The sequence below is a fragment of the Anas acuta genome, chromosome 1 (assembly GCF_963932015.1).
Source record: "Anas acuta chromosome 1, bAnaAcu1.1, whole genome shotgun sequence".
Lineage (NCBI taxonomy): Eukaryota > Metazoa > Chordata > Aves > Anseriformes > Anatidae > Anas > Anas acuta.
The window spans coordinates 96,386,701-96,458,440 of record NC_088979.1 but is presented as its reverse complement, the minus strand read 5'-3'; the positions used below and the strand labels follow the sequence as shown (position 1 = coordinate 96,458,440).

At 40.1% G+C, this 71,740-nt stretch overlaps 2 protein-coding genes across 2 annotated transcripts; both read right to left on the bottom strand.

The window, feature by feature from the left end:
- Positions 1–48,761: 48,761 nt before the first annotated feature.
- CLDN17 (claudin 17) lies at positions 48,762–50,514 on the bottom strand. The gene is made up of 2 exons (XM_068670333.1): positions 49,759–50,514; positions 48,762–49,465 (listed from the first exon to the last, which is right to left on the bottom strand). The coding sequence occupies exons 1-2, from the start codon at positions 50,343–50,345 to the stop codon at positions 49,432–49,434; spliced, it is 621 nt and encodes a 206-aa protein (XP_068526434.1). The 5' UTR covers positions 50,346–50,514; the 3' UTR covers positions 48,762–49,431.
- Positions 50,515–60,709: 10,195 nt separating this feature from the next.
- LOC137859940 (claudin-8-like) lies at positions 60,710–69,192 on the bottom strand. Its single transcript, XM_068689542.1, has 2 exons — positions 69,037–69,192; positions 60,710–63,613 (listed from the first exon to the last, which is right to left on the bottom strand). The coding sequence occupies exon 2, from the start codon at positions 62,917–62,919 to the stop codon at positions 62,245–62,247; it is 675 nt and encodes a 224-aa protein (XP_068545643.1). The 5' UTR covers positions 62,920–63,613; positions 69,037–69,192; the 3' UTR covers positions 60,710–62,244.
- Between the last annotated feature and the right edge of the window lie 2,548 nt (positions 69,193–71,740).

Below are 71,740 nucleotides of genomic sequence, written 5' to 3'. Positions count from 1 at the left end.
ATGGTTCACACAGATAAAATACTTAGTTTCCCAGTTTCTCCATCTTTACTGGTTCAGAGCTCTAACACTAATACAAGCAAACATGTTTATTTGGTTTTAGGTGCTTCACCAATTTCTGTGTATGTTCTGAAATGGGGATTTACTTGTTAAAGATGCAATTTGCTATTGTTTTTCTGCATTTTACATTTCCATTCTATTCTTTATTTGAGGATATAACAGTTTTGTACTTCATCCCTGTGAAATACACCATCCTGAACTATGTGCTCTTTTCACATTTATTGACTTTCTCCCAGTCTTAGCTTAAAAATCCCCCCTTACCCTTTTAATTTCAGTTATCAGTTATCAGGTTCAGATTTGGATTACACAGACTCTGTCCACAGAGTAATAAATCAGACAGTAATAAATCTTAGCTGTCTTTCCCTGCAGCGTGTTTTCAATGAAGCAATGAGTCTCTGCCTCTCCATCTGCTGCCATGTGTGGGCCTGCTAAGCTTGAACTTCTCTTCCTACCTACGCTTAGATTTTTTTCTCCACATCTCTTCTGACCATCACAACACTGTTGACACTTATCCCTATTGTTTTTGAAGAGATCAGTTATGTGCTTCAAGAGGTCTGCCACTTTCGTCCTTGACAGATGAGAGTAGGTTTTCTCTTTATGTAAGAGCCATTATAGTGATCACAAGATTAGATATTTATATGTCAGATAATTGCAACCCTTCATACCATTCACTAGATGCTGAAAAGTTATATGACAGTCCAAATGAGGCTAATGCAAAGTAAAAGCAGCTTTAACAGGGACAGTCTCTTCCCATGTGTTTTCACATACCTATGTGACTACAAATGCAAGTACACAAAGTAATCAGTTTCAAAATAGCCAGGAAATGATCTTGGAATCACTATTGGAAATATGTTGAAAAAGTCAATTTTCTGCTCAGCTGTGGTCTTTAGGAACTGTTTAAAAAGATGAAGAAAATAGACAACGTCATTGTGTCACTGAAAATATAAGCAGTTCACCCAACATTGTGTGCCAACCCTGTCAGCCCTGTCACCTTAGGAGTATGAAACAAGATTAGACAACTTGAGGTGAAAGGAGCTAGAGTAGGGAAGGACTTCTGAAGAAGGAGAGGATGAACAGAGTAGGACATTTTAGTTCAGAAAAGAGGCAATAGCAAAGAGAGCAGAAAACATGAACAGCAGGAAGGTAAATGGGGGGTAATCATTTCCTAGTTCCATAAGCATAGAAGCTATCATTCACCAAAGGAAATTACCAGGTGGCATGTTACGACAAGAAAAAAAAAATAAATTACTTTTCTACAAAATGCACAAACTGTGGCACGTATTCACAGGTTGTGACTGGGCAAATTCAGAGAGGAAGTGGCTGCAATGTCAGACATAAGGCTCCAATGACAACATTTGGCTGAAGAAATCCCTAAAATGCAGATTGCTGAAAACAGAGAGAGAACACTCTCCAATTGTTAAAATATTATTTCCTTGACCAAGTACTTCTGATCACATCAGAAACAACAGAAGGGGTAGGAAGATTTTTGGTCTGATGCAGTACAGTTGGTCTTATAACGTCCTTTAAGACTGAAGCCACCCAGAGGAATGAACATAGAAATTGAGGATCCAGATCTTGGCATCTCTCTATGACAACACTGGCCAAATGCACTTGGGTTTTATTGTTTTCCTTTTACTACTTTAATACAGTACAGTATTATTCTATGAAAACACAAGTAGTAAACAAGCTTCTAACTGTTTGTGCAGATTACAGCTTTTATGACAAAAATATTTTCCATCTGGAAATGAGTTTTAATATTCTAGATAGAAGAAATATCTTGTGTGTAAATCTTTCTCTTGTAGATGTTGCTGCTATAGACACAACTTTACATGATTGAAACAAGTGATTTAAGATTATACCATACTTGCAATCAACTACCAAATGTATTTGTTGGACATGCAGTTGAGACAAAGAGGAATGCAATGTGTTCTACCCACAACAAAACATAAATAACAAAAAAAGCATAGCATGAGACACAAAAGATTGTACAGTATTTTTGTGGACTTGTTTGCAATATCTGAATCCAAAGTGTGTTCCTGAAATGGTTTAACATTGACCTGAAACCAAGTTTTATATACTTTTGATTAATCTCTTGTTGCAGTTACACAAACAACAGATATATATCAATTGTACATGTAAATGTGGAGGAAATTCTGAGAAGCCATGTGTTGCAAACTCGTTAGCTTGCATACTGAAAATATAGGCAAGAATACTCTGTATTTCAAGAGCACTAGATCAAGAAGGGATTCTTAAATTTAAAAGGGAGAAGAAATTATGATGCCTTGAGGTTTGATTATAACAGAAAGGGGATATTAAAGGTCCAGAGCTCAGGAGAATTTCAACATGGCAGAAAAGTGCCTGGAGGTCCTGGCAGATATCAAGTTGAACATGAGCCAGCAATGTGCCTTTGCCACATAGAAGGCGAACGGTGTCCTAAGCTGCATTAGCCAAAGTGTTGCTATCAGGGTGAGGAAGGTGATCTTTCCCTTCTACTCAACACTAATGAGGACACACATGGGGTGCTGGGTCCAGTTCTGTGACTCCCAGTACAAGAGAGACATGGGGCTACTAGAGAGAGTCCAGGGAAGGGCCACAAAGTTGATGAAGGGACTAGAACATCAGCCCTATGAGGAAAGCATGAGAGAGCTGGTGTTCTTTAGCCCAGAGAAAAGCAGGTTCAGGGGGGATTTATTGATGGAACTAGATGATCTTTAAGTTCCCTTCCAACCCAAGCCATTATATGATCAATATGATTCTATGAAATAACTGAAAGAACAGTACATAGAGGATGTAGCCAGGCTCTTTTCAGTGGTTCCAGATGACAGGACAAGAGGCAACAGCACAAACTGGAACAAGGGAGGCTTCATCTGAACATCAGAAAATGCTTCTCTACTCTGAAGATGATGGAGCACTGTCACAGGTTGCCCATAGATGTTGTTGAGTCTTCCTCTTTGGAGACATTCAAAAGTTAACTGGATGTGGTTCTGGGCATTATGCTGTATGTTTCCCTGCTTGAGTCAGCAGGGGTTAGACCAGATGACCTCCAGAGGTCCCTTCCAACCTCAGCTATTCTGTGATTCTGTGATTCATGGCATCTTCAAGACCAACGCAGAGTAAGATTAAAGAATGACTTGTATTCCTAGAGCAGAGGGACAACACAGAAACAATATGTGGCTTCATGAAATTTGGGGTTATAAACACAACCACAGGCTGTGAACAGAAAAGCAGAAATGCAAAGAGATTAAGAATATAAGTTGCTATTAGGTAAGAAATGAATGTAAACATTTAATGTAAAATTAAAAATACAGTCGGGAATGAATTGTCATAGAGCAGGAGATAGTGGGCATATGAAAGGCTCTTTAGGAGGTGTCGCTACATCTTTTTTTCAGTGATTGTCCTCACAATTACTCCTGGGAGTAAAGGAGTACCTTGATCTCTGTGCCCGTTCACTTGGCATCATTTCTGAAACTGGCATGAATTCACTTTCCATCTCCCTTTCTGCTCTGCTTAGGGAGTCCTAAGTCCTAATGAAAGCTGCTATTCACATTATTTTGGAAGCTTTGATCATGAGTTATTTATGCTAACAGTTGCTCTTATCAGCTCTGGCAGCTAAGCTTGCATGTAATGTGATCATATATGAAGTCTTTGGACACTGACTGAAGGAGTGAATGCTCCTTCAGAAAAATTCTATACTTTGCTGGTAAATTAGCAAACCTCCATCAGCCTTAAAGAAGTACACCAGTTTTTGCTGGCTGCAGAACTCCCACTGTTTGTCCAGTGATGCAGTGTGACATTATTACCAGCATGGTGGAGTTATTTGGAGCTGGAGCAACCTAGAGGTTACCAGCTCTCCCCAGCAACACAAATGTCATCAAGCAATGCTAGGCACTACTTATCTATCTGTATGAGCAGCGCACTTTAGTACCAGCTAAGTGTATCTCAGAGTCCATTGGTCTCTGAGAGTTGAACTCCATTCTGAAGTTCAATGATTCAAGAACATTTAGAAAACGAGCAAATCTGAACATTTAAATGATGAACAGGTATCCCATTACCCATTCAAAATTGTACTTTTCTATATGAAACTAGCTAAAATATATTTTTAAAAAACTTAGTGGTTTAGAACAAACATAATACATCCAAAGAAAGTACTTCATTAAAAATAAAATAAAATAAAATAAAATAAAATAAAATAAAATAAAATAAAATAAAATAAAATAAAATAAAATAAAATAAAATAAAATAAAATAAAATAAAATGAGTTTTATAGCCTTCTTTACAGATGTGAGAAAATGAAGAGATACAGTTTTTTGAAAGGGGAAAAATGTTAAAGGTTTCTTTTTTTATTATTTTTTTTTATTTTTTCTGAAATCAAATTCTTTGAGAAATAGCAGCTGTACTCAAGCTAGAAAGAAAACACTGAGCAGTACCTTCCACTGTCAGGAGTCAATATTCCCTTTCAATTCACCCCACCTGGGATTTTAGCCATGTTACTGACATTAGTTTTCCAATGTCACTAACCCACGTATGTGGGTTATCCCCCTGATACAAGGCTCAACAGTGCTAAAACACGATTACAGTCTTCTTATTTCTTCTAGTAAATCTGGTTTGTAAAACACTTTAGGCACTTCTGACCTGAGTAGGGCTTGCAAGTTGTTTAAATTCACCGCAACAGTAAACTTGCTGGCACTGATGCTGCTCTCCTGACTGTCATTCATCTCCTCTACTCAGTCCCTTTTAGTTCCTAAAATATTTCATTTCACATGTCGAAAATGACAGAAAAAAGGAACTTTAATCTTCTATTGTATTTAAAATACATATGCAGGGGCTTTTTCGGTTTGGTTTGGTTTGGTTTGGTTTTGGTAGGTTTTTTGTTTGTTTCTGTAGTGTGTGTGTGTTTATTTGTTTCCTTTTTTCAGCTGTCACCCATATCACAGTTTGGAAATGAGAAAATTGGGCTGTAACAGATTGATTGAGTTTGTTTTCCACTACACTGGGTCCAAACTGGGAGCTGTTAATTTTACCTGGGAAGGTACTGTTGAAGTCAAGCTGGAAAATGGAATGAGTAACAGTTAAAATGAAAGAGCTGCACAAGTAGAGGAGACAATGGCTTTGCACAGCTGGAGAAGCAGAAACCTCCTCTGGGACTTTAGGAACCAGCAGGATGAGGCTAGAAGAACCTGATAAAACAGACATAAGTGGTTAGATGAGGATCTGCTTCCTGGTAGGTCACAGGCCTAGTCACAAACACACCTTGTAGAAACCTCAGATATACTCCACTACGGCACATGGGCCCTTGCTGCCACATCTCTGGTGAGCATTTTTAGCTCCAAGCACACCCTTGGGGCTTGCTTTGAACAAGGGGAATCCATAGGGTCCAGTCAGTTGTCATTGCCCACCATGAGTTAATAAATGCATTGATGTACCAGCAGGGAAGGCCTGCAAGTATGGCAATGCCTTATTTTTGGGAGGCAGTGCAGAGGGGTTGTGCATGCTAACCTCCCCCTGATGCACACCCTACAACGGTCTCTGATGGGCAAGGTGTTCATCTGCAAACCAAAGTCTGCGCTGCAACTGCCAGTTCAATTTGTTTCTTGTCAATAAAACAGTGGAACCACCAGAGCTCTGCATTGCTCACTAGTAATGAAGATTAAATTAATGCCAATATTAGTTCCTCGTTCAACAAAGAAAAAAAAAAAAAAAGAAAAAAGACAGCCCAAAAACAATATCCCTGGAAGAAAAAACAAACCATGTGCAATAGACAGAGCTGTGCTCCCACTGATTTTTTTTTTTAATAAACTGAATTACCTTCTATTTGGGGTTTCATTAAATATGAGCACCCTAAAGCTTGTTTCTTTGTAGTTTGGAGTTTTTAAATCAGGATTTGAAATTCCCAGTTGATGAAGGAGCTGATGAATTTCTTGGCAGCCTTGTTCAAGGATGTATTTTGTGTTAGTTAGGGTTTTTTCCTTTTTTCTTTTGTATGGCATTTGGTACCCTCCTTGACTTGTCTGAATGCCTCACGACAAATGTAATTATTCCTGTCAAATGTGTGCAGCCAGCTAGATTCCTCTGGATCTCGTGTGTATAGTTTAATGATACATTTATTGGCATGAAAATCTCAGCAAAAAATTGACTGACTCAGGCAAACTATTTATTGTTATGTGTAGTTCTCCCCATGACTAAAATGCACTTTCAGGAATTAGATAGACCATCTGACAAAAGTCTAGCCTGCTGAAGCTAGTGAGTATTGTACTGTCAAATGGCTATGGGCAGGATTTTAATGGCAGTTTTGTGCTGCTAGTCACCCTGTGGCAGGCTCTCAGCTTGACTGCAGGCAGAGGCAATGCATGGGTTTACCCCAGCTGACAGCCTGGCTGCTCCATTTCACACTCTACAAGCAACCTGTTCCTGCTCAGTAATGTATGCAAGCATGTACTTAGAGTTAAGCATGTGCTTAAATGTTTGCTGAAGTGGGCTTCAAAGCACAAAAAATGGGTATAGTTTCCTCTTCTAACTACCCTTATTTAAATAATTTAATCTGCTATTTTGCATGCTTTTAGGGAAATGATGCTACGAAGGGCTCTGATTACCTGCTGTCAGTGAGCTGCGTGACTTTTTCTAGCTCAAAAACAAAAGCTAACAGTTAAATGCTGCTTCACTGAAAGCAATTACTTTAATGCATTGTCTAAGTGCTCATATAAGAGATACAATTAATAAAAATGCATTGACTCAAGTGTTCTTATGCACAATGTCCATATTCCTTCAGGCTAGCAGGTAGGAAAGGCTGTGTTCTGAAACACAATTCAGTTTTCTTGCCAATGACTATTTCTACCAGTTACTGTCTTTTGCTTGCAATTCGTGCTACAGAAGATACCAATATTTTTGTCACAGAATGTTGAGTGACATCTTTTCCCTGGAGTGCCGTCTTGTAACTTACATCAAGTACAACTATGTGCTTTTTTTAGTCTGAATTTAAACAGCCTAATGATGGGGTTTAGTCATTACTATAGTGGAAGTTGTGGGCAAATGTGAAAATGGTGTGATCAACACTTTGAGTTCACTTTGATCACTGCTGAAAGACTGTTAGTTGCTTTTCACTAACATGCCTGAAAGAAATTTTCTGACTTTGCTGTGGCTTGTTTTCCTTCTAGCTAGTTCTAAAGCAAATGGTTGATTTTCTTTCTTTCACCCTCCTAAAAGCCACAGTCTAACTCTTCTAATATGCTTTTTTAGACATTCTGTATTTGGATGTTTGGAGAATTGAATTTGGGACTTTTGTTTTGTTTTGTTTTTCAATTGGAGAAACTCAGGCAAATCAGGTGCTGAAAAGAGCCCCAAAGAGTTACGATTAAGATCTCGAGGGCTGCAGGTTACTTTAGAAGTCCCTTGCATCTCTAGTTCACCATTCACCTGCAGTCTCCCCAGTCTCCACTTACCTGCGGCAACATTCCCACTGTCATCTTTCTTCTACTGCTTCAAATGCTGTAGCATGTAATTTTAAATTTAAAACATCTCTATCTCTACCCAAAACTCCTGCATGAAATTAGAATTTAAATATGGAAATTGTTAGCTTGACAGCTTTAGCCAAACTAATGAACCCTGAGCTCAGTATTTTCTGTCTTCTATCTCATATTATTTAGGAAATGCTCACAATGATGCACAATGTCATTTATAAAAGAGAGCTCTGCCATGCTAGTTGCCAAATATCCATGTGCATGCAAAGGCAGGCCTTGTGCCAAGGAAGGTATCACAGTAATCATTCTCAGCTCTCTATTTTCACCACTTACCTGCGGTTAGTAATATCTGCACTTACTCCACATCACAGTACCATCGCCAGCTGTGCAAAAAAATCTTCCAATACTTTTAAAAGCAGAAAATAGGTGCCTGTCCTTTCCCTCTTTTCTTTCTAAGTCTATTTGGACTACTAAGCCTACCGTGTAACAAATCACTAATGCTGATTAGAGAAATCTCCCCTGTAAATGAAGAGAATGCCTCTATCGGTAAAGCAGTAAGAACAAAATACGCTTTGGCAATTGAAGGAATAGACTGGCTTTGCAACCATTCAATTTCTCAGCAAGCACACTAGACCGTTTTAAGTTTCTCTTCTGTCAGTGCTTGATGTTGAATGCAATATGCATCCCCAGCAAACCATATATATATCAGTCATCAGTGACCAGGTCTGTGTAAGAAGAAAGGAACATTGCAACCTGAAATAGAAATAATGTCTGGATCGCATTTTTACTTTGTGTTTTAAGGATATTTCCCTTTGTAGTACATTACCAGAAAAACTGTACTAAATGCCTTTCTGCTTCCCTAGAGTACTGCCTGCTTATTCCAGGGCTATGATTGATAAAGCTGTGAAATACACAGTCTATACCTGTGAACAGACCAATATGTACATACAGACAATATTATTTCAGATTGCAGACTCAAACTTTGAGGAATAGCCTTAGGCCCTGCCTTAGGACTCCCTCTGTAGTTGCTTTGATATGACAAATGTAGTCATACATGGACTGATATATAAAAACAAAAGGAATGGGGAGAAGGGGAAAAAAATCCCTAGTCAGTGTTGAGCATGATAGAGTGATTTAAAATGAGACATCAGCCCAAATTCCTTCATGGTCTCAGTGGCAGGAGTTCTGCTGTTGAAGAGATTACACAGTGCAAAACAGGGTTTTCCCTCCATGCATGCTTGAACAGTTTGCTCCCATATTCCTAGGGGAGAGTATGCTTTTGCTTCCTGAGAGATACCAGCTCTTGAGTTAGGTGGGTCTGTCAGAAGATCAACCAAAAAGGAAAAAGTGGATTCCTTGCACAGAAATTCCTGAAGCAGGTTGACAGTGACAATGTCTTTGACTGTGGCATAAGCTCTGTCTGTTCTGAATAGATATTTGCTTGTCTCAGGTCTAAGGAGGCTAAGCACTACTTGTCTGAGATGTATTTGCCTTCTAGCTGTTATATCGTGAATTTATGACTGCAAAAGGAATTTGCAGGACTCGTTACCACAATAAATACAAAAGGTGTCAAAATAATGTATTTCATTTGTAGAAGTTTAAAATGAGAAAAATTTAAATTACAGCAAGAGAATGCCTTGGTCCCTTTCCAATATTTTTGCACATAAATATAAAGGTCGGCAAATGGATCTTGCTTTTCCATGGAGACTACAACAACTCTTGATTTAGTAAACCACAAAATTCAATACATTTAAGTTAACAATTACTTAATTCATCATAGCATTTTAATGACTCAGTGTTTACTTTGATTTAAAGTTGTTTTTTAAATTATCTCAGTTCCCTTTTATTCAGGTAGAAGAGATAATCCACTCTGGCATGAAGCATGTGGTGTTAAATAGATCTAAAAATGCCATAAGACTCTTTAAAAAATTAACACTCCAGAAAATTCATTTCACTGATCTTGTACCTAATAGTAAGATTCCAGAATGCATCATATCAATGCATGATCCTCAAGGTCCCAAGCCTTCTCCGAAGGGAACCATTGCTATCTCCTGTGTTCACGGCCAGGGAATGTCTGGTAGACACAGGCACTCTGTTAAGCCAAGGTTAGCAAGGGATAAGCTCTGGAAATAGGTGTGAGACAATTTAAGATGAGTAATTGTGGTACCACTCCCTCCAGACAAGCACACCCCATGGGAAGAGCTTGCTGCAGGAGGCAACCTTGCACACTCCTGACCAGCCCAAGGTGAAACCGCAAAGGAATCAATTTACTTGTTCAAAGTGGTTAACACAATCGATTCCTTTTTGGCAGCCCTGAATGTCATTTAGGCAGCTCAGATTTCTTTTTCCAAGTACTGCTTACCCTGAGTATAGCCAAACCCCTCTAGATTTCTCCATGATTTTTTCTTTGGCAAAGCAAAAACAAACAAACAAACAAACAAAAAGGCTTCTGTTTTTTGTTTGCTTGCTTGTTTTTATGCTTGGTTTGAGACCCTCCCTTTATTTCAGCTGTTTTTGGAGAAAATAACAAAGTTCTGGGGTGCTGTTTTGGATTATATGTGTTTTATTTTTATTTTCTCCTGATCCTCTCTGCCTTATCAGTGTTATATAACACATAACATATTAAGTACATAAAAACTAACAATGTGAAAATTCACTAAGGAGGAAAGAGAACTAGACACCCATATCTTATTGACTCTGATAAATGAGAAGTTCATGAAGATAAAAGTCCATTATTAATCTACAAAAGAAATGTGATGTAGGAGACAGTGTAATCAAAATCTTTTGCCTATTAAGACCAGTATCTTCAAACATGGACTAAAAACACGGTACCTCACTTTTGTTTTTCCAATCTCTTGGCAGTAACTGATTTTCAGAAGTGGAAAAAATATCCATGGTCTGCACAAAATTAACTGGAGCTTTGGGAGATCCAGGCAAGAGAATGTCTGGATTTTCATATCTGAAAAAAAATACAGAAAAGAGGGAAATACAAAATTTCTATGTTTGTCCCAATAGGTGTAGTGTATTCTCACTAAGATTGCCTGAGAAAGGGCCAACTGTACTTTTTGCTTTCAAGATATGATGTATATGTAATCTTCATTACAGTGAGAAGGACTGCTTGCTCACTCATAATCATACGACTTCTCTTCTAAAATAACAGATATGTCAGACATTAAAATTGTAACTGCGTCTCAGGCTTTTAAATAGAAAATGCCAGCTATGTGCTGGTTTGAATAAGAAATCATGCTGGAGCACAGTTCCTAAGTATAGGTGCACTGTTACTGTTCCATTAGCGGATTCAGGTAAGATCATGCATCATGTGAGTGAAGGCTCTCAAGAATCCCTAACATATATGCAAGACCTTGTTGCTTGAAACTCTACAGTTGCATTAACATGTCATCGCTATGCATCAAAATTAAAGACCCGGGCACTTCTGTACCCAGCAGCACTCAGCACATTCTATAAAACTATTAAAAATATGACCTTAGAAAATTGGGTTTAATGCTGCAAATTTGATTCCTGAAATCAGCCCAAGATACCACTTCTGTCTCCTAACTTCTTTAGGAAGTGAATGGATTCTTTTCAGATTTGTATCTCAATTTTATTGAGTCTGATTTATACTGTGTCCTTATTTTCTGGGTCAAAGTTTTGTCCTACTGCATGAAATTGTAGACATTTAATTAACAACTGGAAAATGGAGTTAATCTGACTTAATAGCTGATAAGGATCTCCATCCTATTGTCAGATCCTTTTGCTTTCAGAATTCCTTTGCAAATGTAACATATAATGAAAAAGAAAAAAAAAAAAAAAGAATGAAAGAATGCAGACTTTTTTAAAAAACTCTGACTTAGCCAAAGATTTTTTTTTTACATCTGCATTTGTGTTCTTCCTAAAATTCTCCTTATCATTTTACCCTTATATATCTATAAATATTCCTTAGACAAACCAGAACAACTAATTGCGTAAAAAGATGGATACTGTCCCACTCCATTTCAAGTTCAGCCTTTGATATACTACATAATCAGGGGTGAAAAACATGGTAGGATATTACTTTTTGAGATCTGTTTCAAGCTGACTACTCTTTTATTTTGGTCTTTAAAATGTTGTGTCTGTAGTTTAGGTTCCAAAGGTGATATTTAAAACAAATACCTTCAGCTAAACTCTGGGTGCAATATATCTGAAAATGTGGGAAGGAGGATATCCTCTTCGTCTCAGTCTTTCCATGGCAAAAATTCTCTTTGCTCAAATGGAGCCAAAGTGTCCAGTGTCCTAATTATAGACCCTATCACTATTTCGCAGCAAGCCTAGCCTATTGAAATAGCAGCCAAAAGAGAAAAGTTACCCATAGTAACCTATACAGGGAAAAAAATTACCTGTTCTGACATTTATAGTCCAAGTGCTTTTTAAATTCTGCTCCAAGTGCAGCAGATCACTGTCCCTCCAGGGAGTGGGAGCAGCTGGGGTTTTTGGGACCAGCCATCGGATGTCAGTGTTGAGCTGCTCAGATCCAGTGACATGGTGAGCTCACCAACAGGCAATGCAAAACTCTTGGCTCTCGCAGGTCTCTTGTTTTTTAGTTTCAAGTAGTTTATCACAGAGCTCAGCCTGGAGGCGAAGCTATTTGTCACCCTGTGCATGTGCACATATGTGCGAATTTGCTTGGATTTTGATGACATAGGGAATGCCAGCCCCACGGACTCACCACACGTGCCTGTGGCTCAAGACTGCACCCAGTTCTTTCTGGTAATATTCATGGTTTCTTCTTAACAGGCAGGACTAGTTTGATATTGCTGATCCTGGAGATAACAAGAGTTTTCTGTCTAAAATTAGCAACATTTTTCCATTAATAAGCATTTACTTTTCCATGTAAGCAAGATTGCAGAATGGCAACACATCTATGCATATGCAAAAAGAAAATAGAGTTAATCAAGCAACAGAAAAACTTTTTATTTCCTGAGTCATGTTTTCCTTCTGTCTAGCAGTAGCTTTCAAGGACATATCTAACAAAAAAAAAAAAAAAATCTAAGCAGGTAATAAGAAAGTGGAAAACTTGCAAAATGAGTAGAAGTTGCTTAAAATAAGTGGGTGGCTGGATCAGCAAATCCAGCAGCTAGCATGGGCCAAAATTGCTGCATAATCTGCATAAGGATTTATATTGCTTTCTTTAAGTAATGGCTTGTCTCTGAGAAGGAACATGATTTTTCCTCATGGCTAACCACTCTCTGAGAAAAGACGGATTTGTCACATCCCATGATCAGCATTTAGCAAAAATGAAAAATTTGTTGTCCTTCTTTTGAAAATATTAGGTCTTCAGCAAGCCTATGAGGGTTTTTTTTTTTTGTGTATACTGATAATAAAACACCTAATCTTGGTATGCAGCCACACCTGAAGTTTTCTACTGCCCAACAAGGGCAGACAGAGCAAGACATACATAAGGATGTGAATTTAAAAGTGGAAAGACACTTCAGGGAAATGAAGGGATAATCTACAATTATAAACTACCAATTTTAGAGAAATAAATGATAGAGTGGTAATTTCAACATTATCACCTTTTTGTGATGTTCAAAAGATGTAAAATTTCCTTTGTGACCTAGACCACTGGATTGGTTTTGCTTCTGCTACATGTGTGACAACAGAAACCTTGGTGATGACATTATTGGCTTCACTACAACAGCAGACAGTGCCCCCAGATGGGGCTCCAGTTGCCCATCTGCAGGGTGCTATAAAGGTTCAAAACAGTAAAATTCATTCCATTCAGCTTTGTTTTCAATTGCAGGAAAATTCATTTAATGAACAGCATTATGAAATGCATAATGAAAAATTTGTTCACTTTGTTCACTTCTAGGAAAATCTGGCAGCATTTGTTTTCCGGGCATCTTTACAGATAGTGCTTTTAATACATGCTCTTTCCAATTCTCATTTTGTCCCTCCTTCTTGCTGCATCCTGAAGTTAAGTGTGGTAGCTTTGACTCATTCCTCTCTGTAAGAAATTGGGGCAGCAAGGAGTAAATTGGTGGGCAGCTGGTGGCTGTGGAGGGGATCTGACAGTTATACAGAAGGGAAAATGTCTCTTTTTAGGTTTTACCCCCTTTTTATTAAAAAGCAAGAGGCTTGTTTAAATTTAAATAAGTAAACATACACACGTGAATACTATTTATGCCCTGGCAAAACAAATTGATCTTTTTGAAGGAAAAAAAAAAAAAAAAAAAAAACAACCAAACAAAAAAAACTTTCCACTTCTCTGTTTAAAGGCAACTACAGCAAACAGCTCATCCTTTGGTACCAACACAACTGACAAATACATCACTCTCTAGTGAGAGCATATGGAAATGGAGCACTGGCCACAAGTATGGATGCAGTTAAAGAAATTATTCTATCGCTATACAATAGCCAGTAGCATACAATTAGCAACACTTTTGTTTTCCAGAGACACCAGAGAGAAGAGTCTCTGGTGCCCCACACATGAGTGAACAGTACTACAACAGCAGCAAAGGTCCTGGCTCTGCAGCTCCATGTTATGAGGAATGTCGCAGTCCAAAATCCATCATGTGTTGCAGGGGCACAGTGATACCTCCCACAAATGTTCTGCTGAAAAAGACAAAATAGTTTTGAAACACCACGTGTCATCTGTCAGTCACTTAGTGTCTCCTTACCCCAATCAGCCTGTCTTGTCTACTGCCTAACCATAGCTGTTGTAGATTAACACTTTGCAGGTAATTTACATTTGCACATAAAGACACATAAAAGCTTCCAGTCTTAACCATCTTGCTGGTAGTCCTCTAAATACTTTAACAAAGAAAATCTCTCAGTAGTTTTGCTCTCTTGGTCACAGAGGACTTTTTCAGGGGATATTTTGTGCAGGGATTTTCTTCCCCAGTTCCATCTCCCAGCTTCTTTAATCTGTGAAAAGGTGTTTATCTCCAGAACTTTTATTTACTGAAGTACTAAGCAATGGTGAAAATCACCCGGCTCTAGAATAGTTTTTTGCCAGCTGGAAAATCTTGGAAGTTGTTAGGTGACCATTTGATACATTCATTCAATTTCCAAAAGTATCATGTCATGGCACCAAAGTTGCAGATTAGCCTAATGTTGACCATTTATATTTGGTTATTTAACTCTGGATGGTCTTCTGATAGTCCATGCTTGTTACACCACTATGAAGATTTCCAGTTTGTCTTCATTTCTCGTTTCTGTCTTCACAAAACACTCCTGTTTTTCTGTGAGCTCTGGATGAAAATTTATCAATAAGCTAGTAGCCAAGACAATGCGTCACAAGAGGAAGATAAATAGCTTGCTTCAAAAATGATTGAGGACAAAATAAAGCTTTAATCACCATTAATCTACATGTTTACAAAGGTGTAAATTGCATTAAACCAAAAGGTCTTCTCTGTCAGGCTGAGCCTACTTTTGCTTATTTGCTTGGTATGTTTCTAATTTCCTAGGCGTTGTCTTCAGTGGACACTACAAGGAGGTGATGGTCTCAGCAGGTGCATTCTAACCCCATCAGATCTTTCCTGGATGGACAGTGTGCTGCCTTATTCTCCAGTATTGACCTCAGAGAGCAGATTATCTGTGTTCAGCAAAGACAACCGCATTGTTATCATAAATGAAGTTTCTGCACATTGGCAGCTAATTCAGTTAATGTTATGACCTATGTGAGGAGTCAGGATTTTATCGAGCCTTTTGGTATGCTTGGTGATATAGCTCGTTAGTGCTTCTGAAGCCTTTAGAGCCATTCTAATATCCTTGGGTTACAACTGTTATCTGCTCACCACCCATCAGGTGATAAGCAGTAATTGTCCGTGTTTATGGCCTTGGCCTGCCCCACTTGTGACTTGAAGCTATTGTACACAGGCTAAACCTAATGTTGTTCACCTCATAATTAGTTCCAGGTCTGTAACTGGGGCAGCTGGCTGGGAGTAATGGTCGGAAGTAAGCTGTACTTACACCTCAGTGAAAAGGTATATGTATTGAGGCAGGTGATTAGCTTGGTGAAAAGAGACTAGTCCAAAAAGCATCTTAGTACTGCTAGTAAGAGTGGGCACAGTAGATGCGATTATTTTTCTGCTTTTTAACTGTGTTTGTAGTCTAACTACCTAAGTTGCAGAAAAGAAAGCAATGAAGGTAGATAGAGAAAAGAAGAAAACAAAGAAGGAAGAAGTTTTCAATTTGCTGCTGGGTTTTGGGAGACGGTGTTTTTTTTGCTACGTATGTTTTGTGGTTTTGTGTTTGTTTGTTTGTTTGTTTCCATTTCATTTGGACTATATGGAAGGTGCAGTATAACTAACAAGATCAAAGAGAACAATGACATGTGTGTTGGCACTGGCTGTCCAGGGGCTGGGCATCCTGTAAGATTTCACTTGTCCCTTGTAGGACGCAGGTAGAAACCATTATTAACAATTGCAGTTAATTACTAACTGTATAAAATCCAAAACAAGAAAGACTGAGATTTATTCCTGGACTGCCCCACTGAGTGTTAAGTTGTGAAATTCAGTTTTTCCAAACGAGGCAAAGAAGCTGTTTTACTCAAGGCTCTAGGAAATAAGACTTTAGCGATTCTGCATGTCCCTTCCATCAGCTACCTGGTCTGAGCAGGGTTCAGTTAAAGCCAGGAACTGCACTGCAGAACAGCACAGAAACTATGGGCCACATGAACTAAATGGGTGTCTAACTGGCATGTAGTGCAGTTGTGAGTTATTTTAACAGGACTGGCTCTTTGATTGTTCAGATGAACAGAGACTTTCATTTTTAAGTTGTACTGTTTTGCCTCACTGCTTCAGGTAACAGCTATTGCTCCTTTTTATCCCAAAATGCAAAAGATCCTTGTATTCATTTGTATGTAATATTAGACAAAGTTTCCTCCAGCTCTCCAAGGAGGCTTGCAGACTAGAGCCTGATGACCCAGTACCCCTTTTAGATACCAGCATGCTGACAGCTTAAAGATTTTATCTCATCCTTGTATTTGAGCACCTCCTATTCTTCAGTACCGTTACCCTCATAGTATTAACATCCCACTCTAAAATCAAACACCTCTTCCCTTTTGTGGAGGTAGATGTCCTCAGCCTGCCTAACAATGCCTATGAGCTCAGCAGAGGAACAGGGGTCTGTCTGAATCTGACCCTCCAGGTCTGAAGCACCTGTCCGAAAGGGTGGCTGCTGCTCCCCATGTAGAACAGAGCCCTGCTCCAGGGTCTGAAAGGCTGCAGTTTCCATCAACTTCAGCAGGATTCAGGAGTGCTCCTTACCTTTGGGAATCACATATATAGCCTGCTTTGGAAAACCTGGGTATCTACATGCTTGCATGTTAACAGTCTGCACACAAACCATATGCTCATATTTCTGAGTGCATGCAGAGACTTGCAAACAGATTAATAAATTTTATGATAACCATAAATTCTCAGCTTTTGCTTACTTGGAAATGCTTGAAATTTGCTGCCGTGAATCTGCTGCGGAGCTGCGGCAGCCAGTTAGACAGTGAGGGCTTTACCACTTGAGGAAAGTGAAAATCAAAATGTTAAATAATTATAACCTCTTGCAGTCATACACTCTGTAGACAGAGTTCTGACAGCAACATATCGTCCTTTTCTTCCCTGATTTGCATCCTGAGCAGTCTAGGTTATTCCCTATTTAGCAACGTGCTTTGCTTTGTTTTCTGCCTCGGTACACTGCAGCATTTCCTGCCTTGCCATCACCAGTGACAGGGTGCATGTTCTTCTGAGCTGCCTATCAAGCTGTAGAAGGCCAGAGATGGCGAGATAATGCTGCGGTCACGGGGGAGAAAGAAAGATTAAGAGGAACCAACTCTTCATAGTGATGGTGCATGGTCCAGGTTCCCACAGCCTGCTTCTCCCTGAGTATTCAGTAGCTCATCAGGCAGGAGGAAAGGGCAAATTACACTCTCCTCGTGAGTATCTGAAAGATATCTAGCCATTAAATTTATTCTCAAGACATACTGAGCTTGAACAGAGGCTTTTCAGACCTCTAACACATTCCACAATTGTGTGTGCAATGATTTTACCACCAGCTCCACGGCTGTTCCTCAATTCCATGCACACTCACTGCAGAGGATTGCAGATGGCAGTGGGGGAATATACTGACGAAAAATAGCTTTAAAAATACAGTCCTTAGGCCCCAAAATTAAAGGGGAATATATGTTATCTCTCATAAGGATGTTTGTTAGCTATAAAACAGAATTATGGCAAACAAGTGTAGGTCAGCCCCTGAATGCGACCTAGGATCATTCCCCCTCCCTACATTCTTGAATAGGTCTGACAGATCTTGATTATTTCTAGGAAAGAATAGTGGTGTGCACACACCAAGGCATTACCATATCATCTAAAAATGCAATAATACAGAGGAGATATAGCATTGGAAGAGACGGTTAGGAATCCCAGGATGTTCAAATTCTTTTTCCTTGGGGAATGTGACTGAAGAGAAGGGAACTTCTGCATATTCAAGAGTTTCGTCCAGCCGAGTTTCTGAATACCCTGGAAACCTCATGGGAATATGGCAACTTCCATTGTACTTGCGGGCTTTTTATTTGAAGTGCAAAAACCCCACCTGTACTATATGAAAATCACTTTCATTTTGAGCAAATATAAAATTACTACTTTTCAGAATTATATTTCAGTTTTGGCTCAGATACTTTACTGTTTATTAAAACAATCTTACAATCTGCTTTTCTGCAGAGGTATGAAATCAGTACAGTGAGTGATGCCCCAGACATTCCCTTCCAATTATGTTCAACTATAAGAGTCAATTGCTATAAGACATTTCATTATTCAATGACTATTTTCATGGATGTGATTTAAATTATATCAAAGGTTTTTAATTAAAGTCACCCTTGTCATGCAAATATTTAATTTGCATTGATATATTTTTAGCTATAAACCACTGTCTTGAAGCTTGGAAAAGACTCTTTAAAATTCATAAGACTATTTTAATACAATACTGACACTGTGTTATTTGTGACATGAGATATCTGTCAGTCATTCATTATCTGTCTGGCTGGTGAGATTGTAGAAGTGAAATTCTAGCTTCAAATGTTTCAGAACAGCACAGGTTTCTGTCAGGCTTGTATTAGCTTCAGTTAGGAATGAATAAAAAAATAACTGTTGATAACAGTGGGGTTGCAATGTCTGGAAATTTTTCACAAGTCATATGGTCTTATATGTGCTTCTCAGAGGCTTAGCTTTTGAAGTCACCTGTCTGCAGGAAAAGCTGAGTTGTTTTTTGTTGTTGTTGTTTTTTTTTTGTTTGTCTGATTGTTTTTGTTTGTTTGTTTTTAATTTTCTGAAGAAGAATTCTTGTTCTAGCCATCAGCATTACAAATAAATGCTTTAATGTGAAATGACTCAGGGATCAGAATAATAAATAATAAAAAGAGAGAGAGAGAGAGAGAGTCAAAATAACTTAATATTTGCATCTTTCTTTTAATTTTGTTATTTCTTTCCCTCCAGAAGTGGCACAGCGCTGAACTGGTTTATGAAGAGAAGCTGTAGAATATCCATCATATCCTTCCTTCAAGACATGGTCAGAGAAAGCCCCCTGTCCTCATCTAGTCCTGTGTTGAGTGGGAAGCTGTACTAGCTGGCCTCTGGAGGTCCATTCCAGCCAACATTCCTAAAATATTATGATCTGTATGGGTCCCTTCCAACTCATATTCAATTGTTATAACCTTGAGGTTTCCCACATACGATTTCTTTGTCTCTAGAAACTGAAGAATTAGGTGTCCAACTAATGTCACTGCAGATGAGAGACTTTTGTAAATTTCCAGGTATTTAGTTGGATTAGCTAGGGGATTGATCAGACAGGAAAAGACTGCTCTTAATTTCACACTCTTTCATGCAATTTACCATTCTTACATAGCTCTTATTTATATTCTTCCTCCTCTGACTGAAACTGTACTGTGCTTTGAAAGAAAGACAAAACATTGTACTTCAAAAGCCCTTGTGTTGGCGTCTAGTTCTTGGGACACCCAAGGATGCCCATTTCAACTTAGCATTATGAAAGTACATGTTGTAGCAATTTCCCTGGAAGTGCAAATGCTTGTATCATTAGTATCATGTTAACTACTAGCATCAGCGACCTTTGCCACCTGCCTCTTCATTTCTTTCCTGTCTCATTTAGGAAGGGCTTTATAAATTACCTTCTGCAAGAGTGAAACCAGCCACTTATTCGTACCTTTTGTTTCCTCTATTTTTCAGCTGATCTCCAGACATGCAGTCTTTGCCTCCCATTCTGTAGCTGCTTGGCTTCTCGAAGAGCAGCTGGCAAGGCAACTTTTTCCCTTTGTAAATCTGTGCCAGCCTCATCAGCAGGCTGTTCTTGGTATATGTGCTCACCAGCTCTTTCTGAGGCCAAAAGATTTGTAAGGCCTGACTTCCCTTTGCCAAAGCTCTGCTGATTTTTACCAATACTCTGTGTTTATTTATTCACCCACTGTTTCATTCTAGTCTAGCATGACCTGGCTGCTCAGCGAAAGTGTCAGGCTTTTTGATCACAACTCTCTCTTACATGAGGTCTCGCTAGCCACCCTGCAGTTCTGTGATATGGAGACAGTCTCATGCAAGCAGTTTCTCATCACAGTTTCATCATTAAGTTCCTTAGAAACTCCAGCTGGTCCAAGAGATTTGTGGCTCTTTATTTTATCAGTCTTATTTCTGGTTTTGTCCAACATTTTCATTTGAGGCAGAATATCTGGTGCATCCCCTGTAAAGAAGCCTTTCAGTATGGGAATAGCCTTGAGTTTCCTCAAGATAAACAGATGCAGAAAGATCTCATACAATCATCATTTCATTGTTCTGGTTGTTCTGCTTTGTCCTTATCTTCCTTAAGCTTTCATTCCTTTTGTGCCTTTGTTGTTTACCAGATCTTCATATTTTCTGGCAAATATCCTACACCTGCTGTATCTGGAAAAAAAAAATAAATAAAAAATGCTGTTTTGCAATTCTTCTTTATGACATTTTTACAGTTGACTTGCCAAAGTTTAGGATCCTGTCTATTTCTCTACTCAGGTCACAACTTCACAATTCACTGGCTGTCCTGTTCATGTTAATTTTGCAGAATGCCTAACACATCCAGGTTTGTGACTTTCCAGGGCTTTAGAGGTCATTCATTGCTGTTCCAGGGCACTTTGAAACCATAGCATTTCCTTATTTTATGAACACCAGAGGGTCAGTGAAGAAAATAAGTAGTTCTCTGAGCAGCAAACTTAATGAAGCCTGCTTCCAGATGAACCGCTGTAAAGTGGTTGTATATCCTGGGATTTAAAAGTACCGGCCCTCATCAAAAAGCTTCCCACAGCTGGAGTATTCATAAGGCCACTTCTTTTAATATGGATTCTCTGTTGTGTAATAATTGAGTTTACGCTGCTACCTTTCTCATAAAAAAAAAAAAAAAAATCTTTTAACAAGACTTGACCTCTGCACCCAGCTTCTCAGGTTTACAAAACTCAAAAACCCTTTCTGTTAAATTTACTTTAAAATGGGAAATAGGGACAATATGTTTTATGTGAGACCAACAGATAGGTTTGTACGGATAGCACAACCACATAGTCCCAATTTCTACAAGAATGGAAGCAGAAAACAGTCCATCAAACAAAAACAGTGAACATAGGAAGAGCAAGTGATGAGGCCTGTGGCTGATTTAGCAACTGGTACCTTAGCATTCCCACACCAGATTTCACCAAGAAGAGATCTTCCCTGTGTCATGTTTTCATTGTGCATTCAGAAAGCCCAGACAAAGTGTCTTGATATCAGAGAGTAGTCTACGCACAGAACTCAGCCCTTCATCCAGGCATCTCACCTCCAGCCTGCTGCAGAGCACTGCCCAGTTGTGTTCCTTAGCCACGCCTGCTCAAAAGGGTTTCAACGTGAAAACTAGGCTTACTGGCCACCTAGTCTAGTACTTGCTGGTATTCGACCTCCCTTGCTATTCCTCTGCCCTTGCAGGCAAGTGTGTACTTCAGCTGCCCAAGGGCCCCAGAGCCGTGTTCTCATGTTACAGCATCCTCAGGGGTAGAGGGGAAGTAAAACATTGTACCTTAGAGCCACTGGAGATAGGGTGCTGCCTCTGCTCCAACACAATCCCTCTTCCCATTTCCTCTAATTAGGTTGTGCTACCAAACCAGTGAGTCTGAGCCTGCTTGCAGCTGCTGTGCCTTGCAAAGTGGCGATGGAGGACTACTTAGATAGAAAGCCTATGCAGATTAAATTACGCAAATTAAAACTAGCAGAAAGATAATTGCATCTCAACAGCCTTTCTTCCCTCATTCACCATCCTTTAACCTCTCTTTCAGGTCATAGGGTAGAGATGATGATTAGGCATCTGTTGTGCATTGGACCATAGTAGCCTTGCCTTTACTACTGTACGCAAGTGTCTCCCTTACCTCATGTGCTCCCTCTCTGTTACCTCATGTGCCCCCTTTCTGTTGTATCCAGTATCCCTCATCTGAAACCTTGACTGTAAACATTTGGGGCTGAAACTGTCTCTTTGTTACACTTTTAGAGAATGAGGAAAAATGGGTAGTGGCATTTAGACTGCTGCAAAATAAAAAATAAAAATAAAAAAATACGATAATAAACCCAAAGGCTCATTGGTTGTTCTGCGGTGTTGGGAAAGTTCCTCCCTGAATCCTCTGTGACTCATTCCATTTAATGTTGGTTTTGTACATCATGTTTGATAAGTTCTACATAAGTAAAAATGAAATCTGTGGCAAAAAGGGGGTATAAATCATTCATAAGACAGTTAAAACTGTGTGTCATTTCAGTTTCTTCTTGCTGAGACTTAGTTTTTCTAACTATGTATGCAAAAGACACCTCCTGAAGTCCTTAATAGCACCACACTGATTTTTCTTATGGTGTAGCTGGTCTCACAGAGGCTGATTTTACATCAAATATACTACATCTGCACTAAAGACAATTATATAGTAAACCAATGGATGAAGTACATTGAATTAAAAGCAAGCTGACAATCTGCATATAGCTTCCGTTAAAAGTTAAATGGAGCAACAAAGACAGTAAATGCCTAAGACAGAAACCTATGCTGCTTTTCATTTTCCTGCAAAGAATGCTGATAAGGGCTTTTCTGGAGTGTGGCTAGGCTTATAAGCAAAAACATTGTTACAGCTTTTGGCTCTGAAATAGCAGTTAGAGAAATCCAAGAGATTTCAGAACATGCTTCTGTTGAGTTCAGTGATTATTTTTTTCCAGTCAGCTTTAATATTGTCTACCTGTTTCAAGTGCATGTCCAATTAAATACACAGAATATGCAAGATAAAGGCCCTGGTTGCAGACATGCCTTCTAAAAATTGGTCCTTTTTCTCTGGTCAAAAAATAGTCTGCCTACAAAACTTAAGGTTTGCAGTAGAGATGGAATGCTTATTCCAAGATCTGCTCCAGAAATTCTGCATTAGTGTGAGGAAACTGGTCCTTCTTTTTCTTTGTGATGTGATTCTGATTTTGCTCTCTTCCACTACTGCCTTTTTTAGCTGTTATCATCATGGCCTTTGAAACAAGTACATGTAATATACTTGGGAAAAGAAAAAAAAAAAAAAAAAGAAAAGAAAAGTTGTTTCAAGTAGTACTTTAGGGTAAAACAGAAAGCCAGCAACAATGTTGTTTTTTGCCTTTTTTTTTAATGTCTACTAGCAAGACATAGATTTCCAAGAGAAAAACAGTAGCACCCTTTGCTCTAATCAAGGTTTAATTGAGTCTGCACTGTCAGTCAGAAAAAGGGCTGAAGGAAAGAAAACAGGATTTGAGAGAGTAGCATTGGAGAACCACAATTTAGTAACTTCCAGAGGTTGCCAGCTGGGTGACAGAAGTGCTGCTGAGCTCTTTTTAAAACAAGCTTTTCTAATTACTAACGTTTTTGGTTTCCCTAATTATCTGCTCATTGTTCTATAAAGGACTAAGCACTTTTTTAGCATTCCAACTAAGAAATCATAATATGCTAGTAATACAGCAATATAACAACATATAATCTGGCTCCAGCAACAGCTGATGTCTCCCTCTGTGCCAGCCTGGACCTCTTCTGCCTCTCCAGAGAGAACACGATCTTTCACTTTTTCTCTTTTTAATGCAGCTCACAGCATCTTCTGATGAACCAGTCAGCAGGTTTTGTTCCTCCTCTTCTTTCATACTTCTATTCTCCTAAATAACAGTGGAGGTAAAATGACATATATTTTAAACAAATCAGTGCTTTTGTTTTTCAGCACATAGCAAGAGAAGCTTTTCTTTTCAGAAAAAGGCAACAGGAACATTTTGTTTACTTGTGACTTAATGTGCCTCTGGAACTTCATAGGAGTGCACTTTGGGAAAAATTAGGAGTTAGACATTTGTACTTGAAGACCATCTATGTTGGAACAGGACTTCTACAACTCTTCCACCAGCCCTGCATACATATATCAGCCACCAATCCTTGGCTGGAATTAACAGTTTAGTAGATAACTCATATGACACTGCTTGCTATTTTGCTCAGCACTGAATCCCACATCTTCCACAAGCCTCCAAACCAGAGTTCCTACAGGGATCTGTGAAAACATATTGATTTTGGTGACCACTGGTACTCTTTGACTTGATTGTAGTATAATATGGCCCTGCACTGCAGATCAACGTGACCTTTTGAAAATGAGTATCAAACATTTGTTTTTAGAAGTTACTGTGTTTGCTTTAGCATATATTCATCCACTTTGTACTGCTAATGTATTGTGGTCACTGCACACTCAATGAAGTCAATAATTGCTTGCTATACATCCAAACCTTTCAAAAATGTTGCACTTTTGAGAGAGTATCTATAGTACGTCTGTTATTGCTTGCAAAACTGACTTCAATGAGCTCTCAATAACCATGTATGCCTTTGGAATAATAATTTGATTTTTTCTTCTCATGGAGATACTCATTTGGCAATGAGTCAAAATCATTCTGAAATGTAAACCCATTGATTACTGGTTTTTCATTCTCAAAGCCTTGCTTTGTTTTTCTTTTATTTGAGAGTCTTGTAGCTTGTGGAAGATTTTTATCAAATGAACTTCATGTAAATTGAATATAAGCAGTGATTTGCTACTGACATTTTTTACATCTGGAGTTACAGCATTTCCTCCCCTTTGCCACCTAATACTGCTGTAATCTAGTATCTTCTATGTCAAATGAATGGTAGCAAGGAAACTTGTCACAAATCCATGAGTCTGAGTTTCTAGTTCTTCTTACCTTTAGTGTAAAAGCTCACTTTGGGCTAAGTTAAGGGACTTAATATTTCAGTTTTTCACTGTCATATTCACAAAGAGATGACAGGTATTCTTCGTTTCTCAAGAGCATTTGTTTTAAGTTGATGCTGGTTTTCCTGGTGGAACAGAAGGATGCCAATACTTGGTTGTTTTAACTACAGAAGAAAGACTTTTTGGAAAATGTAAACTGTACAGTGTTTCTTAGAGATAGTCAACCTCTATTCCATTGGAGCTTCCTCCAGGTGGAGTGAGGATACTCTTGTCTCATCTGCTATAATCTTTCTGCTGGTCTTCATGATGTGTATTTTCCCAGGTATCTGCAAATGACATTGTGACTCCTGCATCAAAAATAGGTTTGTTTGTTTGATGGACATCATGCTTTGTCTGTTAATCCACACTTAACATATTCAATAGGGAGTACTAGGCTCTGGTGAGGCTCTGTACTTAGTTCTGATGAGGCCACACCTCAAGTACTGTGTTCAGTTTTGGGCCCCTCACTACAAGAAGGACAACGAGGTGCTTGAGCGAGTTCAGAGAAAGGCAACAAAATTGGTGAGGGGTCTGTAGAACAAGTCTTATGGGGAGCAGCTTAGGGAGCTGGGATTGTTCAGCCTGGAAAAGAGGAGGCTCAGGGCAACCTTATTGCTCTCCACAGGTACCTTAAATGAGGCTGTAATGAGGTGAATGTTGGTCTATTCTCCCACATGCCTGGCGACAGGATGAGGGGGAATGGGTTAAAGTTGTGCCAGGGGAGGTTTAGGTTGGATATTAGGAAGAACTTCTTTACTGAGAAGGTTGTTAGGCACTGGAATGGGCTGCCCAGGGAAGTGGTTGAGTCACCATCCCTGGAGGTCTTTAAAAGACATTTAGATGTGGAGCTTAGTGATATGGTTTAGTGGAGGACTGGTTAGTGTTAGGTCAGAGGTTGGACTAGGTGATCTTGGAGGTTTCTTCCAACCTAGATGATTCTGTGATTCTGAGTAGATTAATTATTACTACTTTAAGAAACTACCACTGCCAGGGCACTTTTTTTGATGTTTTTACTGCCTTTATGAACTGTAAATGGGAGTAGATATTTCTTACAGAGTTGAGAAATCACCCCTGAGTGATGTCTTCTAGATGGACGGTACAGAGAATCCTGACTCTAGCTGTGACCAGGTCCCAGGGCAAGCTCTTTCTCCTCAGAGAGGCAAGATCTTGCCTTGGTATCAAGCGTAGGGGCAGTTCTGGCTGTTTCCTCTAGAGGCATATACTGGTGTTAATCACCTTCCTGCCAAGTCTACTTTGCTTTGAATTTCGATTGTTGATACGTATACAACAGCCATACTAGGAGATTAACAGTTTAGACTAGCATCACAGCCCAAGCCACACAAGGGGCACAGCTGTGGGCCAATATACCTGCAGCAGCCCAAATCATGGAGAAAGGAGACAGCTGCCCTGTGGACAAACCCAAAGCATGTGCATAATCTTCTCCTTCAGCCTTGAAGTACAGTGAATTGCAGTCATCCCTCCCAGAGGTTGCAAACTGCAGGATTATTAAGGTTTTCTACTCCTGGCAGAGGGAAGACATTTTTTTTCTTGCAAGCTACAAGTGAAAAAAAAAAAAAAAAGAGCCTTTTTTAGAGTTTTTGTGTTAAGTTGGTTGTCCATGTTTTCTTCTAATCCTAGAGAGAAACAGAAGTGGGCAAAACAGCATTAAGCAACGTTTGATAAAAAAACATGATTTTTTTTTTTTTCAGACAGGGTATCTGTTGCAGATCCAAACAATATACCTTCACACTATACAACATGTATATACAACTGGTGTGAATCAGTGTGGTCCCACTAATGCTCTGGGTCACTAGCAAAGAGTGACCTTACTAGGTGTCCTCCCTTAAGAAATATGCCTAAAACACCCATTCACTTAAAGGTATCACTGACCAGAGTACTGTACCACAGAGAAAAGCACAGTGACAAGTGGGAAGGCAATATCCTTTAAGAACTTGGCTGATTTCTCTGAGTTTTGCACAGATTGTGCCCGCTCCAAATGGAATTATTCTCATCAGGGTGATTATAAAAAGAAAATAAAACAGTTCTCCCATTGCACTTTTGTTTCCTCAAATTGAGGATTTATTTCCGGATCTTTTGCTAGAACTTTAATTTCAGTGTAATAGTGATCATAGAAAATTAACCTCATACTTCTGCATGGACAGGCTGGAGGTTTCTTCTTGGGAAGAAAAATGGAGGCTTGGTGGTGTGCTGATGGATCATCAGCGTATCAGATGGGTGATTTCTAAATTAGTATTGTGAGTTCATAACAAATATCTTCTAAATATGCTTTTTCCTGGTGTCTTGGCATGTCCAAATCTGAGTATGCCAAGAGTCATAAGCAACACTCTTTGGCTTCCTCTGTGGCAATAAGGGAAATGTAACTTACACAGTGGCCAGACATGGTAGAGTTATCACTGGAACATTGTCTGCAATAATTGTTAATTCTCAGAATTTAGAAGCTGGAATATTTTTAACAGTTGCTTTGTTGACCCAAGAATGGTGCAGGGTGATATGGTACAATCCATTATAAAATGTCATTATCAACCTGTTGCAAATAGATCTGTCTCTGCTTTGGCAGAGGTCTGTTGCATCTCCTGTAGTAATACATGTACATGCTTTCCAGGAATTTCCTGAGAATCAGCCTACGCTTTTAACAGGCATGGCTTCCAAATCTATTTCAAGTCTTCATCGGTCATTTTGGTCATAATATGGCTATAAATAAATCTGGGCTATGATAATTATATAAAAGGTATCAAAGCAATATTAAATAACTTCTTTACTTCTTTAACCCAGCCCTACTCCCCAGCTCCAAACAGCAGAAGTTATTAGCACATTTTGTGTGATATTAACACTGTGCTCGATTTAAAGCCTTTGAAGTTGACAGAAAGATTACCAGGCTTTCATTCTGACCTTGACCAAGAAGGTAAACACTAGCAGTAGTGCATGGGTAGGGAAAGATGAATAGTATGTGGATTAGAATTTCGAGGCAGTACTTCTAGGAAACAGCACTTTACCTCCTCACTCAATCCCAGGGAGAAATGTTGACCCTGTTGAAATTAGTGGCAGTTCTGGTGCTGGTCTGAATGAGACCTGTTTTGCCTCCCTTACCTGCACCTTGTGCAAACCATTCTTTGAGAGGTTCTAGGAGTTGTCTTGGATGGAAAGCTAGGGTTTTAAAGAGAAACAATGCAAATAAACATCATTACTGTGGCAGAAATTTCCTTTTTGTAGAGGCTTTGAACAGTCTGCTCTCCCCCTCACCCATACTGGTCTAGGATACAGTGTCATAGGATACTAGGATAGTGGTCATAGGTGCTAGGATACAGTGGTCAACCCCAAACATCAGCCTGAGTATTGTTCTTATGGAGGGATTTTAAATAGATATTCATCCAAAAAAAAATGCACAGAAAATATTTGGCTGCATTTGTAAAGCAGACTGTAATTCCAAGCCTTTTGTGCTTTCTTTCTTCCATAGCTGTCATACCCAATTCACTTGAATATATCACATTCAGATATATATATGCATATACGTTTTGTTCATGAGCCCTCCTCTAATCTTGCTTCATATTTTCTTTGTTTCTAAGAAGTTCCTGTTGCAAAGTTTTACAAAACGTACCATAAATACTTCTTGAGGTGATGATGAATTTGCTCTTGAAGATGACTCAGTATTCCATGGAGCTTCTTTTTATTTTGGTTAATTTTGAAAGTGCTGGAAAGAATGCTACAGTTAACCAATGGGATCATTTTGAAAAAGGCCACTTATATGTTTGGTACTTCTCTTAAGTGCTCATACTTGCACTTTAATGGGACAATAATTCAATTTCGAAGTAGCTAAACTCTGAAGCCAGAGGCTTATAGCATATCCCATGGTGGGAAATAGAGCCAGTTATCCTACCACTGAGAAGAGTTGTAATGCAGTGAATATCAAAAATAAGAATAGAGAAACTGCACTTCACTGGGGTGTTTTAACTTCCTAGTGTTCTGAAATAAACAGCATTACAGTTACAGCACTGAGAAATGAGATGATGACTGCATTCCTCACCCTCTTGGAAGAGCAGTGCTGTAGGACCTTGATGAAGTTTTTTGCATCCCCCAGTCCAGAAGATGCATAGGATAAAAACAGTGGAATTCACTGTTTTCCACAGCTCACCCAAAGGCTGGTATAATGTGAGAAGGAACATCCCCTTCTTGGGTGCCCAGAGGACACACAGAAGGAGCTGGCCTCCTGTAGGTGGCTGAGCCCCGCAAGAGAGTGAGCTGCCACCAGACATGCATGTGTATCATCTTGAGCCATGGATTTCCAGGAGCTATCACAGGTGCCTGTCTGCCTGCTTTCTGGGTTCATACAGCCTGAACCGTCACCATGTCAGGGATGTCTGGGGTGTCTGAAAGACATTTTCATGTCTGATGGATGATATGTGCACAGCTTAGTTAAACTAGCCTACAACATCCAAAGAAGTAGAGTCTGGACTGAGACATCCTTAAAGCCAGTCCAACTGGCTTTCACCCACAGAAGATGCTAGCAAGGATGAACGCAGAGTCTTCTTAGAAGCATGGTCTACTGAAGTTCAAGCTGTTCTACAGTGTGAGAAATGATGGAAAAGTAGGAAATGATTAATTTAGGCCTATCCACCTATCCACAAATGCCAATTACAAGAAAGGCATTTTCTCTGACAGGTAATGAGGGGTTGACACGTTGCCTCTCCCTCACTGTAAACACATAACTTTAAGCCTCCCATCTGAAGGAAAACATTATTCCTCTGTACTTTCCTTGGAAATGGAAATTACTTGACAAAGGTAAATATATTCTACTAGAGGAAATATTTCACTGTGTTACAACTCTCCCTAATTATAGCTGTGTATCTGCTAGACAAGAAGCCATACAGGACAGCTGGTGTTGGTCCTGTCAGCATCAACTAATTTCCCATCTGGTATTGCTACATAAAGCACCTTCCAATGGCCCTGTTTCCTGTAAAAACACTGCTCCTATCCCTTAATATGGGGTTTTTAATATACTTTGCTTCAACTGAGATGTTCTGAAAGACATGTAAAACCAGGGATCCCATCTACTTGGAATTTCCAAGGGCCCCTTTTTAGAAAGCAGATTTTTCCATGCATCCTGTGGTTAAATAATTATTTCTGACTTTTCCCCATATTGTAGAGCTCTTTGTTAAGTGAATATTGCATTTCCCCTCAAGGTGGATTTATTTCATCGGTACTGCCTGTATATCACTTGCAAAGCACTTAGGTATCCTTCAGGGTGAAATGTACTGCATTCTGTTTTATTTCATATCATGTCCTTGCCTGGATCCTTGAAAGTTTTATATTACTTGGCATATGTTGGTTGTTTTTTTCTTTCTTTCTTTCTACTTTTTTCTACAATCAGTTTAAATGTAATGTGTCCCTTGTCCAAGTTAATTACTTGGTTGGGTTAATGACTCATTGCTTCAGGCACTTGAGTAGGGATCTTAGCCAGTCATTAACGCACTGGCTATTTTATTGCCTCTAAGCTGAAGTTTTGCTCCAAAACATAGACTCCAAAGTGATTACCTTCATCAGAATCAGGTGAAGGTAGAAGATTTATTCAAAGATGGTTTCTTATGCAAAGCTACCACTGAGTTCAGAAGCTATTGGATTAGGTGTTTAGCAAACTTGACAGATAAGAGTTAAGGGAATTGTATCAGATTAATATCAATGTGACAGAGGGCCAAATCCACCACAGACAATCAGATCAGCCTGTTTGGCATGGTATCTGCTGGCTGGAGAGCAGAAAATGAGCCCCCTGAAACAATTATAGAATCTCTGAGGACACTTAAAGTTACATCAGAATACATTTTTGCAGTGAAAAAACATAAAAGTCAGAAATCATAAAAAGCCTAGTCAACCTGAACTGGAATACTGAGAAGAAATTGAGCAAGAGTTTTGAAATCTGTAGTCCTGTCTATCTGTGGGAAGCAGGCATTACATTTGTTTTGGGAGACAGATGCCCATCCATCACTGCAATTCTCTGTAGGAGTGAACAGAAATCCCCTTCAGCACCTTTGAAAATCCCCATCTGTTTTAAAAAATAGATGTCACTGACCACCGGAGGCATTTCTTCCTTTGAGAACAAGAAGCAGAAGGAGAGAGGAAGTGGAAGGCTCATGGGCAGGTTTCATTATGATGCTAATTATAAACTCCTCTTCTGAGCTGGTTAGCACTTATTTCGATTAGCTGATGATCAAGACCACTTTCTGTCAGAATTTTGGCAGTTCTGGTGAAAAGAAATACTCTTCTCATGCAGCTCTGCTCCCCTCCTTGGGTAAGCCAGTTCTTTGCAAGCCTGAATGCATCTCTGTTTGTATACAAGTCTCCCAAAGGCAATGTTTGTTTTCTTTGTTTCAGTAGACAGAGGAATTGGTTCTCTCATGTTTTATTCATGAAAGTATATCTTGTGAATGTGGCCTCCAATATGTATTAGAGGCAAAAAATATCACTAACAGTAACGCCTGAAAGAATCTTTACTTGTGTAACAAATGGACACACAAATTAAATTACCACTGGTAATGCATGCCCACTCCATAATTGTAGCCCGGGTTGGAATGCTGCTGAAGCAATTATCTGAGTTCAGAATTGCAAATCAGGAGTTCGTTTTAATCAGGAAAGTAGGACATCTCATCTTAAACAAAGACAGTAGTGCAGGTCTGTAACATGTCTGACAAATTACTGTCAGGTTGGCAGAATGTATCAAATTACCCTCTCCTGACACCCAGCCTTAAAATGAACCTCTAGCTAAGCACTCCTTTTCTTTGTTCATTCCCAGCAGCTGTATTTGGTTGCAGAAGTGCTAATTAACACAAATATTTTGCTTTATTTTCTCATTTATGACTTCGTCATTCCACCTAGATACAGCCCTTATGTTTACCTGCAAAAATGATTAAAGACAATAGGAAGTGATTATTCAGCTGGTGATATCCTATTTGTTATAATTTAATCATATCAACACTGAGATGTTTAGATGCCAGTGCAGGGTGGTAGCTGAACTGATCTAAGCAGGTGCACTGAAGCACCATATCAGTTCCTCTTCCCCAAAGTAAATAGATGTTGAGCCTCACAGTGCCACTGTCTGGGTCTGGAAATCAGTCTTAGGCTTGGATGAACATCAACAGTGCAAGCCACCACTTCAGCAGATGCGTGGCTCAGTCTGACTTTATCACTGCACTGAAAGAAACAAGCCAGGGATCAAAGATGGTTTCAAATTCTTGGACTCTCAGCTAGGAGAAATTCTCATCCAATGACTTCTGGTGAGAGGTTGGCTCTGACCCCCATTGTTGCCTCAGCAGGCTCTGGGGCAGTGTGTGATGTTATCCCCTCACACCTGGTTGCTTCTCTCCTGCAGATTACCGCTTCATAGCACAACAGATTGTGTTCCAGAGCCCCAGTCACTCCAGTTCTGCTGGTTTCAGCTCAGGTGCCAAGTTAGTTAAGGTGGCCCAGACATGCACATGCATTCCCACCTGTGGACTCAGTCCTAAAGGCAGTGACCTGCAGCAGAAAATCTGGGCAGATCGGTGGGAGCTCATCTGTCTGAGACCTAGCTCCCAAGTGTCATTTGTACCACTGAAAATCTCTCCTAAATCACTTTTGTTAATGAGCTCAGCTCTCCATATTGTTTTGACATGACTGAAAGCTTGACTCAAGATCTTATATTGACAAATTACTATTTCATAACAAATAAGACATATTTTTATGTCAACACACTGAAAAGAAATCCAGTTTTTAATAAAATAAGCTTGGTGTCAAACTATAAATGACATTCTACTTTCCAACTAAGCTTAAATAATCTGATCTGACTGAAGATTTATTTATTTCTTACCACCATCCACATTCTTTATGAATATGAAATAGCTTGCATAGAAAACAGAGCCTTCTATTTTGCAGGAACCCAAGTGGTTTTTGGAGGTCACTAAGGAAGGCAAAACTGGTTTTTATTTTCATTGTGTTGTTAACATATGAGCCACAAGTTTCAGCCAAGAGTTTCATGGAAAATTAAACCCTGCTAGAAACTAGGAACTGCCTACTCTGTGTCATGCACACGCAGAATTCAGGAAAATACTTATGAGCTGAGGAAATGTGAGAAGTTCAGAACAGGGATGCCTTCTCAGCTGTAAAAATAGTGTTATTAACAAGCACTATCATAAGAGAAAGAATAAAGTGCTGCTATCATTTCTCCTGAGGCTTGGTACATGTCCTTCTAACTTCTCAGTGCTTTCCAAATATGTCACCTTTTGAGATATCAGAACTTAAAAACTTTAAATTCCCAGTAGAAGTAAGTTTTTAATAGGTCTTTGACTAAGAATTTCCATTCCCCAAACTCAGCAAGGACTGAGTTAGCTGCACAGTGCACAGGCAATAGATATCTATTTCTTACCTGTTCTCCTGACATGGTTTAATACTAATGATACATCATTTCATCAGATTTACCAACCAAAAAAAAAAAATCCTGACAGGCCCAAGCAGGTCCAAGAAGCAACCAGCAACCACAAGAGAAATAACTTTTCCTATCTTTCTCTCCCCAGGCAACGGAGCAGCTGTAGATCTACTCTTCCATGAAGTTTTGTTCAGCTCCAGAGTCACAACAGAATTAAATAATATTAAAGTTCTTCTTTTCTTTGTTAGACAGGAGTAATGTTGGACAAAACAACAGAAAAAAAAAATCAAGAACTAATCAAAGGACATAGTTTCAAATATTCTTGGTCTACTTATGCTGGAGATTACACACGTGGCCTCCAGGAATAAAAACCTGTAAGAGCTGTAAATTCCTTTAAGGAAGGGAATAGTTCTTTTTATTATAGTTATGTGCCTATATTCAAATGCATATGCATACATACCAATATGAATTTAGTATGGCAATTATTAAGAATTAGTTGAAAGTCTAGCTTATTTTGATCTTAAAATCCCTTGAGTCAGCAGATTATGGAAAAATCTCAAATTCTTCCTAACTTTAAACACTATTTCAGATTTTATGATATCAGTGCAGAATTCATGAACAAAAACCTAAGGACCATGAGATGCAGAAGGGATAAATAGTACTAAGGCAGTCATTTTCTTTTATAATATGATTTTAAGCCAATATGATTAATTCTGTGGCAGTGACAAATAATTCTGCAAGTTCTGGTGCAGGCAAGTTGTGTCAAGTCCCAGGCTTTTATCCACACACTTCAAAACCCACCATATTTAACACTACCAACAATGTCTGTTTCTTTAATTCAATTTAATGTCAAAACTTTCAAAGTGAGACACTCAAATACCATGCTGTTCTTCATCTCTCTGATAATAAATGCCCAAAAGAAAGAAGTTGAGGTTCAGTCACCTGAGAAATACAGGCAACACAGAGTAAATGACTTCTGCATCCTCTCCAGGTGAAAAGCTAGTGATGAGCTACAACTCCTTTACTCCATGTTGATGTTTATTTAGCCACATTACCTGTACAAACTTGTATAAATGAGGGCTAAGTTTTGCAGTGACATGAGCACATGCAGGTGTAGTTCTCAGAGGATTAACACGATGACAGCTGGGCTGTTCAGTCTCTCCCAGCCCTCCAGCCTTCCTTTGTGCCAACACTCACGTCAACGTAACCAAAGGGTGAGCCATTTCAAGACAGCTGATCTGGCCAAAAGCTGATACTTCTTTTTTGCTGGATTAACTTCAGCGTTAGCTATCAGCTCAGTGACCTTCCTGAACTGGCTCAGCATGGGGCCACGAAAAAGCTTTTGACAGTATCTTGCCATGTGACCAATTTATCTTTATTATAACAACACACCTTGAGCATGTTTTCTTATTTTGTTGGTCTTCATAATTCCTTGCAACTGTTTTCTACTATATGTCATAAATAAATGCATTTGTTTGCATTTTCTCTACCCTATTTGAGTTAAGATACTTTTTCAGGCAACTGGGTTTATAAAAATAAATAAATAAATAAATAAGGTGTTTTTCATTCCATGAAAGAAGGCAAAAGGACACTTTATGAATTTCTATAGTTTCCCAAAGCATCCAAAGCATAGCAGAGTATATCCTATTGCAGCTGCAGGGCAAACTAGTATCACAGAGGCCAGGAAAGTCAGAATCATTTTTCAGTGACCAGTGGTAACTGCCTGGCATGCAATACAGCCATAGGACGCATGCTTAAGTGCTGGGGCTCTGGGGACTACGCCACATAAAACAGATATTTTAGGAATCCGCATTTGTCAGAAAGAAAGCAAGTGCTCTCCAGGGGACAAGGGGACACATCAACTCTGATCACAGGAAAAGGAAATTTTGAGGAAAGGCTGAAAGGCAAAGATATTCTGGAAGGGCAATCAGATAGCAAGAGAGAAATAAAAGCAAAGATGTCTAGGTGAAATGCCAGCAGCACAACTCCAGTACTTTAAATGTACAGAATACCACAGGTTTTCTGAATCTTTAGATGAGAACCAACCAGCACAGGACTTGTGCTATCTAGAGCTGCTTAGTGTAGAGCCACAGGGCATAGACATTGCTCTAAAACTTCCTTCATCACGCTGGCATGTATTCATTCTACTTAGGTTATACAATACTTGTTGTAGTGGGGATGCTTTGGGTCATGACACAACCTGCTAGTCCGAGCTCTCAAGTGAAAGAAAAGGAATAATAGGACCTGCTGAGTGCAAGCCTTGTTGGTAGACCGCACACTAGAACCTGATCTCCTGCTGTTTGTGTGGGAAAGATGTGGTGTTTGATTTTGTTTCCCCAGCAGTGTTGCTGCCAGGCCTTCTTTAACATGCTGGGACAGAGAAGACTCAGAAAAATAGTTAACTCCCAACCATGTCAGTGGGGCTTCTAGCACAGACGGAGCAAAATACCTGTTTAAAGATTATAAAAATGTATTTTAAGGAAGAAAATAGCCTAAGAAAAAGGTTGTCCTGCACACATTTCTTTCTGAAATGTGCAAAACAGACAGAAGTGTATTTAATCATACAGACCTACTCAACAATCATTTATTAATCCATGATTAAAATATGTCTCTTCACTTGAAAGTCCTTGTAATAACTGCAGTATTTATGTCATCTTGTTGCAATCACCTTCCTAGCTGAATGATGAAGACAGAACAAAGCTGAATACGTCTGTGGCCTAGATTATGCTTACTAAATTATAACTTTCCTAGTGGGCCAAATTCTTCTTTCTTGACAAGATCCCAAAGTCACAGAGATGAGTTTGAGATTTTAAAACATGGGAAAATAATTTTAAGAACCATTTTACATACAAAAGGGTCTACCCTTTGGGTGTCCTAGAATACACTTAGCAAGGTTACCTAGATAGGTACATATCAAATTAAGATATAAAATGTGTATTGTATAAACATAATCACATTTACTGATTTTTCCTTAACAGAAATTTCTCTGTCTTTGATCTTCTGTGCCAGGCAGGTGATTACAGAGCTAGCAAGCAATTTCTCTCTCTTACAGCCTCCCCATTTGTAATTGCTGGTGGCAGTTTTTGGACATCCGTGCAGTAGGGTCAAATGTATCCTTTTAAAAATCATAAAGCTTTCCAGGAAATAGATTTCTAGGCTAAGCAATACCATCTGATTGAATTTTCCACTTTTTCTTACATAGTAAGTCTGAAAGTTTCCATCATATAGAAAGCAGACAAAGGAAAGCACCTCTTTATCCATGAAGTATCCTTTCACAGCTCATGATTTTTTTTTCCTCTGAGAGACAGACATTTGGCAAATGTGCCAACTCCACTGACTTCCATAAAACTATGTTGACTTATGCTCCTGGACACCCTCTGAGTGTCTAATGTGGATGGAACCTGCATGACTGGGAGGGTCATACACCCACTTCCAGCAGTTTGGGGTTTGGGGTGAGAAATCCACTATAGATACAACTGCACATGTAAAGCCAACTTTGAAATCACCCTTTGGTGCATCATATAGGAAAAGCTGTTGACTCTTTCTTACTGGATACACCTGACTTCTTAAGACACACATTCCTCTTTTTTTTTACAGGTTTTGGAATTTACTCCCTAAATTCATTCATTTCCAACACTTTTATACCTGCTTCTGATGATTACTCTCCACAGCCAATGTCAGAGGCTGTCCAGTATTAATCTTCTCTGCTGTAACTAGACCTGATTTTCACTTTGGCATTCTGTAGTGAAATATAAGCAAAACTTACATTTTTTGAAGCACAGAAAGGGACCCCTATTGTGAACTTATCATTAAAATGTTAAAAAGTTCTTCTGCTCCAAGAAAACTAAAAACTGCTGATTTACATATTAATGGACCTTTTATGCTCAGGAAAATAACAAATGCAATCTTTGGCCAGATGCAGAGAATTAATTACAGCAATAGAAAGGATCCCGTGAAATATACAGAGCAAGCTCTGAATATTCTGAAAGAATATTTTTACTTGAAGTTTCAGTATATGTTATAATACTACAGGAAGAGTGATTTTTTTTCTGTTTGATGCAGGGTTTTAGGGTAACAGAGACTAGGTACATATTAGTATGTGCTATCTACTCAAGACACTGTACCAAAGCAGATACAAAACAGATTAAATAGATACAAAGTAGGCTACTAAGCCTGAAAAGCTGAGCTCTTTATTCATGTGAAAAGTTGGAAATCTGTAAAAGAGTTCGCCACTGGCAAATAAACAGCCCAGTTCAAGGAGAATCAACATCCTCCAGAAGGTAAATAACTTATTGAATCTGTTGTGGCTGCAGAACAAATAGGGGAGATACCTCCCTTCGAGCTACTGCTTGCCGGGAGCGTAGATAAAGCAATGTCAGAGACAGAGAGCTGCTGCTGGAAAGACATGAAGCAGAAGTGATCATTTAAACTGCATCAAGTCACCAGGACCAGAGATTTCATCTAAATGCTCTGCAGCAAATCGAGAGTCCTGAAAACTGGGGATTAGTCAGTGTTTCTTCATCCAGAATATTACAAACCAGGCGGCATTTCCGCATGTTCAGTTAGATTTGATGAATAGGTAATTAAAGTGAGAGACGTGAAACATCTATTTATCTCTTCATCTATATTCTTAAACTGTTGCTCCATCACTGTATTATTTAACAAGAACATCCTCTGCTAGACAAACCTGTGTGACTCTGTGAATGTATACCCACACTTCCCGGATTATTAGAATTCTTTGAGCTAATAGAGAAACAAAGGAAGGACAATCTTTTATGATTTATTTGTGCTTTTCAGAAGCACTTAATAAAACCACTGACAGGACGCTACTGGTGAGCATAGGTAGTTATACTGTACACTCACACATACTCACGTGTAGCTCCATCAGCAGCTGGCAGCTGGTCAAGATGCACAATGCAAAATGTTGATGAAAACTTTTCAACATTGTCTGGACCTATACAGTCCAATGAGAAACATCAGGTTCCTGTGCAGCACCCATAAATACTATTGCAGTGTATTGGCTTTACCGAGTTTTGAAAAAGGCCCTACATCACTGATTTGTATATATATTTAAGTCCCAGGCATACACATGCAGAGTGTGAATCATTTCTTCTTTAGTGAGCCACTTGGCTGCTGCACACCATCCTCTGGACCGTCGGATTCCCAGCCACCTACGGAACCTTTGTTAGATCCTATTAACTATTTCCTTGTTGAAAATAGCTTGTATCTACCAACACTTTTATTTTTGATACTGTTTTAATAATTTGTAGCTATCCATTTTGAGCATAGATGAGTGGTCTGATCTTATGGCTGAGAACAAAGTATTTCTTAGCCTCATCCCCTGTATGGTACAAACCATTCAGGTTTCACTGGGCTGATGAAGCTGACAGTGTGCATATAAGGAATCTGCCCCTGGAAGTGCTAGCACTGTTTTGCTTCCTGGGTCTTGAAACATAGGAAATCACCGCAGCATCAATTTAGCCAGGCATGCAAGAAATTAGCAAAGGCAAGCATGTGCTTGCATGCATTGCATAACTAAGGCCTTAAATTTTCTTCTGTCTATAAAGCCAGAATCATATACCTTCCCAGTTGCACAGAAAATGCAGATAACCCTTTACATAATATGTGGACAATGATTTAAAGGCACAAAAACAATGTGGAAGTGCTAATTTCTTGTAGCCTTACCCTCTCCTTCCCATATGGTCTAGACAGCCATGTTTCCCAGCACAGACTCCTCTCATTTGGGTGCTTGTAGCGTTTCTGAAGTCTGGCTGTTATTTGGTAGAAAACACTATGTATGTGTTGACATTTCAAGTGCAAGTACTGTAATTCTTATTACAGTGTTCCAAATGCCACTAGCGTTGTTTTTCTGCACTCTCTAAACCTTCCAGCCTCCCTCTGCTCAGTCATTATCCTTTTAAAATAGGTTTTTGCCTTTCTCTGTCCTTACCCACTCATAATTATTCCTTCTATCTATATCATATATCCTACCCTTCACACCCGGCTTTTATTTTTATGTATGGATTTCAGTAAAGTCTAAGGCATCCTCTAATAGTTCTGTTAGAAGATACTTTGCAGAAATAAATTGTTCTGTGCAACTAATCTGGTCTCCCGGTTTGTCACAAAAGAAAAGTGCAGAGTAATCTAAGAATACTTGGTTTTCCTGAATAAATAGCTGCACTGGGAATTTGGGGAACCTAAGACTCGTGACTTAACAACAGAGAGACAATATATATTTTAAATCTTAATAATTGCAGTAGATATGAAAATAAATATTCAAATGTATAAATAAACTCGGGGGGGGGGGGGGGGGGGGATGTTAGCTAAAAAGGGACAGGGAATTCATCTTTTATTCAACAAAAACTCCACTATATTGAATGTTGAATTCTGTTTTCAGTTGTTATTAAGATTGATTGATTTAGGCTTCATTATATTTCTTGTAGCTAAAAATTTCAATATTGCCACTGCTATACATGCTCTGGAAAAAATAAATTCTGAAGGGAGGGTGTCAAGAGGGTGGAGTCAGTCTCTTTTCAGTTATGCCCAGCAACAGGATGAGAGGCAAAGGGCACGAACTGAAGCACAGAAGGCTCCACCTCAATATGAGGGGACACTTCTTTACTCTGAAGGTGACTCACTGGCACAGGTTGCCCAGAGAGGTTGTAGAGTCTCCTTCTCCGGAAATTTTCACAACCTGTCTGAATGCCATCCTGCACAACATGCTCTAGGTAATCCTGCTCGGCAGGGGGGATGGACCAGATCATCTTCAGAGGTCCCTTCCAACTTCGGCCATTCTGTGATTCTGTGAAATAGCAATTTGAATTCCTTCATCTATTTGCATGGTTCCTGTTTTTGCAATTAGCTTGAAAAATAAAACAACTCTGTACTTGTAAAATTTAATTATTACCCATTATAAAAGGTAAGAGCTTTTCATACTTTGAATATTACATGGAATGATATGAATATTTGAAAGAGATTGTTTTTTCTATCCTTCCCTCAGGTCATCTCACCTTTCCTCACTTAATTAAAGATCAATTAATAATTTTGTACAGAATTGAAAGAGAAAAAGAAAATTAAACATTCTAGAGTAGCACAAAAATAGCATTTTTGCTGTTCTGGAATCACATTCTTGAATAATTTTTATTCCGACTGAAGTTTTCATTATTAATCCTGCTACTAATTTGATCTTTCTATTTTAATGAAGTGGTGTGATATTTCTTATGCATTTTTTAAAAAAGCTTTATTTGTCATCATTTCTTCTTTGACGGTAATATTAGGTCATCAAGTTCTAGACAAATCATGCCTTTATAAAAGCCATAAAGCCACTGAGATTTCTCCCAAAGAAATCACGCACAACAAAACAAAACCCCAGTCATTTCTATTTCTGCATTTCTTTCTCTTGATTCAGAATATTAGTAATAATTTCTAAAGTGCTATTGCATTGATTTCCTGGAGCAGCACTGCTCTGACAGTAAAACAAGATGCATAATCAAAAGCATTGCATTATTTCAACATGTAGATACCACTATTTTATTCTGCTGATGCCAACTGATAATTTTTTACATAACCAACTGCATACAGCCACAGGCAAACAATGTAAAATGAAAGCTGAATAATAAATACAGGGAAATATTATTTAAAATGTGATGCAAAGATTAAAAAGCCTAGATGTGAGAGTTTTACATTACAATGTTGGAAAGATTTCTACAGCACTGACATTAAAGAAGAATCAATTCTTATTAACTCAATTAGAAAAGGAAAAGACCACACCAATAACCATTACTAATCTAGCTACTGTGCAAAAGATTATTTTCTGTTGTCTGCTGCTTTGGAAGTTGAAGTTAAATAACTAGGCAATTCCCACAGCAGTACTAGAAACCACATATCATATAAATAACGTACGAAAATATGTTAGCATCAAACCTCATTAAAAACACATTTTCAACTCTTCTCATGAACATGAGTTTTCTGCAGTTATTCTTTCTGTCTGTCCAGCTCCCACAGTAGCTCAAGTGAGTAACACTGGCCTGGGCAGCAGATGGCTGGTGGGGGGCTGGCTGTGCCCAGCTCTGCATCCATGGTCTCCTACCAACTGGAGGATGTCTGGCAGTTTGCACTGCCTGTGGTAGCTCTTAACATAAGCTACTGTAAGGGAAATAGTACAGTAAGCTGGATGAAACCTGGATTCATAAAGTTCCCTACTGACAGGACAACATACTTTTAAAAATCCCAAAATGTATTTTATAGGGAGGGGTGGATTTGCAGCCATTAATTACCGAAATAAATACACAGTGAGTAAAGTGTATTTGAGTATGTTCTCATCTTTGTTAAATCTTGATGTTTAGCAACATTCATTCTACCAATGACATAACAGATTGTGTAATCTGGAAACACTTTTTAAATAATGGAAAATAATTTCAGTGTACATAGCCATCATGTCTCTATCATGTGAGTGTATGTGCAAATGTGCATGCATGAGGAGTTGGTGGACTGTTCCTGAAATGCCAAGGAGAAAGAATGCCGAAACCCAGATTTTGACAGGCAGTTTGCAGGGTGTTATTCATCTCTATATGAAACTCTGAGCAACTGAGCAAACATCTCCAGGAACGCTGACAGCTGATTCCAGATAAACATAACTGATATTGACATGTCTGATACTTAAAAGATCTATCGGACATAACATGAACCTTTCCATTGACTTCAACAAATTTTGAATTTTACCCTCACTCCTAACTCATGAGTGTAATAAAACAACTTGAACATCTATCTCCAAAGACTTGTATCCCTACGCTATTTGGTTTAATAAGAAATACTACCTCTAACTTCAAACCTTTACTTCACTTCAAAAGCTTTTAAGAGTGTTTTGTCTCTCCATGTGAAATGGTATTGGTCTGAAATGCTCTGCTGGTACTGTAAGGCCAGCTGAGTCATGGGTTTACAAACAGAGCATCACAAAGGAATGCTCAGTTTCTCTGGAAGGATAATTTGTTACTGGCAGTGCTCAAAGAAAGATTAGCATGTAAGTAGCTCTTGACAGTGGAGTGTTTCCAAACTATGGGATGTCAAACACATTTTTGGGTGGCACACAAACCAGGTAATGGGTGCGGTGAGCCCAAACACCAGGGAGAGGAAGTGGCTGCTGCTCTGCCCCGAGACAGATCAGTGTTTTTTGTTGCCTATGTTAACCAACACTTCATCACCCTGTACACATCCCTCGGCAATTTGAGTCTCTTAATCCACAAACTTCATTTCCTGATAATTACTTTGATAATCACTGTATTTTCCTGCTTGAAGAGACATGCACAAAAATAGATTTGGGAAATGGAGGCAAACACCGATAGAGAGAAGGCACACACTAACACAGCACCATGGACATGTGAAAACCTGGGCTCCAGGAGATCTTCAAGCCCCGACACAGAGCCATTGCATTACACTATTATGGACAGGCTATGTAAGCCCCTGCATGCACCAACAGGCTCCATAACATCTTCCACTCCACCCAGTGTCAGGCTGCTGGTTCCCAAGGCCAGCTGCAGTATGGTGCTGCCACACGATCTACCTGCACCCTTGCCCACCTCCGATGCCACCCTTGCCCTCGGGGCTGCTGTCCCATCTGGGCTTGGTGGTGGCTGAGCAGTGTCCAGCCACAGAAGCATCCCCGTCCCAGGCCAGCTCACCTCTCTGGGATGAGGGCTAGTGGGCAGGAAGGGCATCACACCACCTTGGCAGCCCCATGGCCATCCTTCACCACTGCACTCAGCAGGAAATTTTCTGTGGGGTTACACGTAGGTGCAAGTGCCCAGGTGCAGGCAGTGGAGTGCTGCAGGGCTACTGTATAAGGGGAGGCCAGGGCTGCACCATGTTCCAACTGGCTCTACGGCCCCCTCTGCATGGCACTAAGATGGTGGTGAAAACCACACAGCTGAAAACTGGAAGGAACACTGAGGGAAATCGTGAGAAATGGCCCTGTAGACACCCAGGGGAGAGGAGGAGAGGGGCAGGCAGTGCCCCAGGCACCCAAGCAGAGATGTCCCTGTAGCCTGTGGAGAGCTGATGTTCGAGCATATAACCATCAGACAGGCTGTGGAGAACTCCATTCCATAGGGGGTGAATGTGCCACGAAGGAAGCTGTGGCCTGTGGAGAACCCATATTGAAGCAGGGAATGAGTGTAAGGAGGCAGGGTGAGTCTTGCAGCCAGACAATATCAGCCTGGCACACAATCCCCTTCATGCAAGGGAATGAGAGTGTTGTTCCTTTATAGCCCTGCAAAGCCCTGCTGTCATGTGTCCTCTATCCTGGGGCTGCAGGCAGGAGCTTAACACCAGCATTGGCCTTCCTCACATCTCCACTTGCATGACTGCAGCAGCCACCACGGTTGGTGCAGTAAGAGCTTGTGGCTGGCATGTTGGATGTGCCAATGGGCAACATGTTGGGCCTTGAGAGACCAGGACTCAGGCTAACCTGTGAAACTTGGCCTCACAAAAAGTACTTAGTTAACAACATACTTTTCTTCAACACATGGAGTTTACGTTGCCAATTTTTACTAAATTCAGGATGAATGTGACAGTATGCGAGGAAATGTTTGTTGGGGTCTAGAGATTATTTTCTATCTCCCAGCACCATCTGGCATTACAGTGGAAACTCTGAATGAATAAACATTGCTTATCATTCTGTCAGTCACTCATCCATCGGATAGAAGCTGAAACGCTAATGTACTAGCATCATCATCTTTGTCATTTGGCAATCAGGGACTACTTCACGGTAATGAAACAAAGACCACAGATTAAGGTCCATAGCAGAAATGGGCAACAGAGATTTTGCAAGTTTAATGCATTATTCAGTTTGACAGAACAGAACTTGATGGGTTTGTGGTTTCTATTTTTTAAGTGTCTTTTTTTTTTTTTTTGCACACAGGTGCTGGATTTGTCAGTTAAATTGTGAGCTCTTCTTGTTGTTAATAGAAGAAGTGAGGTGTCAACAAAAAATGGAATGCTGGAGAGAACTGCATGCTAAATTCATTTCTAGTAATGGATATACAGGTAGTGTTTGCTTATTATTGAGGCAACAGAAGTAGGATGATCAGTTCAAACATCTTGAGGCAATTCTGTCAGTTCCCTCCTCAGAGCACAGAGCTGCCTCCAGATTCTCCATCTCTGCTTCCCTTGTCACAGCAGCAATCACTACAACTCAAGCGGTGAGCACTCCTGGATAACAGGCAGATCCAGAATTCTTGATTAAAATGACACTTCTTCTTAAAACTCATCTTACCAGCAAGATTTCTTCTGGTTTGTAGGGCCTACATGAAGGAGGCATTTTGAAGAAAAATGTCACTTTGATACAAAATCTCTGCAGGAGTACACACGTGCCACTGGGCTTCCTATTTGAATTGGCTGGTAACAGCAAGTAAAAGCACAGTAAAGTTTACTTTTCTATAATGCCTCAAAACTTCACACTGTTCAGGTGATGATATATTCAAGTGAGGAGACTTTTAGAAGGGACAGGTAAATGACAGGATAAAAGAATAAAAAGCCTAATGGTAAAAGTAGTTCATTTTTAAAGGACTGCAAGTGTAGTGATAAGATTCTCTAGCAGCCTTTTGTATTCTGCTTTTCTTTTGGTACAGACAGAAGAGTTCAATATAGTATTTTCCCTTTTCCCTTTAATTGTTTTTAAAATGATGCTGTTGGTTATATTGTCCATGAGGACACACCAGTGTCCTTCCGTTCTGATACCTGGAACTGAACAGACCCTCTGGTGCTGACTCTGTGGGTGCACGTGGCTTGTTAGCACTGATATCACAACCCTTTCCTTAGCCAGTTCTGTTCCTTGATGTTGAAAAAAAAAAAAAAAATCTTTGTGCTTTTGAATATTTTTGGTTTGTCCTCATTGACAGCTGGAACATTTTCTGCAAGGGGCAACTGAACACAATAAGCACTGTCACAGATCTTTTCTTCTGAAAATGTCCTGCTTATCAGGGTATTTTTTGTTTTCTTTTTCTTTTTGTTACTTAAAGTAGTCATAAAATGTCATATTAGTCTTACTTGGACTCTGAAACTCAAATCAGGTTACCAAAGCATTCAAGTCAGAGAACATTTCTGTACCAGAGAGAAAGTAAAGGAAGTGTTTGGTGGGTCAGCTCTGTCCCAGTTTTCAAAGATGATGTAGGACTCCCCTGGAAAGACCTCTTGTGCCTTTTTCAAAAGGACAGTTATAGTCAATCAGAACGACACAATCAAGATCCCATTTCTGACTTTCTGTGTCTTGTTGATTTTCAGGGCAGTTGCAACATTTTTTAACATAAACTTGTTTAGTGATAATGTTCTGCCCACAGAGGTTTGTCTCTGCATATCAGGACTGATGACTGCATGCATTCATTTGTCTCAAAACCCATCCGATTCATCTTTCTGTTATAATGAAATGTTTTGCTAAGCCATCACTTTTTGTCATAAATATGTTCCCTTGGCTGCATCTTATTGGGGGATTATTTGCTCCACAATCTTTTCATAGCAGAGATGAATATACATTTCGGGACCAGCTTTTGAAATATTGACTTGTTTCAGGAAACTTCTTATAAGCAAGTCTTGGAAGTCAGCACTAAATCAGTTTTGTGTATTTTATTTCCCAAGGAATCAGACCCACTTTGTTTATTATCTACTAAAATCTAACACATAATGTAAAAACAAGACTGAATCAGAAAAGGACATTGTAAAAATACTGAAGCTGTCTTTTCCTACAATAGGGAAATACATTCATTCCCTTTAATAAAAAAATAAATAATAAAAAATATAAATAAAAAAAATAAAATAAAATAAAATAAAATAAAATAAAATAAAATAAAATAAAATAAAAGGAACAATGATACAACATTAAAAAAAAAAAGCAACCTGAAGGCTTCAGATATTTATTTCAAATACATAGCCAAATATCAGCTATTCAGTTCTATTTCCAAAGCTATTTTATCCTGCAGTTACAAAATATCAAAGTATATGATAACATCAGGATATTAAACTAAATATTTAACCACAATATTTAATCAACTGTTATTAACAAATATGGCAGGCCTGAAGTTTCTGACAGTTGTGCCTAGAGAAATGTGAACATCATAATACCAAAGTGAAGCTTACCACCTCCACTCCTCAGTAGAAGCAGAGCTGCAGCACATGAAAACCTGACACAATGTTTTACTAATCCCTAGCCCATCCACATCAAATGACACTCACATGTTAGTCCTTTTCTTCTGAGATAAAAGTCCTGTTAATAGCCATTACTCATGCCCTGCTTCCTCTTGGTCCTCCAGCACGTAGCATGTAACCACTGCTCTGTTTCCACAGCCCTAGTGCACTAAGTAGCGTGAAGAAGTACCTGTTTCCCTAAATGTCTTCACTGCAGTACACGTTTCTGAGAATCGTGTCTCTCTTTCGCATCACACAGGAAGGAGGCATTCAGACATTTAAAAAATCACCAAGAGTTGGCATAGACACATGGGGGTACCTGAGATCAGGTCTGTCTGGGTATAATCCAGAAAGGGCAGAAGCTTTTCTGGAGTAGCAGCCAGAGGCTAGAAAGCGCCACCTTGGGCCACAGAGACCTGTGCAAGATCCTCCATCACTCCTGTCAAGCCCAGCTCTTGCCAAGTGATACCCGCAGATAACTCATGAAGAGCAGAAGTTTATTTCTGAAGCTCACCCACAGTTTCCTTTGTTTGTTTTGTTTTGTTTTGTTAAAGAACTTAGAACTTCCTTTTCTTTCTGACACCTCCAAACTGCAGCTTCCAGCTAGCCAGTTCTGCACATCACAGGCTTTGAATAGGGGAAAAGGAAGAAGAAAAAAACTCTGTCTCCTTTAACAGATGCAAATGTACCCATACAGTTTATTTAAACAAATGCGTTCCTCACATACAGAGGTAAAATATTTTGTAATCATTTTATGGGTTTCTCCCACACTGGCATCCCTTACAAAGGAATTTCTGTTCTGTTCAAAGGCAGAAAGTTAACCACTGTGTTACATCTCTTGCAAATTAGCTTCTCATGAGAAATTTGTTCCTGTATCGAATTCAGAGATTTTAGTGCCACAGGCTCTTAAACATATGTGGGTGAGTGTAAAGCGCTAAATCACATCACTGGAAATTGCCATTTGTGTCAATAAAATCCCACACATCCAAACAGCAGCCCAGCCTAGCTGTACAGTTGGAATCAAGGTCAGATTCCAAACGCACACAAGTATATTATTGTCTGAGATCAGAGATTTTGTCTGAGCTCATCTTCAGGTTAACTGGCAACAGAAAAAGATGGAGTAATTTGCAGACATCAGGTGTTAATATTAGACATAAAAAGCTCAGGTTTTCTTTGAAATGAATGCCAAATGCTCAAATAGAGCAGTTTCATCTTTAAATTCTTTGAAAATAATGCTACTACTGTAAATGGCACACCCAGTTCAAAATTGATTTCTAGATCATCCCACTGATAGTGGATGCATTCAAGATCCTTTAATTAATGTTGTAGAAAACTGCACTTTATTACATCTTAAGCACTTGTATCTACATAAAGTGGCATTATATTGCATACATCGTAATTTAAATCCATTGCCTACATATAAGTGTGTATCAAATTTGCATTGCAAATGTCTTCATCCTCTGCTGGGTTAATCACAAATGTCAGATCTAAATCAATCCAAAATCCAAAATTCTGGCTCACAAACCAAACATTTATTAAACAAAATATGTATTATAGGACACAAATACAATAAAATAACAGGTGAAATTCTTCAGGGTAGTATAAACTGTATCCAAAGTCAGAAGCATAATTCCATTGAAATGAGCAGTCTGGCCCAATGAGAGCTGCTGTGACACATCTGTGGCACTGTGTGTACCACAAATATGGTAGCATCAGCTGCTATAAGGCAACATCAAAATGTATACTTTAGTACCAGAAAATCAAACAAATGTTCTCTTAAAGGCTTATCTGGAATTAATAAGTGATGATTTGACAGTTCAAGTGATGAGCAGGATACCTTAAGCATGTTTCTGGTGGAAAATTCTCACTAAAAGATGGTTTGCCCTAAGTGTAATGAACATTAGCTAATATATATCATGAATATCCATGTTTGATGGCACTGTTTCATTTAGGTTCATCTGAAGTCAAGTTAACAAAAGGCTTATTTAATTAAATGCAGCTTCCCATGTTCTTCAAATTGAACAGTCGAATGAATATACAGAGGCATTGCTCTGCATAACTTGAAAAGTCATTAAACCTGGTTTTCAGATTACCAGTCAAAGACATAGAAAAGGATCAAACTGTCTACCTGTGTCATTAAATTATCAATGAAATGGTACTATCTATTACTACTGTGTGAAGAACAAGAAAATTTGTTTTTAAATGGAACTTCTTTGGTCACATCAATATTGTGATACACATGCATTCAAAAGCAGGTTCCAAGTTTTCAGCTGTGGAAAAAAAAAAAAAAAAAAAAAAAAAAGAATAGCTGCAAATACTGTTGGATTCTGCACATTGGACGGACAAGCATCAGACTGCTTGGCTCATGCTTTCTCATGCTTTTTTTTTTTTTTTTTGTGAGTCGTGCAAACACAAAGCAGTCAGAACAACATTGAGGGTTAGCTTTTGTGAGCATGATGGAAGATGTAGGCAGGAACTCTTGATCCCCCAACGGGCAAGTGGGGATTGCACATTTACATTTGCCTGGCTTGTTTAATTATACTTGACATTACCACAGTGCTTTAAAGTGCACAAAGACAGGTAGTCTGTCCTGAATTTTATAGAAGAGGAGATGCTATCTATAGAGCAGGAGAAGCCATTAAAGATGGAAGGTACTAGGCAACGGGAAGCTAATACATTCATGACAAAAGCTGGTGAAGTGAATAAAAAATTTATTATTCCACGAGATGGATTCTGTGCCCTGCAGAAGAGGTAAGAAGGATACATCAAATCTGCAAGCATCTGTGAAACACATAGTCAATCACAAAGATCTCTAACAGGGGAGCATGAACATTTGTGTGCTGATATTGAAAATAAGATCACTGGGGGCTTCTCCAGTCATTCAGCAACTGCTTCCACCATGCTGCCAATCCATGCTTCTCATCACTGTCCTGGGACAGTCCTGACAAAGACTTTACCTTAGAATAAATGCACTGCTCCCCTTGCATGTCACAGGCTTAGGGGAGGGCGAAGGTACTATTGCACAATAGGTGCCCACCTTCCAGCCCAGCCATACTCCCTTAGTCTTCTGTGAGAGGCTCCTAGCTGCTGCTGTTCCCATGCCAGTTTTCATTCCTATAAAATAGTGAGATTTTTCTTCAGGCTGAGGTCTAACATAATGCCCGTGTAATAACATTTCCTGTAGTCATGTTAGAGATCAGATATGTATGTTAATAGTAAATAGCAAACTAAAAATTTGTTCCTCCGTTACAGACTCACAGTTTAGTTAGGTACTGATTCAATCAGTACATATCAACATGCTAAGCAGAAAGATCACAGGTAGCAGCTACACATATGCCTGCATGCTTACGGATGGCCCTCCTGCAGAGCCAGGTTTGTGCAATCTGTTGGGAGAAAGTGATGGATACCTGGATTTTGGGGATTTACCAGCCCAGCACCAGAAGCTACAGTACATTGCTCCCGCAGCGATGAGGAGTGCAGCGCTCGCCCAGCCCACATAGAGAGCAGCTCCCAGTTCTCGTTTCAGTGGTGTAGGGACTTTTGGATTATAGAAATCACGAATGATACTGCCACCAGTCCAGGACACAGGGATCAGAACGAGGATGCCCGTCAGGAGAAAGGCAATTCCAGCTACCAGGATGAAGATACTGACGCTCTGGGGATTCTCCTTGGTCCTGCGAGTGTACTTCACACCAACAATGGCCAACAAAAAGGCAATTATTGACAGGAGCACCGCAATGCACATGAGGGCTCTGAACGCCTCTAAGGATGGGGGCAGAGCTAGGATAGATTTGTAGAACTTACACTGCAGCCTGATGCCCATCTGGCTGACGCAGTTCATCCACAGTCCTTCCCAGATAGTCTCAAACACCACGATGTTACTCTCAATGTGGGCAGAAACCCTCCATTGTGGCATAATTGTAGCTGCCAAAGTCCCGACCATGCCCACACCTCCGAATATTAGCCCAGTGATTTGTAATGCACAGCAAGCCATGCTCCTTCTGAAAAAAAAAGGTACCTCAAGCAAGGTGGCCTAGCAAGTCTTCCAAAATCACTCTTTCGTAGAAGAATTATGAAGCCTGAGAGACAATACTTTCTCTGGTAGTTTCCTCATACAGCAAGTTAAGTTTTTTTAAGAGCAGCTCTCCCCAGTCGGAGGTTCACACAGGTGGAAATCCATTTCTGACTAGCTAGAGGGAGCTGCTATTTATTTGCTTTGAAATCCCCTCCAACTAGTGCACCTACCCATCAAGCCTAACAAGTTTCCAGCCAATGGGGAACTAGGGAGGGGTTGATTTTACTGCTTTTCATATTGTGTCAGTAGTGATGTTATAATTAAGCAAGTGCCAGGGATTCAATTAAAGGCACCTAATTGCAGGGCTAATCATTTCCTAACAGCAAGATTGCAGCTATGTTGAAATTCAGTGCAGAAAATCTGAACTTCCATCTGCTAAAATATTATATAAAATAGGTCATTACGGTTGTTCTTATGACAAAAGCTAATCTTAGACTTGGTGTGGGGCTTACTTTTTAAGTACTATAACCCTGGGAAAACATCTGATTTTTTTCTATTATTATTTTTTTATTTTAAATCAAGCTGGAAAGTAGTTGGTGTAGCTCTTCAATGTAGATTCCTCATTTTGATCAAACACAAAAGTATAATCATGATATTAGACAGGTACAGGAAAGTCAAGTATTCCAATCAACATCAAAGCTTTACTCTACCAGCTGCATAATTCACAAGGATGACAAAATAGCTGGCAGGGTTTCACAGCTTCTCCTTCTGAATCCAGGAGTAAGATCACTGTTAGGAAATAATCCTCTATGAGAATCTCTCCCTGTTAGGACAGTATTAGGATAGTGTTGTTACTATGTTCTGTGCTAATAATCTCCAGGTAACAGTTGTACAATTTGAAAAGGGTGAGCTTTTCTTTCAGTATATAATGCACATTGAAAGAAGCCAGAGATCCCTCCCATAAGCATTTATCTTGGCCTGCACAGAGCTACAAGTCTGAACAAAAATTCACACCAAAGATTGATTTGCCTTGGGCAAGTTAGGAATAACTGCTTCATTATGATTTTTTTTTTTTTTTGCTTTCTTCTCCCTACCTGGAGATAATAGTATATGATGACACCTCATAGGTGTTATTAAAATAGAAGTGTTTCTGGTTACCCCAGCTCTTTGAACCAATATGGCTTGTTAAAAAACTTGTTGGCTAAAGACAATGAAGGCCCCTGGAAGTGCTATCCAGGAAAGACATACTCTTAGATTGTTGGTTGTTGTGCTGTGGGCTGTATGTGTTTAGAAATATCAGACTTTGACTTTGATGGAATTCATTCAGTTACAGCCTTAGGTGTAACGTATTCAAAGCAAACGCTAAAACCCAGGGAAAAGTGAATTGCCCATCTAAAGCATTCACAGCCTGCAAAATCCCCTTCTTCCTATAATCACTAGCTGAAAGGAAAGAGTGCCAGGTAGTGTGAGTTATATAGTGTAACGTTACATGTCCATGTGGAAAATACTCCCAAGGGCTCTGGGTAATTCTTTTTTTGTCTTCAAGTCTGCCAGCATGAATCTGGGCAGGAAAAAAAAAAATGTCCTCAGCTAAGATGTCAAATTTAACCTTTAAAAAACAAACATGTTCTTGGACTTGTTCTTATAGAGATGAATATTGCATCACTCTTCTGCTTACGCAAAAAAAAAAAAAAAAAAAAAAAAAAGATTAAAAAGATTCTTATGTTGAAGAAAAGATAAGGCATTTTGTTTGATGCCATAAAGATAAAATAGCAGAGATGAAATCCAAAGTCATAGATGGCTACCTGTCCAAAAGAAACTGCTTCATCTGGCAGGAGACTGCTCTCTTAAAAGCAGACTGCCTGCAAGCTAGACCTGTGCTACTTAATTTGAGTCCCATCTCCATTCAGCTTGTAGAACATTTTCACCTCTAAATTATCAAAACTTAATTTTGATTTCTTATTTTAATGTCAAAAAATAAAAACTTTTTTTTTAATAGAAAAGCCTTCTCAAAGCTAGCATTTAAATGTGGTTTGTTTTTTTTTTCAACAGAATAACCCTTCATGTAACATTTTCAGGCAGCCAACTCTTGAAGGTATACGCAGCTGGAGAGCTGACCATGCCTAATGCCCTGAATCTGTTTATCTGACTGCCTTATCTAGTAGGATTGCTCTGAAATCATTTTTCCTTACATGACTCTGGGAGGGTCAGCTGTTGAGGTCATGCATAAAATTACACTCTGAGGCAGTCAGGGCACGGTTTGTATAGAAAATAAACTGCTCCCAAAAATACTATAAAAATGCATCATATGCTAGTTGTGTAAGAATACATCCAGAGAGTGCTAAGCAGTTGAGTGCTTTTTGATCTCTAATTGGCAGTAGTACCTATGGTGAGTGACATCCGGATGTAGGTGTCAGGCAGGAACACCCAGGCTATGATGCTCCCTGTACTGTCCAGTGGCAGAATGGTTCTTGTTATTGAAACCTGAGGGGAAGAAAGCAGGAAAAGATGAATAAATGACAGTTTTGAAACCTGAAGATAAATTTCAGAAATGAAAATGAGCCACAAGAGACAGGCTGGAAAATAAAATCAAAAAACAATACCAGTATCTTGGAAACTCATGAGAAATGGAAAAACTTACCAACCTCTTAAATGCCAAGGAGTCCCTGGACTTGCTGATCACCAGAAGATTTGTATTTTGTGACAAAGCCCTCTGTTTGATTGGCCTGGAGGGAGCTCTTACTCGTGTACCCGAGAGAGCTGTACCTCCATTTAAAGGCTCACCCCATCTCTGAGAAAGAAATTCACTCACAAAACCACTCTGAAAAGCAGACATCTCTCAAAGTAGAATTTAAATACGTGTTTACATGGTGGGTATGACAGATACAATGGCTTTAGTGTCAGATGAGCAGAAATAAAAGGAAAACCCCTTTTCTGCCTGTCTAGACCTCAGAAGTCTCACCATGCTCTGTGTATCATCCGTGAATCTCTTCTGGGTATCATCCTGTCATGCTGTTGGCATGCTTACCTGCCTCAAGATGAGAGCACCAGTTCTTATGCAAACATGTCCACCCCAAGATTTGCCTTCAAAGAAGAAAACAGACAATGGAGGAAGCATGTAGGCTTTACATTTAATCTTCCTCTGGATCTCTGTTTGGATTTACATCTTCTCTTCCCCTCAAATCAGGAAGTTAATTTGAATCTTTTCCTGAGGGAGTACCTTACATTCCCTCCCTAGCTTTTAAAATGATGATGCCACTTGAAAAATAGGAAGCAGAGCATCTCCAGTCCAGAAGATTAACAGAACCTGTCAATGATCCACAGTGCTTAATTAATTATAAGCATCAATAATGTAAACATCATTGCCTCCTAGAAACCAAGTTTCATTCCTCTTTGTATATCTTCTCTGTACATTGAATTTTACAGCCCTTATACATACACGAACACCAACACATAGTGTGTATGCGTATATATATCATCACGATTTCATGTCAGGAATAGGTTGGTTATGCAACAGGATAAAGAACTAAATTTAAGGTTCAACAACTTCTTTTTTTTTTTGAACAGGCAAATATATCGATTTATCAAAAGCACACTTTAATGATTATTAAGAGTTACAGCTAAGTCTCTTAACCTCCTGGAGGCTTTAACTATCCAGTAAGGCTGCAACGCTGCCTAACCTCAGCTGCAGAGCCTGGCAATGGGGAGTCCACCAAGCAGTGGCTCTATGGTCCTTCTGCATCCTGTCACCTTGTCCAGAGGTGCTGTGTGAAGCCATGCAGACTTCAATCATCCTTTACATGCAAAATCTGCATCAAATGTACAACAGATAATGTTAGGATCATCTGCAAGTCATTTGGTTTGGAAACACATGTGAATGGCATCAGTTTTATGGCAGCCTGTTTGTGGCTGCCACTGGGCAATTCACTACATGCTGGGGTGACCTCTTGGTTTTCAATTCCTTACAAAAGCTAACCACACATTTTAAGTAGTGGTTCCATTGATTTCTATGGTATTTTGATTCACTACTGTATTTCCAACCTACTAGTGAAGCAAAAATTACTTTAATTCTGTTTTAATTTAATGGAGTGAAGCCAACAGAAGACTTTTATAAGTGCTTGCTTTAATAATGCTGCCTGCACGTATGTTAAAAGATGAAGCCACATCTCCTTCCCCCTCTCATCAAGACTGACACGTTTTGGAGAGAGAGGAACATCTGCTCAGTGTAGCCTGGAGAAGGATTTCCTCCAGACACATAGCAGGCACTGTACTTGGGGTATCGACCTCTAACTCTAGCTTTGAGGCAACCCATGTCTGACAGCTGAATCAAAAAGAACGACTTTGGTTTTAGTCATCTTCCTCAGCATGCCTGAAATCCACAGCCTGACAGAACTGCCAAAGGCTTAATGATATTCCATGTCTGAGGAAGCCTGACTCCTGGACACTGTGAATGAACTTGAGTTCTGTATAATAAAACCTCTCAGTAATAAAATATTAAATACTCCTCTGAGTATTTAATCCATCTAAACGGCTTCAGGCTTTACAAGGTATTTGTCACCTCAGTAGTTATGTACAGGGAGCAGCCATCATGATGGAAATAGAACATGCCAGAAAATATGCAATCTTGCTCGGCTGCTTAATGACAGGACCTTGAAGCACTCCCCTAGAAAATATTTGGGGAGCATTTGATTGCTTGATTCACATTAGGCTGTTGGAAATATAACAGTGGCAAATTCCCAAGACGGTATTGATTGTTTTCATAAGGAGTAGCAGCAGGGTATACAGTTAGGCTATTACTGGATGAAGCACAGGAGAACTCTTTTATTTAAATGATTTACTGTGATGGAATAGAAGAGGAGGATAAGTTATATTGTGGCAGCAATGGCTTAAAGATAGATGAGAGGCAAAGTTGGTAGAAAGAGGTTGTAGCTTTTATTAGGCTACCTGATACAGTTAGAAACAAGGCTCAGGATCCCAAGAAAGCTTGATTTTGGAGCACAGCATAACAATACATCCTTGAACTAGCTTTCCAGTAGCCAGGTGGTGCAGCAAACTAAACAAGTCACATACTTCTTAAAACAGGGCTTTTTATTCCATCTTTCTCCATCATAATTTGGGCTCCTGCCTGTCCAGTGTATATAATAGAGTCATCCCATGTATATATAGGCCTCTCGTTTTGCCCTCTCAAAAACCCTACCTCCTGAATGTTAATAACCACGTTGGTAAAAAAAAAAAATAAATAAATAAAATAAAATAATAAATAAATAAATAACAAGCACCACCCCTAGCCCCAGCCTTGTGTAGCCAGTGACATCCCCAAACCTGACATCTCAACCCACAGCACTGTCACCCTCTACCCCCAACCCATCTCCTTTCTCTCTCAACCCAAATCCAGAGCCCTGTATCAAAAATCTATGCTTCTGGCCCAGATGTTCCTAAGGCTCCAGCCTCCTTAGGATTCCCAGAGGAGTCACCTCTTCTCTGGGACATCCTGGCTCGTTTTCCCCAGCTGACAAGCTGGGTGTCCACTAGGAAGGAGCAGCACAGCCCAGTACCATCAGGTCTGCATAGCTGGCACTGTTCATCTCCCGATTTAGCTCAGTCCCCTTCCAACAGAGGGAGAGGAGGGAATGCAGAGAAGTGAAGCTCTGCCCAGCCAACCAGCTGTTCCTGCGCTCACCCTTCCTGGAAGTCATTAATCACTTTGGATTTGTGCTGGCACAGAGGCCAAAGCAGGAGCATTTTGCAGGAAGCAATTAATTTTTGTCACATGCTCTCAGAACACCCTCTCCAGCACCGTGAATCGTGGCAGCTCCAAAGATGCGCCGCAGTCACTGTGTTTTTGCACACTGATGCATCTTCCAGGGGCTGGTATGTCCCTGCCCAGTGACAGCCCACTGCCTGCAAGGGGCACACGCTGCTCCCCCATGGGGGCAACACAGCACTGCTCCTAATCACAGCATACAATGTAGTGAGTCAAAACGTGAACGTCTTTTTCCATGATCAAGTAGTAGCTGCTTCCATTCCAGGTCTGAAATGCGTACTTATCTCTGCTGTCAAAACATGGAGTAATTCATGTAGTGTTACTGCACACAGTGCAACGCTTCAGAAGCAGAAGAAATGTCTAATAACTATTTCTACCAGCCATGTGTTGGGAGTTAAGAGCCTGGAAGTTAGGGAATGGAAAGGAAAAGAGACAGAAAATAGTCTGGTGCAGTCTGACTTAGAAACAGCTATAAAATGGAGGGGAGGGAAGGGCCTTAGCAAACAAGATGCTTTTAGGTTAGAATGGAGCTCACATTGTGAGGCACGAAATGGTATGTGAAGGATCTGGGTCTGCGAAAGGATCTGCGTCCCTGCAGAAGACCGTCGTCAATGAGGTGAAAATGCATGGAGCACTGGAGGAGAACTATTCCCCTAATCCTGATCATATTCTTCTTTATTAATTAGGCTGAACAGCCTGGGGACATGAATGTGGATGAGGTTTCAAAATTCCTTAGGAAGTGTCTGGAATGTGAATCCCATGGGAAAGAAAGAGAGACTTGTAGAAGTCCACACTCAACTAGATGAATAACTCCACAGAGAAGCTATTTGGTAGAACAGAACAGAAAAAGTAACTGACCAGCAAAGAAAATGAATCTAAGAGGTAAGAAAATGTAAGAAAATGAGAGTCAATAAAAGTCAATCCAGGTTAGGCTTTACAAAAGTAAAATAGGAATAGGTGCTACAGGCATACGAATAATGCAGAACAGCAAGGGAAGAGGCATGCTAGGCTGTATGAGTCTAAGAAAAGTCATTAGTCCCTCTTCTTTGAATTTAAGTTGCAACAAGGATATAGAAGAAGGAGAGCATAATGGAATTGCTATTCACGGTAGGCAACAAATTTCAAATCTTTATGAGCATAAACTGAAAAGAGAGCAATTTCCACTGAAGGAAATTCAAGGCGTACAATTCCAAATCTTGTAGTTAGGGCTGTTAGTATATGTTTCAAATCAGGAGTGATATTGTGTGTCTGGAGAACAGTGAAACTGAGGGAATGAGCGGGGAGGTGAAAAACAGTGCACAACTAGACATCCATTAGTCAGAATCTAATAGTATAATATGATTTAAAATCCATTATGAAGAAAAGAATAAATACCTGGAAGTAAATGGGAAATTAAATAAAATGCAACACAGACTTAGCAAAAAGAGATTCATTTTTGTTTGATAACATTTTCTAGAAAATAGAAGTTGAGAAAATCTAATCCATTTGGACCTTGTTAAAGCATCTGAAACAGTGGTGGGAAATTAACAGAGACGCTGAAGGGATGGAGTAGAGTAAAAATAATGTAATGTGGATACAGAAGCCATGAGTGAGTAAAACAACAAAAGGATATGTAGGAAGGAAAACTGGATGTTGCTTTCTGCTACTGGTGGAGCCAGGGATTTCTCCGGGGTGTCATCTTATCCTCAGGTATCCAGTGGTAAAGGAGGAACTGCAGCAAGGAAATTTGCATTAGACTCCCAGTTGGTCAAGGCACTGTCAATAATTATGTCCCACCATGCAGGAAAGCTGGAGACCTTGAAGCCTGGAATAACAGAATTGAAATGAAATGCACTTAATGTATTCAATAAAAATATTTGCTTGTTTTTGTGAATAATATACCCTAGATTATGATAACCTGCAATAATTGTATTCGCTGTGCTCAGCAGTGGCAAGGCATCCCCTGGATACTTTGTCCAGTTTGGGCCATTAAAGAAAGAGGGGGGACAGCCAAAAACAACCAGGGGAGATAAACAAGAATGAGGAGAGGTTTAACAAACATGCCAGTGAGGAAAGAATTAGAGATGATAAAGTTAAGCAAGAGATGTTCAAGAGGCCAGATGGTAACAGTCCTGAAACACAGGAGAGACTGCCTTCTTTAGAGGAAAGAAAAAGTCTGTTTTCTATGTCTGCTGCTGGTGAGACAGGAAATCACGGAGCAGCTTTAGCCTGCAGTGGGGAGATTTAGCTTAAGCATCATGAAAAACTTTTTAAATGAAAATGATAGTTAAGCACTGGGATAGATTGCTAAGGACTTTGAAGTGCAGTTATCTCAAGAAGTTTTTGTTGTATAAATATCACTCAGGAACAATTTTGGCAGATCTATTCCAGGAGAAGAGCACTGGACTGTTTCATGGCTCTCACCTGTTTTGGAGGGAGCTTCATTCACACTGTCTTTTCCTCCTATTTGCTCTTTTTGGCCACCCTATATAGACCACCTCCCACTAATGAAGGGAACTAATGTTGGGACTCCAAGCTGTACATGGGTAAACTAGCTGTTTAGTCAGCCTTCTCCTAATTCCTCAAGCAACACATATTTAGGACTGCTGTGGCCTACATCCCTTAGGTGTCAGTTCCTTGATAAGGCTTAAAAGGGAAATGTTGTGGCCACCGGCTCCATGGGGCAGTGGAATGAGTGGGGAGGCAGCACGGTGAGCAATAGGGTCAGCTTGCTTTGCTGCTTGGGGACTGCCTCATGGTGGAGAAGCAGGAAGAGCCCAAGGGCTGTAAGCATCCAGACTGCAAAAGATAGGGGGAACTGGCTGAGGAGCTCAGTTCAGGTTCTCAACTCTGCTCTGCAATGCACGATTGTGGCAGTGGGGAACATGCCACTGTCAGGACTGTAGGAACTGGCTGGTACCTTCACAGTGCTGGAGTTACCTACATTGCCCTTTCTACAGGTCAGCAGGAAGGGGAAGCTGTGCATCATGCCTCATGCTCAGAAAGCCCACTGTACCTGCTGTGTGGGGTCCAACTATGATCCTTGGTGAAGGTCTCAAATCCCAGACAAAGATACCGTGAGTACTGGAGGCTGAAAGTGGGGACAGTAACCCTGAATCTGTTGGCTTTGTTGGCATCATTGTCTTCTGTTGCTGTGTAGGCGCCTGTCTCTGATGGTGCCAGTAGCAGATGTCTGTATATTTCTAGGCTAGAACAGTAAGGCCATTCCTGTATTTCACTATTTCACAGGCCATTCAAGACAAGAGCTCAGCCACACTCAGGCTGTGTTATGGCACTGCTTTACCTGTACAAACAGCTCCTGAAAGGACAGCTCTGCTGCCACCTGTGTGTTCACCACCTCACTGCCTAGCTCCAATGAAAGTAGTGCCTAGAAATGCAGATAGCAGCTCTATCTTCTAGACCTCCACAACAGCATCAGCAGCAGCTGGAGGAGAATTTCAGAAGAGGCTCATTATAAATGAAAGCCTAGCTGCTGAATCACTGAGCAGTGATTGAAATCTTGAACCTTCACTCACCTGAGTTAAATGGAGCATTACTCTCCTCTGACCTGCAAGTTGTGCAGTCATTTACAAAGTGCCCAGTGAACCTGGCAAGGCTCCACATCCCTTTCATATTGCAGGAATGCCTACAAGTGCCTTACGTGTAGGACAAAGGTGAACAAGCAAGAGACCCTTGCTTTCACTTACAGAGGAAAAGTTCCTTATTTCCCCCCAAATTTTTGCTTGTTTGTAAACAAGAAAATTAATTCCAAGTTACAGGATTCAATATTTGGAAGTTTATTGTTGAAGACAGCTGATTTGAACTTGGATATACTGCCTTGTATGGCACCCTCTGCTCAGACCACTTAAGGTTCATTTAACACACAAATCTGTAGGCCAGCTCCATTTAGAAGCAAAGCTTAATTTCAGTGCTCTTGAAGATATAGTATGCAGGTAAGATACAGTTTAAAGGAAATGGCTGGATATGCACAGGAGGTACTTTCAGGGGATACATGTTTATTGTAATAAGGTGAATTGTTTGTAGCATATATAGGATCTCTAGGTGAGATTTGTGAAAACTTTTAGAGTCCTACTCACAGTCCATAATACCTGTGCTCCTCTTTGTTCCAGGGATACTTTTGGAAGTCTTCTTACAGTCTTCGTGCATCTTCTTTTGCATTTGTACAACTACCTCATTGTGTGCTTTACCAGGAACAGACACCGCTATCTGATGTAGGAGCAGTGTTCAATATGCACAGGGCTTTTACGGAGTTGTCGTCCTTATCTCACTCTCCACTGAAGCTTTCCTCAAACACATAGATTAATACTATATGAATCACTCCGTGTTTTAACAGCAGAGATAACTACAGTGCTCCAGTACATGCATGTAGTAGTCTGAGTAAGATTTTTCATCTACCCTTTAGAGGGCTGATTTTAGCAGGTGACTATTACAGAGGTTGCTGTAGACCCTGGTGTTCAAGATGGGGGTCCCATGTAGGATATTCACAACATGCTGCTAACAACAGGATTACTCCTCCTGTCTCAAAAGAAAAAAAAAAAAAGGGGGGGGGGGGCGGGAGGGGACTGGACTTGGGGGACTTGGGTATAAACATTAATGACAGCATACAAACAAAATATGTGTGAAGGAAATATGTGTAAAGAAAACACACTGCTATATTACAGAAAGATCACACTCATTATACATATACATATGTAGAAATAATATGATTAAAATAAGGAAGAAAAATAAGGTTACATACAGAGGTGCATCTTAATAAACATCTTATAAACACTATGAAAAGACAGTTTCAGATTTAGCACACATTTTTTTCTAGCTTGTTCAGAATTGCATTTTATGAAGTTATTTTAAGAATTTGATTCCAAATTTTCAAGTAGTAATAGCTAAAAGAATTTACTAGGGAACTACAGATCACATCATAAACTTTGTATAAAATAATTTCAATCATCAATCAAACTCTAGAGCAAAAATGTTGATCTCCATTAAATACCACAAATTGAATCTTGTAATCAGTTAAGTCAAAGGCAAAATTCCATTGATTTCCATAGGTTTGGGGTTACAAAATTCTATTAAAAATATTACCACTATTGATTAATTTTGGTCATTTATTAAATTAGTTTGTGTGGAACTATGCTTATTTTTCAGTAGACTTAGTTTCATTACATTGTTCTCTATCACGGCTGCGTGATCTTATTAAAAATATTGTTGAGCTTGTTCTAATGTGAACTGAGAAAATGCTGTTCTTTATGCCTATAAACCATGCTGGTACAAGTGGGTCTTAGTAAAAATATAGTAAAAATATGGGCCTGACTGACCCAAATATGTTTTTTTAAAAATATATATATCACCGTATCCTGTGGCAGGCAGCCAACGCAGTGTTTGTGATCTATGCAATATTGCAAAATGTGGTGAGCCACAAGGAGTTTGCAAGGGAATACTGCTGCTTCTAAAAAGAAGGATGTGAATGAGTTTGGCCTGTATGGATTACAAAAGAAATTGTCACTTTCACCAAAAAGATTATATTTTGGATGAATATAGAGCTATGTTTATTCTCTGAAATAAGGGATATTTTTCATGTATTTCAGCTTACCTTCCTCTGATGAATAAATTCTTCATGCAACCCTCCATTAAACCTACAGTAAATCAATCTGCTTGTGAATGCTTTCCTTTTAAACCATCGTTATCTTGTCTTTATTCACTGTTATCCCCTCTTTCCCAGGAAAGAAAAAAAAAAAAAAAAACTGAACCAGCTCTTTAACTCTCCTCTTATTTTCAGTAGGCCAGTACTTCATATCACAGTGGAACCGTAAACCCCTTAATTCTGGTTTCTGCATAAAATGCAAACAACAACAAAGCCACACAACCCCAAAGCTATTCCAAGTTACTATTAAAACAGCATTCAACAGTCACCTTGCTGTCATTACAGCTGTACATGCTGCAGCACTAGCCCCAGCAAAGCCCAATTGGGGTAACAGCAGCTCCAAAATGCAGCAGCAGTCACGGGACAGGAGGCAACACCAGCTTTCTAGCTGTCCTTTCCTGTGAACGCTGAGGTACATCCAGGCAGGTTGAATGCTTAAAAAATAAAAATAATAAAAAGGAAAAGGCAGGAGGCATCTAGACATACTGACTCCTGGAGTATGAGCTTTCAGTGGTCCTGTGCAGATGCTGGCTGTGCAGCGGGTGGTGGGGTGGTGCAGAGTAGCCGTAGCTCCTGGTTTTCTCACAGCAGCGGCAGAAGCAGCAGAATATGGCTCCGGCTGCCAAGAGGCAGAAGGCAGCCACCCAGCCCAGGTAGAGAGCCTCACCAAGCTCCCTTTTCTGTGCAACGTTGACTGCGGGATTGTAGAAGTCCTTGATGATGGTGTTGGCAACCCAGCAGACTGGAATGAGCGTGATGGCACCCGAGAGGATGAAGAGGAGCCCAGCCGTCAAGAGAATATAGCCCTTGGCCGGCCAGCTGCTCTGCCTGCACCGCGTGCACTTCATCCCAACAGCAGCAACCAGGAATGCCAGGGAGGAGAGCGCTGACCCGGCACACATCAGCCCCCTGGATGCCTGCAGGTCCGCAGAGAGGGCCAGCACGGAGTCGTAGACCTTGCACTGCATCCTGATGTTGGCTTGCCTGATGCAGTGCATCCACAGGCCTTCCCAGATGGTCTCAAACACGATAATGTTGTGCTCGATGAAGGCAGACACCCTCCACTGGGGCATACCCGTGACTGCGAATGTCCCGATCATGCCAATGCCTCCGATGAGCAGCCCCGCGACCTGCAAAGCCCCACTAACCATGCTGCCTTTGAGAGGTGTGCAACACCCAACAGGTTCACCCTGCCAGGTGCACGCTGATGGCAAAAAAAAAAAAAAAAAAAAAAAAAAAAAAAAGCAATTTTGTCCAAAAGTAGCTGTCCCTTGTGCAAAGAAAGTTTCAGTCAGGCTGCACAACCTTAAATCAGCTTAAATCTGGCACGCGCTACCTGGGACTTGGCTGCGCCTTCGTCGCCTTTATAATTCCCCTGCCACCACTGACTCAAAGAGGCAGACCGAACGATCAAGTGGAACAGCTTCCCAAGGCAAGAGACAGGACAGGGTGTGAGTAAACCAGCGGGAGCCATTTAGAATAAATGCACCGTCTGAGGAAGGTACATTTGCATTGAAGTTGCTTATTAAAAAAAAAAAAAAAAAGACTGGTCTGCGCAGGGAGACCGTGTGTGCACCGGTGCAGTCAGTGAGGCTGTTACGCTGAATGCTCAGGAAATTTCTGCCTCTGAGCCCTGCTCAGCTCAGGTTCCTGCAGGAGTGGTGGCAGCGGGCCAGGAGGAAAGCAGAGCCGCCCACCCTGCCACAGGGCCTCTGCTCGCAAAAGTGCTCTTGTGCTGGAGCCTGGAGGGGAGTGCTGCGGTGAGAGGATCACGGAACAAAGCAAATCAAAGGGATAAAGTGGCTCTGAACCTGAAACGGATGGCTCCATGGAGAATAGTCAGAGCTGCAAAGAACCATTTAAAAGTTAGAAAGGAACAATGAGAGACCTCAGCCCTGCTAATACCTGTCTACATATACAGTTTCATACGTATCTATTGCTCTTCAGAGTGTGTGCGGATAGCTTCTGGAGATATCCACATGCAACCTGTTACAGCTATCCATCTACAAACGCTTTAGAAAAACATCATTAAAAATAAAAGTATAAGTTAATCATAATAATTATGGAGATAATAGCAGGTAAACAGTTTGTTCAAGAATTCTTGGGTGAACCGTAGACAATCTTGGAAAATGACAGGTCTGGAAATTTGTGAAAGTCAAAGCAATAGAAGCTACAGTCAATCTAGAAAAAAAAATCAAACGTAACAGCAGTTTCTTTTTACAAATTCATACAGCTAGGAATATATGCATGAAATATTCAGCTTGATCTCTAGATGTGTCCTAACATGAAAAAAAAAAAAAATTAGGCATAAACTAAGATATTTTATTATAAAATAGTATACTCCATATGTTAAGACAAGGACTAATTTGTTTATACTGTAATAGATCAATTTAGGATATAATTAGATAGATACTAAAATACTACTCGGCTGCAATTCATCTGAACTTTCTTCCCTCTATTTCTTTCCTTGCCATTTTATATCTTCAAAAGCTGAAATTAAAGGAAAAAAAAAAAAAAAAGAAAAAAAAAAAGAGCAGTGCAGTGCTAAATATGCCAGCTTGTTGGCATATCAAAGATAGGGAAAAGATAAAAGTCCCGCTTACGTATAATATTTTATACTCCCTAAGCATGTTTCTGTGTTAGTGCATAGAAGTATGGTTAGGAGGCAGGCAAAAGTAAGAAGCACTCTACAAATCTTTCCATATTCAGTTTGGATCTTATAACCTCCTGCTTTTCCAACCTCTGCAGCAGGCTGCTGCTTATAAAGCCATGCTGGAAGGATGAAGGCAGGCATCCTCTCCTTTCCTTTCTGGTCCCCTGAGCCCTGATTTGCGGTCAGGCAACTTTTCATTATGCCCTTTTGGTTTCGTTCCTATCTCTGAAATCAAGCCTGCTATCTCTGTGCCTCTCCTATTGCAAAGGCACTGAATGTCTTGCTCTGAACAGTGCATTTCATCTTGTGGCAGCACCAAAAGCATTTTCCTGGATGAGAAGCCAAAGAGAAGTCTGCTTTTGGGGTTCGCTCCTACAGCATGAGAGGCTCTGGATTTGTGTAACTGGAATCACAAGTTGATGCTTCGCATGCTGCCAACTAGTCCTGTCATACTGACCCATAAGCAATGGGCGTCTGGGTACAGGACTTCAGGAAAAGTGAGCAGGGAGAGACTCTTGAATAGTCTGAGCCATAGAAACAGGTAATAATAGTTATCTGGATGTCATCAAATCACACCCATGCCTGAAGCTGTGCCCTTCAAGTCCGTGAGGCTAAGGTCCCTTTCAGTCATCAGAAAAGTCCCACTGTTTTCCTGGGGGAAGAAGGTGGTTAAATCCAGTTCCCCCAAGGGTGATACAAGATGGATTTTGAGGAGGTTATAAATGCACAATATTTTGACACTGCAAAAATGAATTTGGTATATTAAATATATAACTATGTAAATACCATCACATGGCTTTGCAGCCCCGTGGCTGCCACCCAGACAGCAAAGAAAAAGCTACGAGTCTGTATCAGAACAAATAAACAAGCACTTTAATAACATACCAGTACAGAAACACAAATATGAGACAAGCAGCAGGACTGATACTGCTTAAAGACTACTGAAGTTCTAATTTACAGGACATGGAAAATAATTAGCTGAGCAAATATAATTTAACCACGTTATTGATTAATTTACAAAACCATTAAAGCTCCTATATAAATTCATGGCAAGATTGTGTCTGTGCCAAGGATTCAGTATTTGCACATTGTTAGGAGGATTAAATTTGAGTGCCTTATCTTAGTTAAAACCATTTCCAAAAGGAAATGTGGGGAAATCTTATTGAGCATTATGGATTGCATCTGCTTGTCTACAATAAAAACACAGGAAGGGGAGCAAGTCAAGAATCTCACTTTGTTCTTGTCTGTATTCAAACATGCCATTTTAATACAGGGAAGTATCAGAGATATCTGTGATTTTACCATGGGCCAAAGGATCTGATCCATTTTGTTATAAAATAAATACACACACCTATCATTTTACCATTTTCCTTTCTCCTCTCCTCTCCTCTCCTCTCCTCTCCTCTCCTCTCCTCTCCTCTCCTCTCCTCTCCTCTCCTCTCCTCTCCTCTCCTCTCCTCTCCTCTCCTCTCCTCTCCTCTCCTCTCCTCTCCTCTCCTCTCCTCTCCTCTCCTCTCCTCTCCTCTCCTCTCCTCTCCTCTCCTCTCCTCTCCTCTCCTCTCCTCTCCTCTCCTCTCCTCTCCTCTCCTCTCCTCTCCTCTCCTCTCCTCTCCTCTCCTCTCCTCTCCTCTCCTCTCCTTTTTCACAGTTTAAGGTATTAGTATCCACACACTCAGGACCAAGCTTTTCTATGTGACCTGTGTAGTTCCCAGCTCTGTATTCCCAGCTCTGCCTTCTTCCCCTTTCTCCTCTCCAGAGCGGGTGAGTAAGCCAGCTGCAGGCACTCCTCATTCTGTGTTTTGGTGAGTAAGAGAGACCTAAAGCAATGACAGCATTCCATGAGCAGAAAATGGGTAACGTTTCAGCACTGGGCTTGGTTTGTCTGTTACCTTCAAACAAATAGGACCTCAGAACAATTTGCTTCTCTGCCCCTTCTTCACTCTAATAGCACCTTTCTCCAGTAAATCCCCTTGTGTGGGAGCAAGCAGGGATTTCTCACCCTTCTTGCATGGCTTTTCTTCTGAAAAAGAAGAAAACTTACACTTTGGGAAGGAGATGAAGTGAGGAGATAACCCTGTGATTAGCTCAGCTGCCACTTAACACCATTTCTCACAGTTTCTCTGGGAACCCACTACTCCCTACAGGGGCAACACAGCCCCCAAGTCCCTGTCACGACCCATTTTCAACCACTAAAGGTGTTATGGAATAAAACACACCAAGAAAATATGTTTTGAGCATAATGTCCTTCCTCTTCCTGAGAAAATAGCAAGTGTTTTAATTCCAGAATTGTGAAGTGCTAAGAGCAATTGCTGATGCTGAGGGGGAGGTGGGAAGAGGGGGAAGAATTGGTTGCTCAGCACCTCAGAAAATCTCACCCTGCATCAGTAACACATTGCAAAGAATCCTGATTATTGATACTCATATGGAAAACAGAGAAGTGTTGATGTCGGACGAGTTGTTCAGCATTTTCTTTCTTGGAAGGCTATTATTACTGTGTCAGTGGATATGCACTACTCTATGGCTCGCCCCAGGTACACCTGACATTTATTTTGCTTCAAGATCTTTTACCTAATGCAGCAGAACATGAAAAGCCAGTTCAGCATATCTATTCCAAACAGAAACAATCACATACATTCATAATCAGCTTCACTGAAGAGCCACTTCTTTTCAATTGAGGTAGCTTTTACTTCTGTACCATCCTTCTCCCCATCACTTGCTGCTAACAAGAGACCATTGTCTAGATAGCAAATGGCATAATCACAGAAATGCAAAAAGTAATAAGCCTTGGCTGGTAATGTAACAGCATTGCAGATAGTTCTGTGAAATATTTTTGCCTAATATCCCAAATAACTTTACACATTTGGTTCTCTTGCTCCCCACGCTTTAAATCCCATATATAAAATCCATGACAATGTGATGATGTTCCCCTCGGATTAACATGCGGTGCAGAAATTTCAATTTCCCTGCTTTTAACTTCTGTTTGTTTTGTGAAGTGTTAATGCAGAAAATTTGCCTAACTTGGAACTGGGGCATATGGGATTTGGACATGCAGAATCCTGAAAAAATAGTATTTCTGAAGATACTCAATGCCAAGAGAGCATCAGAGGCAACAACTTCTTATGTTACCTGCCTCGGTATGCCTTTAGAAACATCTGAAACCTCATAGAGAGCTGGGTACCTGAACAAAGAACTGACCTATTCATGTCGATGAATCTTCATAAGAACAAACAGAAGAGAATGCTAAACTAAAGAAGGGGAGGGAAAACTAACCACTTGGTGCCATGAAAAAATGGACCAGGTAAAGTTCACGGGTAGATGTCAGAGAATCATTCTGCACCAGGAAAGATTGGCCCTGAGGAGGTTGTAGGACATTTCTGGCCCCAGATTCTTGCACTTGGTGCTGAGATCTTCCATCCTCAGGAAAGGATCACATCAAAGGTGACTTCTGCCTTGAGATACGTAGTTTACGCTCACTGACACCCATCACTCTTCTGCTGTGAAATGAGTAGGAACTTGAAGTATTTTGCATGAAGTCAATTTTTTCTTCCATGCAGAAAGAGAAGTGATCATGTATATGAAGGCCTGGGATTAATATAACTTCAATGTTTTGAGAAAAAGTTATGTGATTGATGTGTTTGAAATAAAATTTAAATCCCAGTTTATTCCATTCAGGTGGTGGCCTTAGCCACATTCTCTAGCATCTCCTGCAATCAGACTACAATTCACAGGTGCCAGACCTTCTCTGAAAGGAAATGTAACATAACTTGACTTGATTAAAAGTTTCATGTCTCCAGTCAAAACCTATCATTTGTGGCATTTCTGCTCCAGCCCGGTTGAAGCATCACCATATTACATTTCATTTTCTATTCTAAAAGCTCCCCAGGCTTCTATTTTTAGCATTCCTGACATTCTTGCTGTGAAGGGCTGCCCATCCTGAATCATAAGACTTTCACAAGTGTGACACGATAGTTCATTAAAGATAAAAACTATTGCCCAACGCTTGTCTTCTGTTATATCCCAGATGCCTCAGCAACTGTGGCAGGATTTCACAGGTGGAACTAAGACCAAAACTTTAGTTTTACCTGCTCACATAGAATCTATGTTGAGAGTCACACAGTGGAAATGTTCACAGAACATAAGGATTGTTTTCAACCTAATTAATAATGTTTTGGTGTAGTAAGATCATTGTAATGATAACATACATGTATATATTGTAGACACAGTTTGGCATTTTTGAGACAACAGTAAAGTTGCAGTTATTTGTAGTAACCTAAGGGGAGAGAGGGAAGAGGGGACTCAGGCAAGCAAAATCACGAATTTAAAACACACGCTGTGTGTGAAGTCAGGAGAATGCTGAAGGGGGAGTGTTGTTTCTTTGGTGTAGCAGTTAAGCTACAGCCCACGAAATCTGCACATCCTTGCTCGAGGTAAGGATGCTGTGTCAAGACCTAGCAGAAAAATAAACAGCATATGCTACCTGATTCTAGTTTTCTGTTTTCTTGAAAGGTGTCCTTGCTCTTTTTCTTGATTTTCCATTTTTTGTTCTTGCTAAAGAAATCTGGGCTCAGAAATCTCAGAAAATTTTTAACATGTTTTTGCCTCTGCAATAGCTTACCTGGCTTTAGCACTGATGGATTATTGTGGATGAGCTAAATAACATCTTCAGAAATGGATCATAGCAGTCTGGCGTGATTTCTGGAAAAAGAACAGACAAAATAGTAACACAATAAATATCCTCAAGCAGGCCAAACGAAGCACTATAGTTTTAGCCTTTGTATGGCAGTCCCAGTAACGTGACACACGCGTCGTGCCAGAAGCCAGCAGCTGGCAGGTTTTTGGAGTGCTCCCACAAATCTTTCGAGGCACAGCCTGGTGCTGCTGGCGTTGCTGCTCCCTTCAGCAGCTGTGCCTGCGCTCTCTTCGGCCTCGGATGCCGCAGCATTGACTCATATCCAGACCTTACCCCTTCTTCCATGCTAAGCCCACCCAGATGTCCAGCTGTGCTCTGGTGTTAATAAGCCCTTCCCCTCCCTGTACAGCCTCCACGTTGTGTTTCTGATGGTAGGAGAGACAGCATAAATATGCAAGCTGCTTTACAAACAAAGCCCCCTGAGCCTGCAATAGCGTTGCAGATCACGGAGCCCACTGCTACACAGAGTATGCCTGCTGCAAGCTCCCACCCGCCACGATTCATAAATCGCCATGAGCCCTGGGATGAGTGAGATGACGGAGGCACCTGCTACTGGCAAACAATTTCCACTCAATCCCTACCCTGGCCAAGGTCCCGCCTTGCTGGGGCAGGAAGGATGGAGCTGCTGCTTCCCTGCATGAGAACCCATCACCTGTGAAAATGGAAGGCAGCAACCATTTGCTGTCTTTTACATGAATGCAGCAAGATCAGGAAATAGTACAGCTCAGGAATCCAGTCTTGGAACATTTATGTGAGCACAGTGATGGTTGTTTTGAGTGCTGGCCCAGGGGAACAAACTTAGATTCATATTCTAAATACCCTTCATGTGTGGGTGCAAGCCACCTGGAGGCACTTTCTAAAGTTCAAAGGGGATAAAGCTTTCTCTTTGTAAACATCATAACTGTCAGCAGAGAGCTAGAAAAAGGCATCTGAAGCAGGTATATATAACTAAAAAGCCTTTAAAATCTGAAAGAAGGATCAAAACACCATATAAAGAGTGATTTCAAATTTTTCTTCCTTATCCACTTCTTCCTCAATTTGATTGTGAAGCCACACTTCCCAGTTTATTTCTGGGTTAAAACTTTCTCCTTTATTGCCAGTTCTCCTCATTCATCAACTTTCTGCTGCTGCATCTGTAAATAACTTGGCCAGGGGTAGCCAATATTTGTGCAGACCAGGCTCTCCCATGTAGGACCCCACCTGAAGCCTGCAAGAGATCTGCTCATGGAGGAACATCAACACCAACACACTTAATGATGCCAAAACACTTCAAGATCAAGGTAACGTGTACCAGCTGCAATGTTATTCACAGATCAATATCCTATTAAATTAGTTGGGGTGCTGCACAATAAATCTTCACAAATTCACCATGAAATACCTATATGACTAAATGGAACAACCTCTTGATGAAACAGGTGAGTGTAGGCAAGAAAAAGGAAGAACTTTCTTGTTAAGTATCATTCACAGTATTTAAGCAAATGTGCAAGAAGTTATTTAAAGGACATCTTAGCCAGATAGTGCTCATCATATTCAACACAAAGTTGTTTGCTCAATGAAAGGCATAAAGGTAAAAAGAAAAGGTAAGATGCGGTTTGGGGCTAGCAGAACAACTGAAAACAAGGATGAGGAAGAGAAGCGAAAGAAGGCAAACTGGGGAGGCTGATGTGTGCTAGGCTGTTAGTTTTTTCACTTGACCCAAAGAGAGAAATTGTGGCTGCTTACAGGCCCCTGGGGGGTGCAGCTCTTCAGCTTCCCATCCCCTTACCTGTCCATATCCTTTTCTCTTTCTGACAAAGCTGCAGGTACATACCCAAACTGTCATTCATCTCATTCATACTTATACATCTGTGGCCCCTGTATCACATGTACGCATGCTGACTCCTCACTTCTGAGAGCTTCCCATCTCCCCCATTCCCTGGTCTGGCTGCTCCCTACATACCAAGGCGGAAAGGACACTCTGCCGAGGCGAGGGTCTGTGCCCAAATCTGTCTTTGTTTCCTCTTAGTGCAAGTCAGGCTGATGATGTTACAGAACATCCACTAACAGGACTTTAGCAAAGCAAAATGCATCTGCACATTTGGTGATGGCTTTTGTATTTGTTTGCAGCCTTCCCGACTGTGCCTGTTAGATCATCACCTTCTCCCAGATTTGTGCTAAAAGCTTATGCCAGCGAGCTCACATTTGAATTTGGTCTATTAAAATGTAAGCCATCAGATGGCACATGTTCAGCTGGCACTCTGCTCTTATAGTTTCATGAAAGTACTGAACAAAAATACTTTTCAGAGATACAGCAATCATCCTGAAACATTATCAGTACTATGACACTGCATCTCCTCAGATAAGTTAAATTTATCCTCATTGGGAAAATGTTCAATTTTCCCCTGCATTTCTTTGTTTGGCTCTATGACCTGTTCTTCTGGAGCGTGAGATTGGGATGCACACATGGAATGCAAGAAGAGCTGGGTGCAATTCTTTCAAGGACAATATTTTTCAGTCCAAGCAGAGTTTGGCTTTTAACAACAACATATGCTGTAGCAAATGTTCTTTTCCATCGATGTTATCCATTATCAGATGAAATTTCCAAATGAAATATTTAAACAATGACAGAAATTCTAAATATTTAATTTAG

Excerpts from the sequence above, each read along its gene's own strand:
- CLDN17 (XM_068670333.1), bottom strand. The coding sequence starts at position 50,345 with ATGGCTTGCTGTGCATTACAAATCACTGGGCTAATATTCGGAGGTGTG. Across the intron at positions 49,466-49,758 it reads GGTAAATCCCCAAAATCCAG|GAATGAAAACTGGCATGGGA; the intron begins GTATCCATCACT and ends ACTATTTTATAG.
- LOC137859940 (XM_068689542.1), bottom strand. The coding sequence starts at position 62,919 with ATGGTTAGTGGGGCTTTGCAGGTCGCGGGGCTGCTCATCGGAGGCATT.